The following is a 72,089-nucleotide window of genomic DNA, read 5'->3' as shown; positions in this document are numbered from 1 at the left end:
CCAAAAAAACAGGGGTGGTTGCGAGAACAAAGCAAAGTTTGTATTTGGCGAAATTGGGTCTGAATATTGGAGTTAGTAGTTCCAATAAAGGGAACAGTTTCTATGACTTGAAGAGCATGAATTACATATTGACTGTCTGAGTATAAGTTAAAGGGCTCGTCTTGTAACAGGACGAGTGCTTGTAAAACAGCCTCTAATTCCACCTCTTGGGCGGAGGAAAAACCTGTAACCCAAGATTGAGTTTTCCCATTAATGGTCAGAGCAGCCGTTCCATTTGAGGATCCATCTGTAAATACCAAAGCGGCAGAAGATAAAGGCGAGGCCATAGAAACGTATGACACGCAGCAAATTGGAGAAGTTTGTTAGACGGGTAGTGATGCAAAATTTTTCCCGTATAATTGGCCCAAGCAATGGCCCAAGAATCGCAATGGGCGAATAGCCAATCTTGTTGTTGTAAATTATATGGGACACAGATAAAATGAGGTTCCTGACCTAAATATTTACGGGAATCCACTCGGCACATGTGTATCAGATTAGCTACCAATTCGTAGTAGGGGGTCAGCACTTTGCTGGGTGTTGATGGTAGATAAAGCCATAAAAGTGGGCCATCCTGCCACAATACAGCAGTTGGGGAGTGAGAAGTAGCTAAAATATAAACTCCCCATGGTTTAGAATAGTCACAATAGGTCACTTGTTGCTGGGAAATTGCCTTTTCTACAATTTGGATGGCCCTCCTGGCGTCAGGATTTAATTCACGCAAGGATGTAGGGTTGGTATCTCCTTTTAAGAGATCAAAAAGGGGTTTTAACTCTCCTGTGGAGAGCTTTAGATAAGGCCGAAGCCAATTTATATCTCCTAAGAATTGCTGAAAATCATGAAGAGTTCTTAAGTGGGAAGTTTTTAATTGTATTTTTTGGCTTTTAAAATAGTGTGGGCCTAATATATGGCCTAGATATGTAAAAGGGGGGTGTTCCTGAACCTTTTCAGCTGCTATTATAAGGCCAAAGAGGCTCAGATCTTGCTTTAGTTGTCCAAAGGCTTGTCGTACGACGATAGGGTCAGAACAAGCCAACGAGATGTCATCCATATAATGAACAATATAAACAGAAGAAAATTTTTCACGAGTGGAAGAAATGGCTCTAGCTACAAAACTTTGACATAAAGTTGGGCTATTTGCCATGCCCTGTGGGAGCACAAGCCAGTGATATCGCTTCATGGGTTCTTTAAAATTAACAGAGGGGACACTGAAGGCAAAGCGCTTACAGTCTTGAGGCGCCAGGGGTATAGTATAGAAACAATCCTTCAAATCTATAATAATCTTATAAGTATCCTTTGGGATTGCCATGGGTGAAGGCAAGCCAGGCTGTAGGGCCCCCATCAGTTCCATTGTGGCATTTATTTTTCTCAAATCCTGTAACAGCCTCCATTTACCTGACTTTTTCTTTATAACAAAAATTGGAGAATTCCATGGAGAGTTAGAAGGGGCCACATGCCCCAAGTCCAGCTGTTCCTGTACCAGCTGCTGTACTGCAATGATCTTTTCTAGTGAAAGAGGCCACTGTTCAACCCATACCGGTTGTTCAGAGAGCCAATTTATGGGATCAGCATGAGGGGGAGGGCAAACGACAGCTCCCGTCAAGGGATACCCCAATCCTTGTCTCGTAGGGTGAGACTGGGGTTGGAGTGGCTCTAGCTCCCCCTGTGCTGCTCGGCCTAGTCCCCTAAAGGGGAGGAGGCCTTGATCAAGTAACTGCTTAGTGACCGCAGCACTAGGACTAAACATATACACTCCCATTTTTTCCATGATATCACGACCCCATAAATTAATTGGCAGATGATCCAAGACAAATGGCTGAAAATGACCAGAGTGCCCTTCCTCATCTCTCCAAACAAGGATCGCACTGCTCTGCTGTGGGTCAGTTGCTTGCCCAACCCCCTGTAGGGAAGTCATAGAGGTTGTCAGGGGCCATTGGGCTGGCCAATGTTTTTTAGATATCACAGACACATCTGCTCCAGTGTCTAATATTCCTTTAAAGGGCTTTTCTTGTATAAATATAGTCATCTCAGGCCTCTCTTGTTTTATGCTTTGTACCCAATAGATATCAGAAGATCTAAATCCTCTCTGTCCACATGGGGAATTAGCAGTCTCCCCGGGAGGTAAAGGCACAAGTATTAATTGTGCTAATTTTTGACCGGCTGGGATCGATACCACGTGTTTCGGGGCAGAGGCCATAACTTTGATTTCTCCAGTAAAATCCTGGTCAATTTTGCCAGGTGTAATCTGTATCCCTTTAAGGGCTGAGCTACTTCGCCCTAACAGCAATCCAGCCACTCCCAGGGGAAGGGGGCCGAAGACCCCCGTGGGGAGAGCTTGTGTCCCCATCTCTGGGGTCAATACTGAGCAGGTGGAGGAACAGAGGTCCAATCCTGCACTTCCTGGGGTGGCACGGAGGAGGCCGGAGACTGATCTTGGGGGGTTGTTAGAAGATGCACTTGTGGCCGAGAAGAGGGAGGGACTGCCCCATGGTTTTGCGGGGCCAGGGGTGGCCCCTCCTCCAGTTTCCCGAAAGCGGGCGGCCATTGCGATCTGTTCTTGACCTGCAATCTTTAGCCCAGTGCTTCCCTTTACCACAGCGTGGACATGTGCCAGGTGATTTTTCTCTCTTTTGCCTGGCCTGGCGTGGGCATTGCGTCATCCAATGTCCTATTTGTCCACAAGAGAAGCAACGCCCTGGGGGTCTAACATCCCAAGAATGCCGCTGACCTCTATATTTTAGAGACCCACTAACAGTCTTTCCTTGAGGAGCGGCGGCTAAAGTAAGGCCTTGTACATGGGAGGGTCCAATATCAGCACACAGTGAAATAAAGTCCGTGATTCCTCCCTTATTCCTATGGGGTCTGATAGCTACCTGACAGGCGGCGTTGGCATTTTCATAGGCTATGTGTCTAACTATAATCTCCCTTGCATTCTCATCTTGTACTAGGCGGTCTGCAGTCTCCATTAATCGAGACAAAAATTCTAGATAAGGCTCATTTGGTCCCTGTTTAACTTCTACTAGATTTTTTGTACGATTGGAATTGCGTAACTTTTTCCAAGCCTCTCTCGCCGCAGCATTTATTTGTAAATAGGCCTCCTTTGCATAACCCAATTGATCTTTGGTGTTTTTATAGGTTCCCTCTCCTAACAACTGATCAACAGTGTAAGGCAGGTTCTTAGACCTATTTGTTTCAATTTTAGCCCGACACTGTGCAGTGAACTCTGTCTCCCATAATAAGTACTCTCCCGCACTAAGGCATGCTCTGGCAAGCCGCTTCCAGTCATTTGGGCATGCAATACCAGCACACGCGGCCTCCAATATTACTTGAGTAAAAGGGGCAGTTGGCCCATATTGGGAGCAGGCATTTTTTAAATCCTGTAATAGTTTAACAGGAACAGGTTGATGGTATACTTGTTCATCATGATCAACTAAACTAGGGAAGCATCGAGGCCCTGAAATACCTTCCCTCTCTCTAGCAGCCTGAGTCAGGTTTAATTGCGATTCACTGTGCCTGGTTGTAGTGCCTGTTAAAAGGGACTTGTTGCTAGGGCCTTTAGGCTTGCCTAAAGGTTGAGAAAGGGATTGAGGCCGTAAGGCTGCAGCCGGAGGCGGTGGGTGTGAGGGGTAAGGTTTAGAATCAGACACCATAGTGGCCTGAGGGTCATATTTCTTTCCTACTTCTGGGGGGGCTCTCTGCTCTGTCCCCATTTTCGATAGAAAATGTAGGATTTCTTCTAACTTCTTCTCCATCGTAGCCATTCGGCCCTCCATTGACTCATCATAACTTTCCTCCTTGATATTCAAACCTGAATTCTGATACTCAATATCTACTGGTTGTTGTTCCCTTTTCAAAATCTCACTTAGACTCTCTTGGGCTGCGGCATATGGCTCAGCCTCAGGTTCTTCAGAAGGGTCCTTTAACTCATAAAGTTCCCTTAATTCAAGATTAAGTTCAGCATCTTCATGTAGAGGATCTATGTATTTACTTACTAAATTCCATACAGTAGTAGCCTCTACTGGGGTCTTTTCGGGGCCATATACATCATAATAATCTTGAATTCTTTTTCCTATCCGCTGCCAGGCTTTTTGGAATTCCTCCTCTATAGACCTCGGGCATGCCTCCTTGAGAAACTGTAGGAAGCTCTGAAGCACCCCCTCTTCCACCCACGTTCCGTGGGCTTCAAATAGGCCTGTTAAGATCGGTAGAAATAACCCATGGCTATTAGCTTGACCCATAATTTTTACTCCTGACTATACTCTCTTAATAGTCCTACGATGTGTTACTCACCACAGGGAGGGGTCCTTCACCTTCGTCCCAGATTTTCAGAGTCCCTGTTCAGGCGCCAGATGCCGGGGCCAACCGGCAGCAAACCAGGGTTCGCAGATTGGGGTTCCTGAAATAGGGGACAAGGACTAGGAAGAAAAAGAAGAGAGACAGACACACTAGGTCCGGGATGTCCTCAGTCCAGGCAAAGACTGACTAGACTGCCGCGTTTATTTTCCCCTCCCCCTTCTTCCCTCCTCCTCTCCCAGGGAACCTCCAGGTGTTACATTCATATGGTAATTCTCAGGTCATTTACATAGAATAGGGCCAGAAAGCAATAAGACAATATAGCCATCGTCTGATGCAAGTCAAGGTACAGTTTGATTCCACTCTGGCTCCCAACAACAGGGTGTCTTGTGAAGGAGGAGAATTGATATGGGCCAGCGTGAGGGGGACAGCCTTAACATATGTTCCTCTTGGTGAGGGATACAGGGTGTGCCATTCAAATTCCATTCAGCAACATCAGCATTACAAAAGGGAAGCCTAGAGGTGCCACAGTGGACCAATCTTCAATGTGTTTACTGATGACATCTTTGCAGGCTCAAACACGATCACTTGAAGTTCATCCCATGAACCAAATACAAGCCGTCGGTGACTTCCTTGGTTGGTTCACTGGCTTGCTGGGGTGTTGGGCCTGAATCTCGAGCTGACCTCCCAGTGGCCTTGTCAGATAATCAGAAGAGACCTGTGGCTCAGTCCTTTGTACTATCACAAGAAGGTGAAGCCACCTGAACAGGGAGCCGAGAGGACTGAAGAACATGTGTGTAGCTGGAACATGTAGTGCATCTTGTCAGGTTCCTGCAGTCTGTCTTCACACTGGTTTATCAAAGGGGCTGTGGCTAAAAGGGAATGCCCAAACCCAGTCCATCCTGGGCCACTGGAGGAAACAGGAACTTGGAAGAAAAGCAGTGCAACAGCAGGTTAAGGATGAGCTGATTCCACTGAGGCATGGTTCATGTCCAGAGACATTCAGGCAGAAGCCAGGCTGAATCTTTAATACTCTCTCCCTGTACAAGATTCCAGGAGAGCTAACTGCATTGCCCATCTTCCTTCTATCTTGCTGAGTCGCCTCTCCCAAAACTCTTCCAGTCATCTATGAATTACTTGGACCTTAGTACTTGATGTCTTGTGTTTTTTCTTATGTAGTACTCAGCAAGGTAGTAGAGATGGGTTGGTAGGAAACAGTTCTCACTGGGGTGGTAGGAAACAGTTCTCACTGGAACAGGAAACTTAAAGAGATCCTAAGTTCATAAGGGAGGTAGCATGTCTTAGCCAGGGTCCAGAAGAAGTAAACCAGCTTTGAATTATGCAAGGGTAATGAATATGCATTTTTTAGTGTATTTTAAAGTACTTCTGGATTTTGACTAGAAAATGATGGATCATCAAAGTTCCTAAATTCATAAATACATATGTTCCTCAGAAGCATTACTCTACATTCACCAGGTGAAGTTCAATAACCCTTGTTCAGTAAAGAAACTTTCTGGAAAGTCCATGAGATGGTAAAAAATGATATAGATGGGGGCCGGGAGTTTGGCCTAGTGATTAAAGTGCTTGCTTAGCATGCATGAAGACCCGGGTTCGATTCCTCGGTACCACATACATAGAAAAAAGCTGGAAGTGGTGCTGAGGCTCAAGTGGTAGAGCTCTAGCCTTGAGAAAGTCCAAGGACAGTGCTCAGGCCCTGAGCTCAAGCCCAGGACTGGCAAAAAAAGTGATATAGATGGGCAGACAGGTAGAAAAATGAGAATTGATAATTCAGTAAAAGTCAGCACCGACATTTGTGTCTGACTATGTGTGTACATAGTATATATGGATTATATACATATACATAAACGTGCACATCATATATGGCATTTGTTTGAGAAGATAACCTGTCTAGTGCTGTGTATGAGTGAGTTTGTAATGACTCTATCTAAAATTCATTCCTAGGCTCTGCCTGTGCCATTCATAGGAGGAGTAAGACATTGATGTGTGCTGACAGTCAGCAGGGGAACACATTTTTCCCCCTCTCAGCAGATAAGATTGGGGCAGATGAAGGTAGAAAAGAAACCAGTTCAATTCTATTTCATGGTTTAAGTACCTAAAATAGAAATTTCTTATATGATTAAGCCCTCTGTGTCCTAAGCCTGTCCACTTCTGTGCTAGGAGGTAGACTGGCATTTCCAAACTCTGACAACAACTTAGAGTGGTTCTCCCATATCTGGAGAGTGTGGACCGGACCCCTGAAACATTTCAGGGGTAACTAGAGGACCTTGCCCCTGCTATCTGCATGGCTAACAGCAGCCAGAGGAGTGACAGAAACCTTTGGATTATCACTTTGGGAATAAGGAAGAACTGCTTACAATGCAAGCACCTGTGTGGGGTGAGAAAAGCCTAGATGACACCAGCAAGAGAGGTAAGGGAACTGGCAGAATGGGTAAAAGCCATGGAATGGCAATAAAGTTGAAGTCCATGAAGGCTTGCTTTTTTTCCTCTCCCAATACCAGACTCCTTCCTCAGCGTGGCCAATGATTCCTCATGCTTGCCATGTCACTTCGTGTTACCATGCTTGGTGTTCAAGGCTCTTCTTTCTCTCAGCTGTCCTGATACCTCTGCTTCTCTGAGCAGCCAGCTGCTCATCACCCCACCTTTGGCTTTTTCCACAGCTCTGTCCCCTTTCCATGCTTTCTTCCCTAGTTTATTATGGCAGGGGATTGAACACAGGCCTTTAGTGATGATCTCAGGTGGAGATCCAGGACAGGTCAGGGCAAGCTTTAGACCCCATCCCCCACTGGTAAGGAATGAACAGCAAGTTCTTTAGTGGTGATTCTCAGAAAGATCCAGCCTCAGAAATCCTGTCCCCACGAGTTGTGCCAAGAACAATCTTGGAAGATTGGATTGATGGTGCAATGTGCTCATCTGATGGCTTCACTCTCAAGCTCCCAGGAGAAACAGCATCAACACTTCACCATCTTGAAGGATGTACATACACTTGGTTGGCACAACCTTCAGGCCACTCATTGGCATGGTCTGCTGTCTCCCACTGCATGTCCCCTTCATGGGCTCCAGCAGCTCCATTACATTTCATTTCAGCTATGTATCTCTGTGGCCAACAGTTCCCTCTTCTTGTCTGCCTACACCTTGGAGTGGCAGCTGAATCTGATCCTGCAAGATCAGGACCACCCAGAACCCAATATTACCAGCCTATGGTGTTTGTTTCTTCATTAAAGAAAGTTCCCCTGGTCTGGGACTTTGACCTAGTTACTGGTAAAGGGCTTGCCTAGCATTCATGAAGACTAGGTTGATTCCTCTGTACCACATATGCAAGAAAAGCCGAAGTGGTGCTGTGGCTCAAGTGATCTTAAGACATTGCCTAGGCCCTGAGTTCAAGTGCCAGAACTGGCCAAAAAGAAAAAGAAAATATTCTTTGGCCTAAGGGGAACTCTGCCCTCCTGTGCTGCTGTTTTTGGTTCTTTGGTCATCAGATTTACATGTGATTGAATAGCAGTCATGATGTAGAATTTTATTACTCAGGGATATTTTTACTGTATACAATCTATCCTTACTCTCTTCATGAGTTCCACACATTTTCAGAAGCAAAGTATTTAAATATGTTTCAAAATACAACTTTCCAAAACTGAACATTTCTGTGGTGGTAATGAGGTAATGGAGCTGCTATATTCAGCACCTTAACATCTTTTTTAATGCAGAGGGTTCAGCACCCTGAGTTGTGGTGCTTATCCTCCACCACAATTATCTGCAGTGCTTGTACTTGATAAACATATACCCTCTTCTGTAGACCTATATAGACAGCCCCACGGGAGTTGTGAGGAACTGCATCTTCCTTCTGGTTTACAGTCTTGGAGAAAACACCTACTGCTTGGAAGACTGAAATAATAAACAGTTATTTCCCAATAAAGAATCTCCAGATGCAGAGAACCAGGTGTTAGAAGTAAGATAACTGAGATGGTCAGCACTGAAACATGAGTATGGCTTTGAAGCCCATTCCATTGTGACAACAACTGGGGGGTAAATTTTCCCACTTCCTTTGGAAGTGAGCAGAGAAATGCACTTAAAAGGTTTTCTACTACTCTCAAGTTACTAGGGAAAAGATACAACGTAGAAGAGTTACACATGTTTCTTCTGCAATGTCTGAATTGGTTTTGTGTTACTGTATCTTAAACAGAGTCTTCTAGTTTTTTCAGAGATGCTCAGCAGGTTGCTCTGATGCAGCTAGCATCATTGAAACTGTTTTGCATGTGTTTGTGATAGATAATGGATAATGTTCTGTGATTTTCCTTTCTGTTTAAGATCAGAATCTACCTGATTAGCTCTTTGGAGAGAAATAGTAAGAACATCCAGCATCCATTAATATAGAAAGCTAGAAATAAGAGCAGCATAACACCAAATAATGAAGGCTGTATGTGATAGACCAGCAGTCAACATCTTAGGGAATATTGAAAAACTGAAACTATTTCCACTAAATCAGGAGGAAGGCAAGATTTCTCCAGTAAAATTCTGCAATTCCTAGAGACATTAGGTAATAAGAAAACAAACAAACAAACAAAATGAGAACCCCAAAAGAAGCAATCATCCCATCCCTACTTTCAGATCACATGATGCCAATATCTAAAGGAATGAAAAACATCCATCTCCAAGTCCCTAGAGCTCACTCACAGATAACTTTGGTAGTGCAGCAGGAAACTGAATTAACCCACCCAAAAATATTAGTAACCTTTCTGTTTACCAAAAATGTAATCAGAGAGGCAAATCAGGAAAACTATTCCATTATAACACTCCAAATAAATAAATAGGAATAAATAAAGAAAAATTTATCCAAGAATACACCTATGGAAGCAAAAGACTTTTTATAACAAAAGCTGTAAAGCCTGAAAGTGGCACTGTGGCTCAAGTGGTAGAGAATTCAAGTGGCAGAGTTCCTTGAGGTAAAAGCTCAGGAACAGAACCCAGGCCTGAGTTCAAGTCCCACAACTGAAATAAAAAGAAAAAAATAACCCTATAATAAATGGAAGAAAGGAATCAGACAGAAGCAGTAATTAGAAAGAACTCCAATCTTGTTGTATAGGAAGTCTTAATATTCTGAAAATGGCCATAAACGATCTAAAACATGAGTAGATCTAAAACAGTTCTAGTTGCTGTCATAAATGATCTACAAATATAATGCAATCTCCATGGGGATAACAATGAGATTTTTTTCCAACACAGAGAAAATGAACTGAAAAACTGTGCTGGGACAAAAAAACCTGAATAGCTAAAGCAAGTCCAGGCAAAAATGGCAATGGTAGTGGTCTCACATCCCAGACCCGAAGATGTAGTGCAGATCTATAATGTTTGCTCAAAGACCCAAAGATCAAGGGAGCAGACAAATGACACATGTACTTACTACTTTAATTGATAGTTAATTGGCGAGCCAGACGTAGACAGTGGAAATTGAGCAGCTTGTTCAATACTTGCTATTGGGAAAACAAGGCATCCATATGCAGAAAAACTATCAGTGGATCTCTGTTTGTCACCATGCATTGAAATCAACTCAAAGTGGATCACAGATGTCAGCATCAGACCTGAATCCTGGAAATTACTACAAGATGAAGTAGGAGGAACACAAGAAAGGGAGAGATGAAACACGTGGTATTTCAACAAAATAGAAAATTTCTGCATAGCAAAGGACATAAATACTAAAATAGAAAGAGAGTCACCAGACTGGGAGAAGATCTTCATCAAAAATACATCTGACAAAGGTCTCCTGTCTAAAATATACAAGGAACTCAGGAAAGCAGCTCCTTTCTAAGCTAATGAGCCAGCCACTCGATGGGCAAAGGAGCTAAGGAGAGACTTCTCAGAAGAGGCAAGAAAGAAAAAGGAAACCCTGAGGAAAAGCTCTTCATTCCTGGTTATAAAGGAAATGCAAATCAAAACTACTCTGAGATTAGATCTCACCCCAGTTTGACTGGCCATCATTTTGAGTTCAAACAACAACAACAACAACAACAGCAACAGGGAAATTGTGAAAAGGAACTCTATTGAAAGGTTGGTAGATACGTAAACTAGTACAAGGTCCATGGAGAGCTGAAGAAACTAAACACAGAGCTTTCATACAACTCTTGGCATCTAACCTGAACACCACTAACCAGCATACTGTAGAGACCTCTGAACATCCATGTCCACTGCTCACTAATCACAATAGGCAAGTTATGGAAATAGTCCAGGAGCCCAACAGTGGATACAAAGAAATGCACCAAGAAATTACACCACCATTAGAAAGAAAAAATAGTTACTTGCAGGGAAGAAAAATGGATGGGCCTAGACAAATCACTGTATGTGATGACAGCCAACTTGAGAAAGACAACATTTTTGCCCACAAGTAGGAGCTAGTATTAAAATGCCCTGGGACATGAAAAATGATACAGAACTCCGGGCCTTCACACAGAGAGGAGCAAAGGATACTCCTAGGACAGGAACACAATGGCGCAATGCCTACCTGCACCTGATCGTATGAAAACTAGTCATCAAAATGAACTATGGGAGATGGAAAGAAGAGGCTCTTTTCATTGTCCTTGTTTGCTTTTTTTTTTTTTGACTTGTGTGTTTAATTATGTGGTTTGGGGAGGGCTTAAGGAGAGGCACAGAGATAGAGGGGGAAATGCTGGGCAAAAGTAGCAGTTGTGCTCAGGAGACAGAACTTTGAAAGTGAACTACACAACTTGTGGGTGGGAATGGAAGGGAAAAACTAGGAGAAAGGGAAAAGGAGACACTGTCTAGAAAGAAATGTACTCCTTCCCTGACTTATATGACTGTAAGTACCCCTCTTTATCACTCTCATAAAAATTAAAATATTTAAAAAATAAGACCCATGTGAATTTTAGCATCTTTCTTGTGTCAGGATGTGAAGGACATCCATCTGCCCCAGAAATCATTATTAGAGGAGGACTTAAAGATAATGGTTGCCCTCCTCATAAAAGATGACTGTGATATCCTGATTGAAACTATAAGAACATTCTATTCTCTGTCTTTTGTTTTGTCCAAGAAAAAGAGCACCAAATAACAAGGCCATATCTGGGCTCCACCTATATTCCCTGTGACCATGCTCTATTTTTGGTGGTGAGATTGTACTGTCCATACCAAACCAGAGGCATTGTCATGGTGATAATGTACAAGCTCCTGCGCCACAATCTGAGTACAGCAAAGACTGGCTGACTTGGAGAAACAAGAGGGCAGAGAGGAAGATGTGAAATACTGTGGTTCACAAGTCTGTTCCTTCAAGTAAGGGTCTGTCCAGTCTCCCTACACTGTTGGGTGACATTATTGGAAGTGGAGTACTCTATATGAGTCTAATATAGTAGCAAGGACATTCTTCCAGTGTCAGAACTTTGGCATAAATGTAACAAGCAAGACCACAGATGGAAACTTCTTGAATAGACTATTTACATATGGTGGCTAGGTGGCTTTGAAACTCTGAAAAAACTGTTTCTTAAGTATCCAGGGAGCGCCACTCTCCACATCATCTCTGCTTTTTGGTTCTGCTATTTTATTTGCATCTCTTCCCCGCTCACTTCCCTGCTCACAGCTGGCATCATTGGTTGCCAGAGCATTCAATGGTGATGTATCAGTTCTGGTTCATGGTTCCTGCAAGCTCATCTTTGCCATATGTGGTAGCAGAGAGCAGAACATAAAACAGGAGCAGACCTCCTCCCCCACACCGTGCTACCACATCCCCAGTAAAAATAGAGTAAGGCGCCTTCCAGGATCCATCCTCACAAACGTGTTTTGTCAGTGTCTCAGGCCCATGTTCTATAAAGAAGGCATTTGCTTGGAAATGCCTTTCAACCACTGCAAAGACATGCTGGTAGCTATTTAATGGTTTCGTTCTAGCAAATAAGATGCTAGGTCTCTCATATTCAAGAAGATGTATTCTGTAGTGTCTGTTTATTTTCACAGGGCTTTAAAGGTATGACAAGGACATTCTGCAATTGCCTGACCTTGTGGAGGTATGAGAAATACCACAGCAATGTTTTACTTGTCACTGAAAATTTTGAGAAGCCTAGCAGAGTTCATTATGGAATTAAACTTTCCTATACATTGCATCAGAATTGTTTATGTGTTCATATTAATGCTGACCTGTATAAAGTGAAGAAAAACAATAAAAAGAATCCTGGTTGTAATTTGTTACCCCATCTGGAGACATTGCAAATTTGATTGTCAAGCAATTCTCTGGGACCAACTACTAATGATAGAGGGATACCGCCACTGCAATTCAGATGGACATAAAAGCTTGACATTTCAAATGCTAATTGCTTTCTATCAGAGGCCCTAGGATTTGAACAAAGTGCCATTATCAGTAGTAAAAAAGATGTATCATTATATTTATTGTAGTGAATAAAACAAGAAGCAGTACCAGCTTGTTAAACATAATGTCTCTCGATAAGTGTTTCCTCTATGTGTTGCCAAATCAAAGAACTGTGAAGCACTTATAACATTACTTGCCAAAGAAGAGTCACAATGGCACCTGATAATTCTGCTATCAGCAAGACTGATACCCTCAAGTAAGTAACACTTTATTCTGCTCTCAAGGCACAGAGTTTTTGTTTTTGCCAAAACAAAAGATACATGGTCAGCAATTGGCTTTTGAGACACCCTTACTGAGGAAGAGAAACTAAGCAGAGGCCATACTGGAGGTAACCGGTCAGCAGACAGCAGAATGTTTGTATTTTCACTGTAGTCTGCTCAGGCAACTTGAAACTTAGTTGTTAAAAATGATTCTCAAAATATATGGGAAGATAAATGCTCTCAGGATCATAGTCTATAAGAAAGAACCTGAGTGGGAATTCTTCCCTGATGGGAAGTTATCCTTTTAAGTTATGGGCCTCTCAATGCTTTTTACTGTCACATGGCACAGCCACTCTAGCTAGGAAATATAACTGAAGGACTACAACATAGAACAACTTGACCAAGTAGGTGGTGGAACTTTGTGGAATACAGCAAATGAACTAATGAATCTGGGATCTACCTGTCTGCTCCTTAACTGGGTAGGATGAAGAATTTTCAGTAGCTTTTGTCTTGCTTCAGATCCAAGTGTGTGGGGAGTTTAAGTTAGGATTGCCTTTTCAGCCTATGGGGCTGTGGACCTGACTGGCCTGTTGCAATGCCTCATGCAGGACTTCCTCCTATTTGTTATCTATCCTGCAGACGTCTTACCTGAGCTGCATCTAGGTGATCTTTTTGGTGAGAAAATGGATCATTGCAAGGTAAGAATCCAAGGTATTTCCAGGGCTCAGTTGAAGGCACTATTTTTTCCCAGGTACAGGGAATCATATTCCAATCCAGGAGAGATAACAGTTAATATAGACATCTATGGAAAGCACTGACTTGGGGAGGGGAAACTCTTAAGATGTCATCCATATAATTATATAGGAGACTTAGTTTATAACTTGGACCACTCTAAAGCTAGCAATACATTTTACTGACACATGGTGGAGCTACTTGTCGGTCTGTGTATGGGTAGGGCAAAGTTTTTATTCAAGACAAAAACTGTCAGCATGCTGTTAAAAATGGGTGAGGTTCAGTTTAAACTACAAAAGGTCAGGTTTGGGTTTATTCATAAATCAAAGGATTCTTGGATTGTTTTAAAGAAAAACTAGTTAAAAGGAGGTTTTCTAAGGATTCTATAATTTACATTTGAAAAAATCTGGTGTTTTTATGTTGAAGGCTGTTTATACTGTACGTAATCAAGTAACCTGGGTTAGCAAAAAAAAAAAAAAAGGCATTGGGAACTTGACAGGTATTACCCTCCAGTGTTAACATTTGGAGTATACATTAGAAATCAGGTTATAAAAATTTAGCAAGGTTAAAAGACACTGCCTGTTTGGAACTACTCTGGATTTCTCTCAGTCAGAAATCAAATGGAATAATAGGGAAACTTAGGACAGGCCTGTGTGCACCCATCTTCATGGGGAAGGGGTGATCTGACAAAAGGTACAACTTAGTCTGGTCCAAGTAAAGATGGAAAGTCTCTAGAAGGAGCTCACACAAGGTGGTATGGGCATCAGGGGAAGTTCACACATGGTGAAAAAGACTCTAGAGAGAGTTCACTCATGGTAGATGGGTGTAAGCTGGCATAAAAGCTGTTCATCTGAGACCAGCTGGATGGGTAGATCCCATCTGTACAATGCTACTCAGAAGATCTGAGGATTGCAACACTTAAAGCCATTCAGTTACCGGAAAAGACTGTGAGATAATCTCCAATTACACAGCTAAAAGGACAAAACGCAAGTGCCATTCAAGTTGTAGTGTCAGTCTTGAGGGGAAAAACCTAAGCAAGAGTATGAGACCATGAGTTCAAGGCACATTATAGGGACAACAAATGGAAAAGGAAAAGGGGAAACCATTATTGTTTGGTGTAAGATAGAGGTACAATAGTTCTGAAATCTCTGTAGAGCTAGTGGAGTGGCACCATAGTGATGTACTACTGAGAAAATGGGCAGTGGAGGTAAAGGGGGGGGGTAGGTGGGGAACCTGTCTGGAGCCTTCTGTGTTAGCCACACACAGGTGCCTAACACATTTTCACGTGAGTATATTTATTGTTGGGGAGAGGGGTTGCTGGAGACTAAAAAGAATTATGTGGACAATGAACAAATCCCTCCTCCAGTCCTTTGATAGCACCACCTCTGATTTTGGAAGAGAAGGGACCATTTCTTTTTTTTCATATATATTTTATTGTAATTAATGGAAGGGTTACATTATATTCACCAGATAGAAGGTGCATTACGTCACATACATTGATACCCTTTCTCATGTCTTGGTCCTCGTTTCCTTCCCCCCACTCCACCCCTCGTCTTGTTTTCCCCCCTTCCCTATCCACTTTCAAATAATCAAATACGCATTTTTATTACATTTTCTAAATGATGCTATTTTTTCATATATGTTTTATTGTAATTAATAGAAGAGTTACATTATATTCACCAGATAGAAGGTGCATTACTTCACATACATTGATACCCTTTTTCATGTCTTGGTCCCCATTTCGCTCCCCCCACCCCCACCCCTATCTTGTTTTCCCCCCTTCCCTATCAAATAACCAAATATGCAATTATCCAATATATCAGACAACAAAGTGAAATACTGTAACAATATGAGATAACCAAGGGACAGCAAAAGAGATGAGAGATAACATAGTACATTAAGGACAACAATCACTCATTATATAGCTTTTGTTTTTATATCCTGGAGGTCCTTTCATTTAGCGTCATACTGTATGGCCTTATGTATCAAGGTTTTGCTCTATTGCAAATCTCTGCTAGGAGAGCCCAAGGTTTCTACTAATTATGGCAAATGAGGGAAACCATTGAGCCTATGTTCCCTTGAGTCTGGCTTACTTCACTTAATACGATTTTTTTCGAAGTCTTTCCATTTCCTTACAAAGGGGCGATGTCATTCTTTCTGACAGCAGCATAGAATTCCATTGGGCATAAATATCACATTTTGTTGATCTACTCATCAACTGAGGGACACCTGGGTTGCTTCCATATCTTTGCTATGGTAAATAGTGCTGCAATGAACAGCTCTGCTAGTGGATTTAGTGTGCCCTAGTTTCTGGATGGTTGGGTAAATGCCAAGTAGTGGAATTGCTGGGTCATAGGGGAGCTCTATGTTTAGCGTTTTGAGGCACTGCCATACTGCTTTCCATAGTGGTTGAATGAGTTTGCACTCCCACCCACAGTTTAGTAGTGATCCCTCCTGGCCACATCCCCTCCAGCATCTGTTGTTATTAGATTTTTTGATCCTGGCCATTCTAACTGGAGTGAGGTGGAATGTTAGAATTGTTTTGATTTGCATTTCTTTTATGACCAGAGATGTTGAGCATTTCTTCATGTGACTATCGGCCATTTTTGTTTCTTCTTCAGAGAAGACTCTCTTTTTTAATCTTTGGTCCATCTTTTAATGGGATGGTTGTTACTTTGGAGATTAGTTTTGGAGTGATTCAATTTTTTGAGCTGATGATATATTTTAGATATGAAGTTTAGTGCAGTCCCACTTATCCAGCCTTTCTTCGATTTGTTGTGTTTCTTGGTCCTTATTGAGAAAGTTTTGACCTGTGCCAAGGAGGCCTAGTGTGTCTCCTATTCCTTCTTGTAAAGTTTTCAGTGTGTCAGCTTTTACCTCAAGGTCTTTGATCCATTTGGAGTTAATTCTAGTGTAGGGTGACAGAGAAGGATCCAACTTTATTTTTCTGAAGGTGCTTAACCTGTTCTGCCAGCACCACTTGTTGAAGAGGCTGTCTTTCTTCTAGTCTATTTTTTTTGGCTCCCTTGTCAAAGATTAGGTGGTCATAGGTCTGTGGTTTAATATCTGGGTCCTCAGTTCTATTCCATTGGTATTCAGGCCTGTTCTTGTGCCTGTACCAAGCTGTTTTGATTATTATAGCTCTAAAGTTTGGAAATGAAATTCCTCCAGGACTGTTCTTTCTGCTAAGAAGTGTTTTTGCTATACAGGGTCTTTTATTATTCCATATGAAATTTTGGATTGCCTCTTCTATTTCTTTAAAGAATGCCATTGGGATGTTGATGGGTATTGCGTTGAATTTGTAGATAGCCCTTAGCAAGATTGTCATTTTCACAATTTTTATTAGAAGGGACCATTTCTAATTAATATCCTGACCTAGTGATGAGCAAATTGTTCTCAAAGAGGGATTCAGTGAGAAACAGAGGTGAGATCTTTCAGAGTGCGAGAATGATGAAGAGGAGGGACCTATGCAGTGAGTAAAGGAGAAAAAAGAAAGTAGACAAGAAAAATCAAGCAAAAAAGGGTTGGAGGTTTTTTGTTGTTGTTGTTTTAAAGCCGGATGCCCATCTTTGTCCTGTCTCTTTTTGTTCACACTGACACTGGAAACCTGATGGTAAACTGTGGGTGATGTGATGGGTATTTCTGAAACTGTTCCTTAAAATGTATTAGATTGGAATAAGGCTTTACAAAGACTGTTTAAATGTTTATGTGTCCAGGATCTGGGACTTTGGCCTAGTGGCAGAGTGCTTGTCTAGCATGCACGAAGACTTGGTTCAATTCCTCCATATCACATACATAGAAAAAGCCAGAAGTGTGGTACTGACTGAGGCTCAAGTGGTAGAGCTCTCACCTTGCCCAGGCCCTGAGTTTGAGTTCAAGCCCAGGATTGGAAACAAAGAAAAAGAAAAATGGTTTACCTGATGATTTGGTTTCAATGTTATCTTGCAACTGGATGTATTTTAGAAAAAGCATAATGATATTTAGTCTGGACTTTTGATACATTGATGACATTTGTAATTCTTCCATTATGGAAAAACTCTTAGTAAGGGTTGGTATTTTAGGCAGTAACTCATACTGCAGAAAAAAATTAGCATTTTAAAATGATACCTGGAAGCAGAGGACAATGCTTCCAGACTTAAGGCTCTGGAGTTTTTCAAATGCAAATGAAGACTAAAGTGTGAAATGTTAAAGCAGAGGTTAGTAAAGACAAAAACAAATCAAAGCTAGGTTCTTGGATATAAAATTTGGAAGTAAAATTGTCCTGTTTGTTTCAAAGTGAAAAAAGTTAGGTCTACCAAAATGATTGTTAAATTGCTATTTCAATTTGCTCTTAGAAGTTTTGTGGCTTTTTTGGTAACAGTTTCCAGCAGGTCCACAAAGGAGTTTTGGGAAAAGTATGCTCATTTCTTTTCTGGGAAAAATAAGTCCATGAGAAATCAATTGTAAAGGCATGGTTACATTTTTAGTCTCTCCATGGTACATCTCCTATAGTGGGATCCAGAGGTGGACAAACTATGAGACCTCTCCGAACACAATTGAGATGTTAAAATTTATTGAGCGGGGAAGGAGCTGACATGATAGGTCGGGATCTCAGAGTGCAGCCCTGATCTTCAAAAGCAGGCAGGTTTTAAAGGAGGCCAGCAAACATGGTGGGGGAGAGGGCAGTTCACACCATAAATCTCCTTCTTCTTTATCTATAGTCAAGATTCATCGAGTTGTGGGTGCCAAGATGTCTCAAGATACAGGCGTATTCTGGGTAACTTGAAGGGCAGGGGAAAGGGTGACTGAGGGAAGGATGGGGAAGAGTGTTAAGTCTGGGTAAACAATGGCAGAGGGCAGGGGGAGAAAGAAAGGGCTCTAAACCTCAGTCCCTAATTTCTACAATTCCATAGTGATACATTTTCCCCATTACACTCCTCAGTAGTTTGGTATGCCTTAGGTGACACCACATACTGTCTGCCAGGTGAGGATACCCCTATGCTTAAAAAGGCTTTTACATCACCACATGAGTCATGTGATTCTGATTTATCCATGAATACTGGTAGTAGTTACATTACTGGCATGAATTTTTACTTGAGACATTTCATTTTGGCTGAGAGGCGAGTTTTCAATACAACTATCCTGTTCAATACTTTTCTGTGTATTTGGGGTCAGATCTAGTATAGAGCTTCATTCTAGCCTGTAGCTCTAGATGATCCTGCCACAGTGTCTATGATGATCAGCTTAGAGATGTCAACTACCACCATGCTTGGCTTTTTAAAAATCCATGGAGTGTTGTGCCAATGTGACCTTACCTGGTAGTCAGATACGATATAGTTATTCCACAAGCTGGAGAGTTCTTGATGCTGATTTCCAGAACTTCTTAGACATTTTAGTTGTCTTCCTAAAATCACTTTTCCACAGTTTGGAACTTGGGTACAGACCTTCAGGGAGTCAATTGTTGGTATCTTTTCCCTGTCTCAACAGAAGCAGGCCACCTGAGCAGACATCCACAGGAAAAGCCCATGACATTTCTCAGAGAGAATGAAGTATTGTGTAGGTGCATTCTGTGCTCCAGGGTAGTGTCAGTAGTCCCTAACAGAGCCTCTGTCCTGCAGTAGTCCATAAGCCAGTGGTGTGAATCTTTAGCACATGGACAGTTCTGGGCACTAAATCATCATTGCAGGCATTGTGGCCATAACTGTGGCATGAACTGACTGCCTGACCTGCCAGACTATACACCACTTTGTTGAAGCATCTGACATGTGCTGTCCAGGGGCTGCCTGTCAGCTTCTGCTACTGATTATATCTTCCTGGTCTGAGTCTGCTGTGATGAGGCAGAGTCAATGCTGGTGGGGAATGCTGAAAGGGGAATGGAGATGGACTAGAACCACATGTGTTTTTCTGGAAAGGTGTTAGGGCTAGACTCACATGGCTTCCTCTGACCCTCTGGTGATAATTTAGGGTGCATCCCCAGGCAGGACAGGATAGAGATGACTCAGAAATTTTCAATGTGACCTTTGGTCAAGTAGGCTGCAAGGAAAGCCCCTGCTCAGTCTTCTCCCCTCGGTTGGGGCAACGAGATCAAAGGCAGTTCACTAGCCCTGAAGTCTGATGGTGAACCTGCTCACACCTAAGTATCAAAGCACCATGGAGCTTTGAAGTCACAGAGAGAAAAGGCCCACACAATCATTGTGTGGAAAAACCATTGCATTGAGGAATGCGATGCAAGGTAAAACCATTTCCCTGAGGCATGTGTTTCTGCCTTGTTCCCAGGAGGTTTAAGATGAACCGCTGGAAACCCTGGTTTGTCACTACTACCTGAGATTGGGTCCAGGTGAGTGATACTAACTAGTGTACTATTGCTAATGGTCTCCCAAGCCTGAGGAGAATCTGTGTTGAAGGGAACATGGTCCCCATTCTGCAGCTGGCACTGATGCAGGCCCTAACCCGAGTCTCATTCATGGGTTGAGTTTCAAGAAGTAATAGGAAAAGGGCAGTGTGAGGGTGTTTCTTCTCTTGGAATCCTCTGTGAAAATTCCTGCCTAACTCTTACTGTCTTACATGCATTTCAAGCTTATTTTTAAAATCAATGGGAAATCCTCTATTATTTAACTTTTACAGCTGTGGATAGTCAAGCTGTCATCATGATATATGGTTCCAAAGTGTTGGTGTGTACAACAGGTATGAGTATCATCCCACTTTGAATTTGGATGTATTTCTGGTTACTCTACTCCACTTGTCTATGTCTACATTTATCTTAGAATTAAGTGCTAAAATTTTTATCATTTACATTATCCATTTAACTAAACAGAGGCTGCTTTCTTTATTTTTTCTCTTTTGCATTTCTCACTTTTCTAAAGGGAAACCTTGGCCAGTCTATCCTGGACTTTAGGATTTTATCAAAATTTATTTATAAAATGAAGTCCAGGTTTATGGGAAATAAAAGGAGATGATTTTTTTCCTGCATTGCTATCCCTATTTTCTTCTGTTGTTGTTGTTGTTATTGTTTGTTTGTCTCTCCTTTTATCTGTCTTTGGGAGGGCACTGGGGCACAGGAATGGTGGGATGAAGGGTGAACAGATGCAGTTACTGGTGCTCACCAGACACTATGTTGAAAATACAACTAGGAGGGAAATTCTGGGGGAGAGGAGGGAAGAAACTGTCATAAATACATATAGGTAACTCTAACCCCTCTGTCCATCACCTGTATAATAAAAATGAAAGAATTAAAGGGAATTGTATTAGCAGAAGATCCTATAAAATTACATCGTGATGATAAAACCAGGCATATAATACAACGTCTTTGATCCAGTTTACCCCCTGGATATGACTATGAAACCATTTCTCATCCTACTGCCCTCAGCCTCCCTTTGGCTGGCTCCACTCACTCTTGTTTTAGTGCACAGATATCACACACATATACCTGTTTACATCTGCAGAGACAGATACACATGACTATAGAGGTTACATGTACCCACAGGCAACTATGCTCGTGAATACCCATTTCTGAAACACTTCCCCAGTTCCCATGGTGTTACATATTTTCTCCTTAACTGAAGCTAGATCTCATACAACAGTAGGATCCTCTCTCTATCACCCTCTTTTGTGGTATATTCCATCCATGTTATCCTATTGAGATGAGGATGCCAAGAGAGGGAAGGCTGAGCCTCAGAGTGGAGCCAAACCACCAATCCCCGTCCTCTCAACTCAAGGCATCAGACTCATGCTAGAGGCATGCTATCAGAAGCAGCCTGCAGTGCCTGACACACGGCACCTCACCCTTCTGGGAAAGTTGGTGCTGCCCATGGCTATGTTTACTTGGCACCCACTTCATTGCTCTAAGTCCAGATGACAGATCTGGCAGCAAAATGTCTCTGTAGAGTCTCCTTGGTGAGACATCAGTATCTGCACACCATAGCTCATAATCAAGACCCCTCAGGCATAGTCTGCTTAGTGTGCAACCCTCATGATATAACCACTCTCCAGTTGCACTCCCCCCTTCCACAGCATGTGTTGGCATCTTCCCTGAGGAACAATTCAAACTTCATTCACATGTGGGCCATCCTCTGACTGTCCCCCACAAATCAGTTAAAAACTTGATGAAGAATCAGTCTGGAAAGACAATCAATGGTTTTGTAAAATGTCAAGTGTAGCAGTGTTTTCATGACAAACCCCACTAAAAGGAGGAAGTGATCGCTGACCAGAATCTGGTCTGGTCCACATTATCTGCTGACAGGAAGCAAGTGTCATCAGTACAGAGAATTTCCTCCGAAAAACAAAGTGCCACATTCCAATCTGTTTACTGCTTCTGGGAGTGAGAGTTTAGGACAAAGGCATAACACCAGCAATCTGAGGGTTTCAGAGTTGTCTGACAACAAGCCCGGTTCACCTTGAGGGTGATGTAGTATTAAATTTTGACAGATATTGTGGTCTTTTCTGTCTACTTCCTGCTGACAGGGGGGTGTTAGGGAGTCACTGGTGTCTTCAGGGTTCAGGTCTGCACTGGGTGTGCTGGGCCAAGTTAAGTGCCTGCAATAATAGGATGGCCTCGGTGTGTTCCCAGGTAGTATCCTGAGTGAGGGCTGTCAACCTGTTAGGAAAAGTTAAAAATGTTGAGATCATGCAAACAAGGTGGCAGGACTAATTGATATAAATGACATGGAGAAACACGCCCTGGGGCCATGCCAGCAAAGTTATATTGGGAGCAGTTTTGCCTATTACAGGGAAGGAGGTATTTTTATGTTGCCTGACCATAGACATCTGGAATCTATATATGGATGGAAAATAGAAACAGCAGGTAACAAAGTGAAGTAGGCAAATATTAGGTAGGTATGCTTATGTACTATCTTCTTTTGATATCATGGCTATGATTAATTTTGATAGGCAAAGTCCAAAGTAACTCTATTTAGGCTCTGACACCATTGCCTCTTAGCTGAGCACTCTTCCCAACTGCCTCTGCATGTTTCCTGGTCACCAGGACGGTTCAGGTTGGTCTGGGATGCTTCTTCTTGTTGGGATAAAATTCACCGTTGCTCTTTGCTGGGATGGCATGACCCAGTTGGCTAAATCCCACATCAGAGGGGGTGATAGAGTCTATCCTCCCTTTATTCCCAATTCAAGCAACAAGGAACTAAAATAGAAATAGCTTTTAAGCAGGGCATACCTGAAAATTATTAATCAAAATTAAATCTGATAAACTTGTCCCTAGCCCTTTTTTCACTTTTCCCTGGGCAAGTCTGAGGATAAATTCCATGATGACAAACTCAGGAAACAATCAAGTTTTAAAACAGTAATTTATTTCTGAAAAGCTGGTTAGGTATTTTGTTGGTGGTGGGTCTCTCTCTCTCTCTCTCTCTTTTGTTCATGGGGCTCTGATCTTTGGACCTGGGCCCTGTCCCTGGGCTCGTCAGTTCAAGGCTACTTACCCCTGGAGCCACAGGCCCACTCCCAGTTTTCTAGTGGTTAATTGGAGATGAATCTCATGGACTTTAGTTTCCAGGTTGGCTTTGAACCAACATCCTCAGATCTCAGCCTCCTCGGTAGCAAGGATTACAGGTGTGAGCCACTGTGCCCAGCTTCTAGTTAGTTTTTAACTGAACATACAAAACTAGGGCACTAATTACTTAGGAAACAGACATTAAACAGGGAAAAACCACATTTGAGTTGAAAATGTTCATTTGAAGGACCCTGATTGATATAAATAAACACTTAAGTGAATGCTGGTTTGGTTGCCACTTAGTTTTGTGTGACAGTCTTAAGAATGCACAATTACTTTTACTCAGACCTTCTGGAGTTGGTCTTAACATCTATCTTTTTCCATTTTGGAACTAATTTTTAAGACAATTCTCACTTTTCAAATTCTTTCTTATCCGAGGGAATCTATTTAATGTCCTCACTTTCTCTTTCCCAGTCTTTATTTTTTAACTAACTTTCCTCTTACTGGCGTTCATCACAACTGGTTAAGAGCACAGCAGGGTCTCATTTTTTTTCTTCATAAAGACGTTTCCTTTCAGCAGACATTACACTTGGTAATTAATGCTTTTGACACAAGATTAGATTTACAATTATCAGTACAGCATGATAAAAGATTTTGCTTAGGTAAAATTGGCATAAAATTCCAATGGCAAAAGACATTTTGCCCACTGCATAATAGAACCACATAATCAATGCTACAAAAATGGGCAACACCTAAGAAAATGCAAGGCAAAACTTAAGATTTAGACAAAAATATAATCTGAATACTTAAGTGAACATTGACAGCAAGAAAAGAAAACTTTGGCAAAGCTTGGAGGAAGGATGGAGTCACATGTGATCCCACCACTACACTTTCTGTCTTCTTAGGTAGGTGTCAATCTTCAGGACACACGGAGAATTGGTGGAGGGAATGGCAGCACAGGCTTCTAAGGGGAAGAGACAACACTTTTAACCACTAGACATTTTTTCTATTAAAGAATTTAATAACATTGGTTTACACATCATATTTCAAATGATGTGTTTAACAAACAAGTATTCAAGAAGGGAATCTATATATACAATCACTGACACTTGGATTTTAGAACATAGTTAAAATTAGGCGGAGGGTTTGCATGTATGTCATAGATACATATTAATCTATGTAATAAAAGATTATGTCTATAGCGTCCTAGATTTTTATGTCTATGTTGTTGTGTTTATATTTCCAATACCACATCCATAGCATTAGGTATGCGAATATTGAGTCCTTGCTCTTGTACTGTTTGGATCTAATAGCCACATATGAAGTATACCATGGCCTTTTATTCCTTTTGTCTTGACTTGTCTCACTCAACATGATTCTCTCTAGATTCATCCACTTCCCATTATTTTATCTTGTCTGTTGGCTATGTAGAATTCCATTTTTTGTATCCATCACTTGTTTTGTTTCCATCACTTGGCTATTATGAACAGTGCAGAGATGAACATAGCTGAGCAGGTGTCCTTATCATATCCTGGGTTGTGATGCTCATGATAGATGCCCAGGAATAGTGTGGCAGGATCGTGGGGAAGGTCTATTTATGTTCTTTAAGGAACCTCCACACTGCTTTCCAGAGTGGCTGAACTTGCTTACAATACCACCAGCAGTGCGGTAGGGTTCCTTTTTCACCACAATCCCGCCATTGTCTGAGTTCAAAATCTTGGCCATTCTTATTCGGGTAAGGTGGTATCTTAGGGTTGTTTTTATTTTCATTTCCTTTATGACCATGAATGATGACCATTTTCTCCTATGCTTTTCTGCCATTTTAATCTCTTCTTCTGATAAGTCTCCCTTTAGTTCCCTTGCCCATTTAGTGAATGGTTTGTTGGGCTTGGGGAGGGGGGATTTGTTTCTTCAGTTCCCTTTAGATACTGGATATTAAGCATTTTTCTGATGTATTATTGGTAAATATCTTTTCCCAGTTGGTTGGCTGTCTTTCTACTTTAGTAGCTATGCTTTTATCTGTGCAGAAACTTTTTATTTTTAGGTAACCACTAGACATTTTTAAGGGGACGATGCAGCACAACAAAGGTACTGAAAGTGAATGTTTGAGCAATTGGATAGAGCTGTTCCACAGGGAGGAGGTTAGAGAGAGGGATTTCTCCTTCTTGAGGAGTTTGCCATAAGGGGAGACTTAAGAATCCTGATTTTGAAGTGAGTAGGCTCAGGAAAGAGAAAAGGTTGGCAAAGAAGGTTAGCTTTGTTTGGAGTGCTATCTATCTAACTTCTCCCAGGTGTGGAGTAGACCGTTTTTACTTATAGAATCCAGACTGGCTGAAACATCAAGTATGAAGAAAAGACTTGAACTTATGGAACCAGGACAGCTAGCATTTAAGAGGGAACCTAGTGGGGGTCCCTGGGACCCTGCCAGCATCTTATGCTGATTACCCTGTCCTGAAAGCTTGTTGACTGGTGGCTGGGGTCAAATAGTGAAGAGCCTCTTGCCTGGAGATCTAGAGTTCAGGGAAAGGAGAAGGAGCGAGAATAAGGAGAAACATATGGCCTTTTTGGTACTTACACAAATAACCAATAATATCTCAAGCCACACGGGATGCCTGTCCAGGAGGCATGCTTGGCTTATGTAGTCAAAGACCACAAAGTTGTGTCAGGTGACTGTTTAGCCCAAAATAAGCTCTGTGGGCTCTGCTCCCAGTGGAGAAAGGCCAGGGAACAAGAAGGTAAAAGGCTGGATGAGAGGCAGTCAAAAGGCAGGAGGAGGGGACCCAGTTACCTCAGGCAGTTTTCCTCTCCTGGGTTTTGGAATCATGTTAGGAAAAACAGAGGAGAATGGAGAAGGATCATCATCAACAGGTGAGGCCATTTATTGAGAAACCATGAGGGGTACAGAAATTACCACAGGATTGGAGGTTGTGCATCTGAGCTGGGGCAGGAGCTGGTGTTTTATGGGATCTAAGCAAGGGGGGCAGAAGTTAATGCCAAAGTCACTGCGTCAAGGGAGGGGGGATTCCAAGCTTGGCCCACAGTGGGATGTTTAGTTTAGCTAGGCTTAGGTAAACTGCCCTGCTGAAGTCAGGCCATCTGTCTTTAATGGTTTGCCTGGTATCTGTATGCCTAGATGGAAAACAGGATGGAAGTCCAGCAGTCCTGCATATTCCATCTTTGGAGACAGAAAGAATGGTCCTAGAGGGAAGAGCCATGTCCTTCAGGCACAAGTGTGGCCTTGAGCATTATAAAACAGGATCAAGGGGAATGGTAGCTTCTCAGTACTAGAACAGAAAACTACTAGAGGACACTGGACCCACTCATAAAAAGTCATGTTGATTAAGCAAATGGCTATGGAATACACGCTAACTAAGCAAGAAGACCCGTATGCTACCACATGTCCTCCATCAGAAGAATCCCTCAACAAGCTCAGTGCTGGTGGCTCACTCTGTAATCCTAGCTACTCAGAAGGCTGAGAGATTTAAGGATTGTGGGTTAAAAGCTAGCCCATTCTTAACAAAGAATGTGAGTGGGGAAATTGTAACAGAAACAGTCCCTTGAATATGTTCAAAAACTGTAATTTTAACTCAACATGGATGTTTTCATTTACAATTTTTTTTGTCAATCATGGGGCATGAACTCTGGACCTGGATGCCTTCTCTGAGCTCATATCACTCAAAGCTAGTGCACCACCACTTGAGCCACCAGTGCCCAGCCCACTATACAAGTTTTAAACAGAAACTTTTGTTTCCTCCCTCTTCTCAATATTGCCACCTCATTCTCCATGTGAGGGAACCTAAGAACATTTTATAGCACCAGGCAGGATTACCACATGCCTCTCTTTATGAATATGGAATGAGGAATAGTCAAACCTGCATGGTATTTAGATCTAGGGTCTAACAGCCAGCCACAGTGGCTCAGGCTTATTGCCCTATCTACTGAGGAACCTGAGATATGAGCAAACAAGCATTTCAAAAAGTCAGAAAATATCTAGACTCCTGAGTTCAAGTACCCTTTCGTACTCCCTGAGCTCAGTACCTAAGAAGGAGGGAAAGAGGGAAGGAAGAAGGAAGGGAGGGAGGAGAGGAAGGAAGGGAAGAAGGGAAGAAGGAAAGAAGGAAGGACGGAAGAGAGAAACATGCATGCCGAAGGTGACTTATTCAACTGGAAGCCTGACAATATGTATTCAAGTAGTTCATGATACTGTATTTCATTTAAATATGACCTCTCCACAGAAAGTTGGTACTGTGCTTCCTTCTGAGATAATAGCTCATGTAGTCCACATTTTGCCTCACAAAATGAATAGTCTTATTTAGTTTCCTCTTAAATTGTGATCTCATTTTTTGAACTGGCATTAATTTTAGGGGACCTCAATGAATTCAGGTACCAATTCCTAGGCCTCACACCTGAATAGGCGTGCTCAACAATTTAGTGGTATCCTTGAATCTGAACCATAAGCTCTCTACTGATAAAGTCATGCAGGTAGCTAAACTGTGATCCAATGATTCAAGTCATATAAATGTAACTTATTACTATAGTTGATTTTTAGCATTTTTACCTTATACGTTAGAAACTACCTTTAGTAATGTAGTTCTTTAGTGGGAAAATTTCCCAAAGTTTTTTAATCTCTATATTCCAAAAACAGGCATATTCTGCTTGCCATTTTAAGTCCTTAGCTTCATTTTTCTGTTAGATTAATCCTGGAAGGAAGTAAATTAAATCCTTGATGTTGCACTTTAATGGATATTGTGTTGAGAAAGTATGCTCAAGCCAATAAATAAATAAATAAATAAAATATGGTACAGTTTTGGACTATTTGAATGTTATTTATGCAAGTATCATTTTTTTCTTTTTTTGTTGGTGGAGTAGCTTGAACTCTTCAACTCAAGGTTAGCACTCTACCTACCATTTGAGCCACAGTGTCACTTCCAGTTTTCTGATGGTTAACTGGAAATAAAAGTCTCACAAGCTTTTGTGCCCAAGATGGCCTTGAACTGTGATCCTTAATTATCAGCCTCCTGAGTAGCTACGCAGGCAAAACCACCAGAGCCCAGCTTCATGTATCAAAATTGAATTAACATCTTTTTATCTTATTTCATATATATGTATGTATAAACATACATACATCTTAAATGCAATTACATACATGCATAGATTTATGTATATATGTATACATGTGTATGTATTTGATTAGATATTTATGTTTCCAGTATATACATATATTAATAATATAAAGTATATCTTGAATCCAAGTAACATAGGTGTGTGTATAAATGAATATAATTATTTCATGAGATAAAGTCCTGAGGTAATAACACACTACAGATTTTTACAATGTTTGAGGGTTGGATATTTCAGAAAGATGTTAATACTAACTAAAGAAAGTTGGTATTAGTTTTAACCATTAGAAATGCCTTCATAATGAGTAATTTCTAATATGTAAAACTCTATTTTATTAGTCAATAAAAATAATACAATTGATCCAGGAGTGTGGGCTATTGGTAGAGTGCCTATGTAGCATGCACCGTGCCCTGGGCTTGATACAGAAAAAGTCAGAGTGGAGCTGTGGCAAAAGAAAAGGTTTGGCAAAAAAAAAAAGAAAAGACAGTTGCCTCACAAATAGATATTATGATGTCAGACATTCCATAGCCTGAAATTTCAATCCCAAACCTTGGCAACTAGTCTAGACTTTGAATACACACATCTTTGAGCCACAATGAGCCCTTTACTCTGCTGTTTGTTTTTTCACTGGTGTGGTGGTAAGTTATACATACTAGGGAATCTTCTCTGGATATTTTTACTTTGACTTCTTTGTCTTAGTATTTACCTTTTATTTTGTTTAACCTTTATAATATGTACCTTTCTACTTTATCTCTTATCATTATTAATCTGATATACTATTTTTCCTCATATCTCTTTTTACCTAGTTACATTTATTTGTAATGATTGATATTTTCCCTTTTCTCATTCACCTTTTTGTTCCTCCTGCTTCTGCTTTCTGAACAAAAATAGAACAATATCTCTCATGAATGCTTTTCCCATTCACCTAATCTTTATAGTAGTGATTCTTATAAGCATTGATTAAACTCATTGGCCCTCAAATGATTGTCCCAATGTCAGAATCAAGCTATCTTCTATTCTCCCTGGCTTCTGCCCATATGTAAAACCTGCAAGGATTATATTCTGAGTGAGTGGTGGATGCTGCCCACAAGTAGCAGTTTGCCTAAACTGTGAGTAATACCCTTAAGTTAAAAAAATCATTTTAAGTATTTTTAAGCTTTGCTTTGTTTTATTTGTTTGCTTTATTAACTATATTCACATTTGATCTTCTTGTATTAAAGAAACTTTCATGGTATTTAAAAATACAATAGTAAGAATACTTGAAGGCATAAAATTCACTCCTTGATATATAAAGGGCCAAAACACAGTGATGAAAATAACAAGTTAATTGTGTTTCATTGCTAAGTAAATTAATACATTGGTACTCAATTTTGTTTTAGTAAAGTTTTATTGGTGTTTTCCACCTTAATATAAAGCATTTTTTACATTTTTGAAATCCAAACCTGTATTTTTCTTGGGCATTGAACCTGCTTGCGTCCCCCCTCAGTATTCTGTTGGGAAGGAAGATATTCCACTTTTTCATACTTGTATTTCCTAGGAAAGTTGTTAAGACTTTCTGTACAAACATTGAAGAATATTCTATATCACAGTAAGCCACAATGTCATTTTCTGCTGTATCATGTAGTTCAGAAGATTGGTATTCTATCTATCTATCTATCTATCTATCTATCTATCTATCTATCTATCTATCTATCTATCTATCCATTTACTCATGTATTTATTTGCCAGTCCTGGGGCTTGAACTGGGGCTTGGGTATTGTCACTTTCTGGCTTTTTCAATATATGTGTTACTGAGGAATTAAACCTGGGTCTTTGTGCATGTGAGGCAAGCACTCTACCACTAGGTCAAACTCCTGGCACTCAGATTTGTGTTCTAAAAACCAGTTCAATGAAAGCACAAAGAAGAAATTTCATTGCTACTTGTAATAGGAATAAATTCTGACCGTTTTAGTGCTTAACACTGATGTTTATTCTAGTTATGGGGGGTATTTGGGATAAATATAAATGTGTATGAGAATTCTTAAAAATGTATAAATTACGATGGAGGAACGTAAGCCAAAAGTACTTCATTAATTCTCAGTCCTGATTTAAAGGTATACTACAAAATGTTTGGGATGCTCTAAAATGCTTAAGGGACAGAATATCATATCTTCCATCTTCGATCCTTAGAATACAGTAACCTTGGGACCCGTATCTAGAAGTTATCAGTAGGGTTTCTAAACCTTTCATTCTGTCACTACAAACATAGCCACAGTGCTGAAACACATATATCTGTAATCATCCACAGAAGATTGCTGGGCACAAATTCCAAAAGTGTCTTATAAAAATAGTTGTAAAATTTTTATAAAGAAACATATAGTCTTAGGACCACAAATAAAACAGGAATGTTTTGATGAGAAACAGTAGGGAAATTGAGTAAGTAAAGAAGTCCTTGGAAACAATGAAAACACAAGATTTACTGTGGTTATGACATGGTATTGGCTTCTTAGAATATGAAAACATTTTATTGCATAAACAGACACTGAGTATATAAAAATAAACAATAGCTCAGCAATGTGGTCTGGTGGTAGAGTGCTTGCCTAGCATGCATGAAGCCTTGCTTTCAATTCCTTGGTAACACAAAAACAGAAAAAGCCAGAAGTGGTGGTGTGACTCAAATAGTAGAGTGCTAGCCTTGAAGAAGCTCAGGGACAGGGCCCAGGGCCTGAGTTCAAGCCGAAGACTGGCAGTAAATAAACAAACAGAAGTCTCAAGCTATGAGGTATAATTAAGGAAGAAACACCTAAAATAGTCCTGAAAATACCGTATGTTTACTATAAATATATACATATACCATTTTCTTTCCCAAGAAGGACAAACAGAAAATTCCTAAACTATTATAAGTAGAAGGTCATTATTTATAGGTAATTTTTCATTTATAGTACAATCTCAATTTATAAATATAAAAATGTAAACTTTCAACACAAAATATGTCAGAACAGGGAGGCACCAGTAGGTTACACCTGTAATCATAGCATCTCAGGAGCTTGAAGTCTCAGGATCATAATTCAAAGCAAAATTGATGTCAGATTCTTAACTTCAGTTAACAAGGAAAAACCTGGAAGTGGAGTTCGCCTAAAGTGGTAAACCACTAGTCTTGATCACAAAGCCAAGAAGAATACTGGCCTAGACAGGTTTCAAACCCCAGCCCCAGGTCTGAAATACTCTGTTCCTTTCTCTTTCTCTTTCTCTTTCTCTTTCTCTTATTCTCTCTCTCTCTCACGCGCACGATCTCTCTCGCTCTCTCTCCCTCTTTCTCTCTCGCACACACACACACACATACGTGTGTACGTACACAATATATACATTGAACACAGAATAGGGATGAATTTTCAATTTAAAGTTATATAGATATGATTGATATTAGAATTTATAATGTGGGAAATCATTTCAATATAATTTCCCATATATGTTCACACATGTATACATATATATTTACACACACACACACACACACACACACACACACACACACACACGGGTAAAGCAAACAGAAAGAAAGAGGGAGAGAGAATATTTAAATAAAATTCTCAGGTAAGGGGATACCAGAACGTGGTAGCTGATATTTCTAGTATTGAAATTTCTTTTAGTGTCAAAAAGATTTGCAATCATTTGTGTATATGTTGTCATGTGGAGCTTTTGCCTTATTTATGGTTGTCTTCCATGTCAGATGGAGTTTATATGTGATAGAAAAGCAGATGGATCTTATATTTTAATGCTTGTAAAAAATATAAAATCTATGGCTAATTTATACATATAATTGTTTAGAAACATATGTAAATGTATCCATATCAATGTGTACATACCAACATATACAAAATACTTTAAAAGATTACATTTGTTTTGCATGAGTGTTATATACATAGTATCTATTTGATACATATATATATATATATATATGATTTTTTTCAGTCTGGTACAATAAGGAAGGTTCTTTTTATCTCTCAAGTCATTCACTGGAAACTGGTAGGCCTGGTCAGTTAACCTTCAGTTGCATTTTTCAGATCCTATTCTGTTCATCAACATAGCCCCATACCTATCACAGATAAGATATCTTTCAAGTTGCACAAGAAGAAGAAACATGGCCCAAAGATAGGCTTAGCCCTTTCACGGGATATATTTTAATGTCCCATGTATACTCTGGATAGTTCTGGGATTGGGCATTTTTCCACAGACACAAACAGACTTCCGATGCATTTTGTTTTAATGAATTTCTTTGGCAACAAACCATTTCACTTTTCAAAATGATCCACCCTCTTCAGGTAGGCAATTTTAATGGCTCAATGCTGCAGATACCATACTGCCACACTTGGAATAATTCTGATGTAGATCATCTCAGGAACAGTGGATACTTTTTCAATCTTTCACTAATTCTAGACTAAAATAATTGGAATGTCTATATTCTGAGACTGACCTTATGAACAACAAATGAAACATTAACATGGAATCTACTACTGACTTAGTAAAATCCTGGATTAAAGCCATTTAGTAGTGTTTTGCAACTTCAGAGTTTATTACTAATCAGTGCTTGTGGATCTGGAGCACAAGTGAATCGTAAGTCCCCTCTGAAGTTAACAACTCTTAAAGCATTTAAAAGCTTCCTTCCCAAGGCTAATTTCTAGCTAGATCCTGACTAGAATTTATCCCTGCTATTATACCTTAGACACAAATACAATTATTGCCTAGTAAAATAGGAATCATGGTATGGATTCAATCAAGTACAGAGAAAATTAGAACCAACTACACCATGTAGATAAAACTTTAAACACTACTGCTAATAAAATGGAACCTATAATCTATAATACATCTATTACTAACTACCAAAATGGAGGTATGGGTTCATTCCATACTAAAGGGGGGCAGATCCACAATAATACACACTTTGCATGCTTTCTTGAATGCACATGGAACCAACAACCTACAGAAAAAGGAGACTGCAATTGGATTTTTCCCTGAATCTGGTAAATTTCTTATACAATGAACATGCCTTTCTCTTGGACTCTATTAAAAGTGATGCTAAAAATATCTTTTTAAATGTAAGGGCTGGGAATTTGGCCTTGTATGTACAAAGACCCTGGTTCAATTCCTCTCTACCACATACATAGGAAAAGCTGGAAGCAGTGCTGTACTTCCAGCACTTCAAGTGGTAGAGTGCTAGCCTTGAGCAAAAGAAGCTCAGGTACAGTGCCCAGGCTCTGAGTTCAAGCTCTAGGACATGACCAAAAAAAAAAACAACTACTATAATAATTTTATACTGAAAGAATCAAGTCAGGAAGATCTAACTACCAAGTCAAAGGGGTAGAGTCAACCCAATAATTAAGTCCTATGGCTATTATAGTCAACCCTCAAATGCAGCCTAAGCATATATTATCGTGCTTGGTTCATTGAATTGAGTATTTCATTCATTCTAAAGCTGATGTGACCAGAACCTGGACTCCAACTCAAACAGACATAGAAAACGTAACACAGTCAGAAACCTACTCAGAAAAATGATTGATTTATCTCAATGCAATACCAATCAGGGTTTTAGACTAAACCTGAAAATACAAACAATAACATAAAAACCCACAATGCATTCAGCCTTAATATCAAATAGTTTCAGCACCCAGAGAGAGAATTACAGAGAGACAGAGACAGAGAAACAGAGACAGAGAGAGACACAGACACAGACACATAGACACAGACTCAGACAGACACACACACACACACACACACACGCACACGCACACACACACACGCACACAGATAAACATTAAATATAGCCAAACAGCTATACTTAGAACCTAGGCCCAAATTGTCTTATCCTTGGTAAAAGTTTGGGTCTGTTCTCGATCTGATCACAGGAGACTGGGGACCCAAATAGACAGAAAATTTTCAATCTTTTGAGCATCCTGAAATCGGTACACTCATCCCATTATGAAGTTTAGAAATATACAACCAAAGTAAAAGATTAAAGGTTTTTGTATGCAACCCATGATCTAGTCTAACCACTCCTTGTTTAAAGCCTTATTCTCAAACTATTATTAGAGTTTGGGATTCAGACACTGACTAAAATGCAGTGAGATTTGGAATTTGCTTGGCTTTTGGGGGTTTAGTTTACTGAAGGTAAGAGTTTCATAAACTTCAAGGGGCTTTGACCCATGATTATCAGACTTCAGACTCCTAAGCAGCTAGGATTGTAGCTTTTGTCTCAGGAAATTTGTTGACCACGCTTGTGTCTGCCATAGCGGAATACTGGATATCCATTATATACTTGAGGACACAAAGTATATCTGATGCACATTAAAATTGCTTCAGAATGATTGATTACCCACCATTCACTTTATTGAGAAAGCCTACATTTGATACAATCGTGCCATGTGTTGAGTCTCTCTAGTATTTTCCACTATTTGATTCAGTCCCATCACAATGACTCTAGAATGAACCTCTAGTAGGAAATTCATAGATGTAACCTTTATCTGTTATAGCCACAACTTGTGACCCTAAATTGAATATCCTCCACTAAATCTGTGGTCATTCCTATTATCTGATACAATTACATAACATATGTATGATCAAGATTGAATCCAAAACGGTGAATAGATGGATATTTCCTATGTCTAATGCAATCATACCATTCTTGTTAATTTACCCATAAATCTATGAATATCACCTGTATCTGATACAGTGATTGCAGCCTGGACCTAAATTATACTACTATGTCTATGGATATCCCCTATTTGCTGATTGAAAAGCACCCTCCAGGGCCTCCAATGGAATCTCCAGCAGGACATAAATTGTCAGAATATTTGACACAGGCAAACAACAATTGCCCCTACTCAAATCTACAGTAATTTATATATTATTTTGGATGGCTGATACAACTATATCACTATAGTGAGTCCCAGCAAGAAGTTCATAGCCAGTTTTCTGATAAATTTGTGACTCTTCATCTTCACATCAGGTAAATCTAAAAGACTGAATTCAGAGACACTTCCATTATCAGATATACTTACCATTACTGTATTCCAAGATGAATATCCAGGATGAGTTCCCTTGATAGTATTTATTGATGAGATATTCAGAACACAGACACAGTCTTAATTACTGTTAAGACCTGTGTTTAGCTTGCTTTTGATCTTCAACAGTAAGAGATTAGACACTACTGACATCTGATCCAGTTTTACTTTGGAAACAGCTACTTCATTTACAGCACATACCTGAATATACTAGGCAATTGAATCAGTTATAGAGTAGACTAACACTCTTTCACAAAGGTAAAAGCTATAAGAGCCTATATCTAATACATTGAATCAAGCTTTGGACAAAGTTTGAAACACATTATCTCACAGAGTTTTAGCCTAATTCTGAAATCACCAGTCTTTGGAACGATACTATAAAATAATTAAGCAATACCATTGACCCAAGATGTTTCTCTAGAAGACAATTATTGGACATGTTTTGACATAATTCAATCACAGTGTAGACCTAAACTGGTTTGCCAGACACAGACTTTAGCCTGAACCTGACCCAGCAACTTCACAGTTAAAAAGCAAAACAAAATAAAACCAAAAAACCCTCTAAAATAGATTTCAGCCCTAAATTCCTGGCTAGAACAGGCAGGACTTAGCCAATATTATGTAAATAATATATCCCATGAGGTCCTTCCTGTGGCTCAAACCTGTGATCTTAGTGACTCAGGAGACTGAGATCTAACAATCATGCTTCAAAGCCATCCTGGGCAGGAAAGTATTGCAATACCCTTACCACCAATAAACTAGAACAACCCAAAACAAAGGCACATGCTTTGAGCAAGAGGCCTAGGGATAGTATACAGGCTCTAATCCCAATATTGGTATACTTACACAAATATCTGATTCAGTCTATAAAAGGAAGAGAAACACAGTTTACTCAAGACTACTGAAGCAAATATATTAGCTCAAAGAATATGTGAGAAACAATTACACAATGGGTGCAAGCTAAAGCTGAAAGAAAAGTGCCTGGGGAAAATCTGACTCTGAAACAGTCACATCAAAGAACCAGAACAAATTTTCAGAAATAAATGTGTTGGACACAACCAGAGGCTGATATAGTCTCACTTATATGGCAACATGTGATATTAAAAGCAGTAATTCCTAAAACAGTCAAACTGTGGACACATGCTAAATCTCTAATAAAGACAAAATCAATAACTAATACAATTATGACAAGGGCACAAAAGCTGCAACACTAATTTATTTTATTATTGGTGCTAGTCCTGGGGCTTGAACTCAGTGCATGGCCACTGTACCTAAATATTTTTCCTCAGGCCAGCACTCTATTACTTGAACCATAGCTCTACTTTTGGCTTTTGAGGAATTCATTGGAGGCAAGAGTCTTACTAGGTTTTCTGTCTGAGCTGTCTTTGAAGCATAATCCCTCAGATCTCAGCTTCCTGAGTGGTTAGGATTATAGGTGAGAGCCACTGGCAAACAACTGACACTAATTTTTTATGAACAATCTTAATTTGGTAAAATCACCTTGGGAACACAGATGAAATATCCACTCGCAAATGTTTTGAACAAGAATAAAATAGTAATGAGACACAGTATAGTATCTGTATCTGGATCACCAAAAGTAAATATACCAACAGAATGTAAAATTCTTTAAATGTAGGCTGAAACTAATGAAGCCTTACTATGGATCCTTGTGGAAAACAAAATCACAAAACAGAGCCTAGAATTCAATAAACTGCATACATGTAGTGCAGCTACAATATGTGATTTTTTTTCTACTGAAAATTCAGATAGTTACAGGATGCATTTCTGGTTGAGTCAGTGGGTATATTATCCCTGGACAAGGACCAAAGCATTAAAAGCTATTCCATGGACACATCTAGATAAGAACAGAGGCTGAAATACATGAAATCATATCTTGGGCTCATGTTGAGTAACAGTGTATCCCTAGATAAGTACTACAAATTGAAAAATGGTTTTCTGATTAGAAGTGAATTGTATATTGTATATATGACAGAGGCAACATCTTCAATGTCATATCTGGATGCAGATTGAATTTTCACTAGCAGTTTCCTAGGTAAGAAAAATCACTTCAAAAGTCATTTTCCAGCAGCCGGGAGTTTGGCCTAGTGGTAGAATGCTTGCCTAGCATGCACCAAGACCCAGGTTCGATTCCTCAGTGGTAGAGCTCTAGCCTTGAGAAAGTCCAAGGACAGTGCTCAGGTCCTGAGATTAAGCCTAGGACTGGCCAAAAAGAAAGTCATTTTCTTTTGAACCCAGGAGAAATACTGCCCAGATAATTCTGAATAGATAGTTCACCTTCAAAATTATTTCCAGCATCCAAGGGAAATCATCACTAGAAATCTAAATCCTTTGACAGAGGATAAATCTTAAACAGTATACCCTGGAATAGATCACATGATATAGTCTATTCAAGGTTATAAAACCTTCATCCAATCTTATCATATTGTGGTCTTATTCTGATTATCCAGCACTACTTGCCTGTATCTGAAATACTCATGAAACTAACCTCTGAGAGTTCAATGTAATCAGTATCTGATAAAATCATACCATGTACACAGGCAACATCTGCACCAGAGAAAGTGAAGGCAGAAGCTGTTTTGTGTCTCAGAGACTCTACTACTATGAAACTTAGGTCAACAGATGCATCTTCCACATTCACAACAGTGGACCCATTCTGAGTTTCTAGCAGTCAAAAGCCGAAAGCTTTCACAACTACTCTTTAGCATATATTTATAAAAATCAATGCTCAAGAAACAATGCATCCACTACCTGATGAATGTAACTAACTCCCTCTGTATCTACCCTGACAACAAAAGAAAAGAAAAAGAGAGTAGAGACTTAGACCCAACATAATTTTGTTCTGATATATTATGGATTCAGTTCAAAAATGGAATAGGCACTATAAATTATGCTTGGGCCTGAGCTAAGACTCAAGAAATCAGAACCTGGAACAAGCCAGATTATGTCAGGTTACAGTCAGATTATGGTTCTGCCTCAAATGAATTTATGAATTTATTCAGTCCGTTAATTCAACATGGGGTATGTCACTTGGTCTGTTCTAAGGCCCAAAAAATCAGACTTTGGACACATTCTGAAGGTATCATTATTAATGTTATCACTATAATTCTGAAGGTGATGAATGGAGGGAGTTACAGTTATATGAATAAGGTAATGAGTACATTTCAAACACTGTTATCCTTCCTTCATGGTACCCACTCCCAGTTTCCCTTCAATAAATCCTTCCTCCCATGTTGTAAAGTTCATTTTCAATGAAGTCTCTAGTGACTATCATTGTTACATTTGTTCATCCTTCCTGTGATTTCCCTTCCTTGGATTGGATAAATTTATATACAAGACAAAGGATACAGAAAAATACATGCATACATATGTGTGTGTGTGTGTGTGTGTGTGTGTGTGTGAGAGAGAGAGAGAGAGAGAGAGAGAGAGAGACAGAGAGAGAGAGAGACAGAGACAGAGAGAGAGAGACAGAAAGAGAGAGAGATACAAAAGACAAAGAAAGAGAGACAGAAAGACTACAAATAGTAAAAAAAAAACCACAGTTTTCTACTTATTTTCAATTCTTGGAATTCATTTTGATATAATTCATAATATATAGTGATGTGCACCTACTAATCACTCCCACCAACTGTGTAGTACTGATCCCTTCTGGCCACATCCCCACCAGCATCTGTTGTTATTAGATTTCTTGATCATGGCCATTCTAACTGGAGTGAGGTAGAATCTTAGAGTTGTTTTGATTTGTACTTTCTGGCCTGAGAAGTCAACCATTTTTCTTCATGTGTCTACTTGTCATTCTTATTTCCTCTTCAGAGAAGTCTCTCTTTAAATATTTAGCCAACTGTTTAATGGTGTGTTTGTGTTTTGAGAATTTGTTTTGGGCAGATTTAATTTTTGAGTGGTAAGTATATTTTAGAGATGAGGCCCTTGTTTGTTGTATGGCTAGTGAATATCTCCCAATCTGAGGGCTTTCTATTTATCTTTCTAGCTATTTCATTTGCCATGCAGAAACTCTGTGGTTTAATGTAATCTCACTTATCCAAACTGCTTTTGGTTATGTTTCTGGATCTTTATTAAGAAAGTTTCAACCAGTCACAAGGAACCCTAGTGTTTTCTCTGTTCTTCCAGTATTATTTTCTGGGTATCTAATCTCTTACAATGAAGTCTTTGATCCAGTTGGAGTTGATTCTGCTGCAGGGTGATTTGAATATATATATACATATACATATACACATACACACATACACACACATATATAATCCAACTTGAACTTTCTACATTTATATAGCCAATAATACCAGCACCATTTTTTATTGGCTCCCTTATCAAAGATTAGGTGACCATTTCTCTGTCTTCAGTTCTATTCTATTGGTCCTCAGCCTGTTCTTGGGCCACTACCAAACTAATATTTTAATTAGTATGGCTTTGTAATAGAGTTTGAAGGGTTTTTTTTCAAGTTTATATATATTTTTAAATTGTACTTAATAGAAGGGTCACAGTTATATTTGCCAGATAGAAGATTCATTACTTCACATACATTGATACCCCTTCTCATGTTTTTGTCTCCATTTCTCTCTTTCCACCCTCCCATCTTGTGTCCTCCCTTCCCTTTATTATTTCAAATTAAAAAATAAACATACATACAACATTCCAGATAACAAAGTAAGATACTGTAACAATATCAGATTAATCCAGGGACAACAAAAGACATGAGAAATATCATAGTACATTACAACAATCATATTATTTAGCTCGCGGTTCCATATCCTGGAGGTCCTTTCATTGAGCTTCATCCTATATGGCCTTACATATCTAGGTTTTGAGCTATTGCAGTCTTCTGCTAGGACAGTCCGAGGTTTGTACTAATTATTACAAATGAGGGAGATCATTGAGCCTGTAGAATTCCATTGTGTATAAATACCACATCTTGTTGATCCACTCATCAACTGAGGGGCATCTGGGTTGGTTCCATATCTTTGCTATGGTAAATAGTGCTGCAATGAACATTATTGTGCTAGTGGATTTAGTATGTCCTTGTTTCTGGATAGTTGGGTAAATGCCAAGGAGTGGAATTGCTGGGTCATCAGGGAGCTCTATGTTTAGTCTTTTGAGGAATCACCATATTGCTTTCCACAGTGGTTGAATGAGTTTATATTCCCACTGACAGTGTAGTAGTGATCCCTCCTGTACACATCCCTGCCAGCGTCTATTGTTATTGGATTTCTTGATCCTGGCCATTCTAACTGGAGTGAGGATCTCAAAGTTGTTTTGATTTGCATTTCTTTTTTTTAAATTGGTTAACTTTGTCTTTTACTTAGGAGCTTAGAAGTTTCTGTATGGATAGTATTTAAGAACACATGATAAAATCTGCCATTAAAATGGAAATATAGAAATATCAATAACAAAATATTATTATAACACAGAATAGATTGAATCTATAGTTGAAGGATGATTGGAAATCACAGCATTTTTCCCCTGGTGGAGTGTCACAATCAGTAGACCCTCTTTCATATTTCTCAGCTATTTCAGATTGAATCATGAGATGACACAGTGCCAGTTGCCCAAATAGCCCAGGGTTGCCATTTTGGTGGGTAATTTTGGTTATTTCTGCAGGTAATCTCTGAGAGTCTTAAATGCTGTAGCTTTAGTTGGTCAGCTGTGAAAGAGCTTCATTTTGAGGGAGAGGAGTAGACTAGAAATAACACCTAAAAACACTGCTAAGCAGACCTAATGTTTTCTTGCACAGTGTCTAAGGTGAGATACAGCAGATTAAAGACATACTGAGAGCTTTAAAAAGCCTGAGTTGCTTCAAAGTGTTGTAGTACAAGCATAGCACACGTGATTTTTTCTAAAATCCCGAGGGGCCGGGAGTTTGGCCTAGTGGTTAAAGTGCTTGCCTAGCATGCACGAAGACCAGGTTTGATTCCTTGGTACCACATACATAGAAAAAAGCCAGAAATGGTGCTGAGGCTCAAGTGGTAGAGCTCTAGCCTTGAGAAAGTCCAAGGACAGTGCTCAAGCCCTGAGCTCAAGCCCAGGACTGGCAAAACAAAACAAAAACAAAACAAATAAAATATGTCCTGAAAGGGGTGGAGACCCTAAATGCCACTCCAAATTACACCATGCTTATTTCAAGAAATAATATTTTCCAATGTAGTGCCTTTTAATGTTTGCAGTTATTTGTAGAACTAACCTAAACTGAAGGCAAGGAGAGAGGATGGAATAATTCAGATGGATTCCTAACAATTGTCCTTTATGTACTTGAATCCTCCAGCCTGCCCCTTCTCTTGCTCAATTTCTTCTTTCACCTTATCTGCAAAACCCATTCATCCGCCATGATCAGGTGATCATGGGTAGACTTAAAAACTGTAGGGCAGGCTACTTGACTGTACAGATTTCATGGTTAATTTTTTAAATTAAAACATTTATTAACATTGATTTCTACATCATATTTCAAAGGTCATGTAGTTATGTTTATATCTTCAGGACCCAAATATTGAGTCATTGCTCTTGTAATGTTTGGATCTAATATCCACAAATTAAGGACACAATGTGACTTTTGTTTCTTTGGTCTTGACTTACCTCACTCAACATGATTTGCTCTAGCTTCATCCACTTCCCAGCACATGCATTATGTTACCTTGTCTGTTGGCTATGTAGAATTCCATTGTATACGTATATACCATTTTTTTTATCCATTCTTCTGCAGTAGGGCATCTGGGCTGTTTCCCTCACTTGGCTATTGTGAATAGTGATTTGCAATTCTTTTATTGCCAGAGATTATGAACATTTCTTGACGTGTCTACAGGCCATTCTCATTTTTTCTTCAGAGAAGGCTCACTTTAAATGTGTGGCCCATCTTTTAATGGGATGATTGTTTCTTTGAAAATTAGTTTTGGAGTGATTCAATTTTTTGAGCTGTTAATGTATTTTAGATATGAGGCCTCTGTCTGTTGTATGGTTAGTGAAGATCTTCTCCCACTCTGTGGGCTTTCTAGGTAATTTGCTAGCTATGTCCTTTGCCACAGTCTCATCTGTCCAAACTTTCTTTGATTTGATGTGTTTTTGGGGTCCTTACTAAGAAAGTTCCAAAATGTGTCAAGGAGACCAAGTGTATCTCCTATTCTTTCTTGTAAAGTTTTCAGGGTAGATGTTTTTACCTCGAAATCTTTGATCCATTTGGAGTTAATCATGGTACAGAGTAACATAGAAGGGTCCAACTTTAGTTTTCTGCAGGTATTAACCAGTTCTGCCAGCACCATTTGTTCACGAGGCTGCCTTTCTTCCATTCTATTAAAATTTCTCCAGTTCTGTTCTTTGTGCTTAAAATTGTTTTTTTCTGTACTGGGTCTTTTATTATTTCATATGAAATTTTGGATTGCCTCTTCTATTTCCCTAAAAAATGACATTGGGATATTGATAGATATTGCACTGAATTTGTAGATAGTCCTTGGCAAGATTGCAGTGTTCACGGTGTTAATTCTTCCAATCTAGGAACCTGGGAGGTTTTTCCATTTCCTCAGCTCTGCTTTAATTTACTCTTTCAGGGTTTTAATGTTTCCATCAAAAAGGTCCTTTACATTCTTAGTTAAGTTAATTCCTAGGTACTTTATTTTCTTTGAGGCTATTGCCAAAGGACTTGCTTCCTCATTCCTCTCACCATGGGCCTAAAAGAAGGCAGTTGATTTTTGAGGGTTTAATTTTATACCCTGCTACATTGCTAAAAATTTGAATCAGCTCAAGCAACTGGGGAGTGGAGTCTATGGGGTTCTTTAAATACAGAATCAGGTCATCTGCATAGTGGGAAAGTTTCACTTCCTCTTTCCCTATTTGGATCCCTTTACGCTTGCTTCTTGCCTTATTGCTTGGGCTGGGGATTCTAATACTATGTTAAAGAGGAGTGGGGAGAGTGGGCATCCTTGTCTCATTCTTGATTTTAGAGGAAATGGCTTTAGCTTTTTGCCATTAAGTATAATGCTAGCTGTGGATTCGTCATACACAGCCTTTATTATACTAAGAAATGTTCCATGAATTCCTAGTTTCTCCAGAGCTTTTAGCATAAAGGGTGTTGGATCTTGTCAAATGCCTTTTCTGCATCTATCGAAACAATCATGTGATTCTTGTTCTTGCTCCTGTTGATGTGTTGAATTATATTAATTGATTTGTGTACGTTGAACCAGCTTTGCCTCCCTGTGATGAATCCTGTTTGATCATAGTGCATCATTTTTTTGATGAGTTGCTGAAGATGTTGGCCAGTATTTTGTTGAGACGTTTTGCATCAATATTCATCAAAGAAATGGCTCTATAGTTCTCTTTCTTTGATGAGTCTCATTTGATTTTGGGATGACGGTTATGGTGGCTTCATAGAATGAGTTTGGCTTCAATTTTCAATTTTGCCTTCAATTTTATTGAAGACCTTGAGGAGTATTGGTGTGAGCTCTGCTTTGAAGGCCTTATAGAATTAAGCTGGGTGGCCATGTGGCCCTGGGCTTTTCTTGGATGGCAGGTCTCTTATTGCCATTTTTATTGCAGTGCTTCAGTCTGTTTAGTTGGATTGGATCTTCTTGTTTCACTGTGGGTATGTTAATATTGGCTAGAAATTCATCCAGATCTTCTAGATTCTCAAATTTGTTAGCATACAGGTTTGAAAGGTATTCCCTTATGATGCTCTGGATCTGGGTAATTTCTGTTGTGATATTTTCATTGTCATCTGTGACTTTGTTTATTTGGGGGTGCTCCCTTCTTTTTTTGGTAAGATTTGCTAAAGGTCTGTCAATTTTGTTAATTTTTTCAAAGAACCAACTCCTAGTTTTGCTGATCCTTTCTACAGTGTTTTTGGACTCCAATTCATTTGATTCTGCTTTGATTTTAATAATTTACTTTCTTCTACTAGGACTGGGGTTGGATTGTTGCTCTTTTTCCAGGAGCTTAACATGTGCCATAAAATTGTTGGTTTCAGATTTTTCCAATTTGCTAATGTAGGCACTCAGTAGTATAAATTTTCTTCTGAGTACTGTAGTTTCTGTGTCCCAAAGGAGCTGGTATTTTGTTTCCTCCTTTCTTTAAATTTCATATAGTGTTGAATTTCTGTTCTGGTCTCCTCAATGACCTACTGGCGATTTAACAATGTGTTGTTTGTTCTCCAGGAATTACCGAGCTCTCATTGGTGGAGATTAAGGTTCAGTTCTAATTTGATGCCCTTGTGGTCTGAGAGAATGCAGTGAATAATTTGTGTTTCTGAATATGTAAAAGTTAGTTTTATGCCCTAAAATATGGTCTATTTTAGAAAATGTTCCATGTGCACCAGAAAAAAGAAACAAATATATATTCTGGTGTTGCTGGGTAGAATAACCTGCAGGTGTCTGTTAGGTCTAGTTGGTCTATGCAGTTGTTCAATTCTGAAGTTTCTCTGTTGAGTGTTTGCCCGGGTGATCTGTCCATAGGTGAGAGTGGTGTGGTGAAGTCACTAACAATCATTGTGTTTCAATCCATGTGTGGTTTTAGTGAAAGTAAAGTTGGCTTGATGAAGTTCAGTGCTCTGGGATTAGGTGTGTAGATATTTAGGATGGATATATCCTCCTGGAGGAGAGATCCCTTTGTTAGTATGCAATAACCTCCTTTGTCTCTTCTCACTACTTTTAGTTTGGAGTTATTTTATCTGTTAGGAGGAAGGTAATTCCAGCCTGCTTATGGGGGGCATTATCTTGACAGATTTTATTCCAACCTCCCACTTTCAAAATATGTTTGATTCTTTTTTTGGGGGGGGGGTCAAGGTGTGTCTCTTGAAGACAGCTGAATACCGAATCTTGCTAGACAGTCTGTGCCATTTAATTAGGGAGTGAAGTCCATTGATATGGAGGGTTAGGACTGAAAATATTTACTGCTTCCTGCCATTTTTTTGTATTGATAGTCGTCCAGTGCAGTTCTGGTTCTTCTGATATTCCCTATGAATTTCTACATTACTTTATTTCATTGAGGAATGATGTTGGGGTATTGATAGGTATCACACTAAATTGTAATGGTATTTGACAATATTGCCATTTTTCCCATGTCAGTCCTCCAAATCCAGACTCATAGGAAGCTTTTCAACTTCCTCAGATATGCTTTAATTTCCTGTTTTAGGTTTTTAAAGATTCCATTTTAGAGGTCCTTCACTTTTTTGTTAATATCTAGGTATTTTGGGAGGCTATTACAAAGGGAGTTGCTTTCCTGATTTCAGCCCCACTCTTCATTGTTGACCTACAGAAAAGACACTGATTTTTGTGGATAAATTTCCTCCCTCATACTTTGCTAAAGTTTTGTACCAGGTCCAGTAACTTGGGAATGGAGTCTAGGGTGTGCTTTAAATATAGGTTCATCTCGTCTGCCTCCTGTCTATTGCTCTTGCTAGGAAATCTAAGACGATATTGGAGAGTAGAAAGAGTAGACATCTTGGTCTTTGTCCTGATTTTAAAGGAAATGGCTAACTTTTTGCTATTGAGTATAATGCTGGCTGTAAGTTTGTCATGCATAGACATTATTATACTGAGGAATGTTTCATCGATTCCTTGTTTCTCCACAGTTTTGATCACAAAAGGGTGTTGGATCTTACCAAATGCCTTTTCTGCATCTATGGTAATGATCATTAGTTCTTGTCCTTCCTCTCATTGATGTGTTGAATATATATAACTGAGTTAAATCATGTGTGATCGTTGCTTCTAATGTGCTATGTTATTTCTCATCTCTTTTGTTGTCCCTTGATAATTCTCTTACCTTATTATCTGGTATAATGTTTATTTGTTCATTTGAAATAGGAAAGGGAAAAAAGATGAAGGGAGAGGGTGGAGAGAGGGAAATGGGGACAAAAACATGAGAAGGTATATCAATGTATGTGAAGTATCGCACCTTCTATCTGGTGAACATAACTGTAACCTTCTATTAATTACAGTAAAAAAAAGAAAGAAGTGAAAATGTCCCTCTTTGAAGATGACATGATTCTGTATTTAAAGAACCCCATAGACTCCACTCCCAAGTTGCTTGAGCCGATTCAAATTTTTGGCAATGTAGCAGGGTGTAAAATTAAACCCTCAAAAATCAACTGCCTTCTTTTAGGCCCATGGTGAGAGGAATGAGGAAGCAATTGGGAAAGCAAGTCCTTTGGCAATAGCCTCAAAGAAAATAAAGTACCTAGGAATTAACTTAAGAATGTAAAGGACCTTTTTGATGAAAACATTAAAACCCTGAAAGAGTAAATTAAAGCAGAACTGAGGAATTGGAAAAGCCTCCCAGGTTCCTGGATTGGAAGAATTAACACCGTGAACATGACAATCTTGCCAAGGGCTATCTACAAATTCAATGCAATACCCATCAATATCCCAATGTCATTCTTTAGAGAAATAGAAGAGACAATCCAGAAAGAACAGTGCAGGAGGAATTTCCATACCAAACTTTAGACTCTTATTACAGAGCTATAGTAACTAAAACAGCTTGGTACTGGCATAAGAATAGGCTTGAGGACCAATGGAACAGAACTGAGGACCCAGATATTAACCCACAGACCTATGGCCACTAATCTTTGAAATGGAGGCAAAAGAATAGAATGGAAGAAAGGCAGCCGCATGAACATATGGTGCCAGCAGAGCTGGTTAAGCACCTGCAAAAAACAAAAGTTGGATCCTTCTTTGTAACCCTACACTAGGATTAACTCCAAATAGATCAAAGACCTTCTAGAGGTAAAAGAAGATATCCTGAAAACTTTACAAGAAGGAATAGGAGATACACTTGGTCTCCTTGACACTGTTTGGAAATTTTTTTAATAAGGACCCAGAAACAGAACAAATTAAAAGAAAGTCTGGATAAGTGAGACTGCATTAGACTCCAGAGCTTCTGTATGGCAAAGGACATAGCCAGCAAACTAAGTAGTAAGCCTACAGAGTTGGAGAAGATTTTCACTAGCCATACAACAGACCAAAACTTCCATATCTAAAATATATCAACAGCTAAAAAATTGAATCACTCCAAAACTAATTTTCAAAGAAACAACCATCTCACTAAAAGATGGGCCATAGACTTAAAGTGAGACTTCTCTGAAGAAGAAAATAAGAATGGCCTGTAGACACATGAAGATATGCTCAACACCTCTGGCCATGAAGAAATGTGAATCAAAACAACTCTAAGATTCCACCTCACTCCAGTTAGAATGCCCAGGATCAAGAAATCCAATAACAATAGATGCTTGCAGGGGATATGTCCAGGAGGGATCACTACTACATTGTGGATGGGAGTGCAAACTCGTTCAACTATTATGGAAAGCAATATGGTGGTTCCTCAAAAGACTAAACATAGAGCTCCCCTATGATCCAGCAATTCCACTCCTTGGCATTTACCAAATCATCCAGAAAAAATGACATACTAAATCCACTAACACAACGATGTTCATTGCAGCACTATTTGCCATAGCAAAGATATGGAACCAACCCAGATTCCTCTCAGTTGATGAGTGAATCAACAAGTTGTGGTATTTATACACAATGGAATTCTTTGCTGCTGTCAGAAAGAACATCATCTCCCCATTTGTAAGGAAATGGAAAGGCATAGAGAAAGTCATATTAAGTGAAGTAAGCAAGACTCAAAGGAACATAGGCTCAATGGTTTCCCTCATTTGTCATAATCAGTAGAAACCTTGGGCTCTCCTAGCAGAGATTTACAATAGAGCAAAATTAGATACATAAGGTCATACAGTATGATGCTAAATGAAAGGGCCTCCAGGATATAGAAACAAAAGCCATATAATGAGTGATTGTTGTTCTTAATAATTTACTATGTATATATCATCTCTTTTGCTATCCCCTGGTTATCTTAGATGGTTACACTATTTTACATTGTTATCTGATACATTGTATATATGTTTATTTGGTTATTTGAAATAGGAGAGAGAAGGGAGAATACAAGATGAGGGGTGGGGATTAGGGGAAGGGAATGGGGACCAAGACATGAGAAAGGGTATCAATGTTTTGCGAAGGAATGCACCTTCTATCTGGTGAATATAATGTAGCCCTTCTCTTAATTACAATAAAAATATATGGAAAAAATAAAAGTATATTGTCTTAAAAAATAAAGAAAACAAACAAGAAAAATACAGTTAACCAGCTTTGCATTCCTGCAATGAGTCCTGTTTAAGCATGCTGTATTTTATATCTACATATATACAAACACATACATATATATATATTTTTTTTGTTTTTGCTTTTTTCATGGGTCCGTAGGCCTGAAAGCTGGGCCTGGACACTGTACCTCAGCTCTTCAGATCAATGCTAGCCCCCTACCCCTGAGCCAAAAGCCCATTTCCCATTTTCTAATGATTAATTGGAGATAACAGTCTCTCGGTCTGTAGTGCCCAGGTTGCCTTTGATCTTTGATCTTCAGTTATCAATTTCCTGAGTAGCTAGGATTAGGGGAGTGAGCCACTCTGCCTGGCCTGTATAATATTTTTGATGAGTTGTTGACATCAGTTGTCCAGAAGAAGAAATTTTATGAAGAAATTTTGCGTCCATGTTCATCAAAGAAGTGGGTCTATAGTCCTTTCTTTGGTGGGTATCAATCCGTTTTGCGGATGAGAGACTGGCTTCATACAATCAGTTTGGTAGTGATCTATCACGTTTAATATTATTGAAAAGTTAGAGGAGTATTGGATGGTGCTTTCATTTGAAGGTCTTATAGAATTTGGCTTTGAATCCATCTGGTCCTGGGTTTTGCTTGCATGGGAGTTCTCATTACCATTTCTATTCCCTTACTCAATATGGGTCTATATAGTCGGTTTAAATCTTGTTTGGGTGTGTCAATATTTGCTTGAAATACTTCTATTTCTTCCAGAATCTCAAATTTGTTAGCAAGGTTTACAAACCATTCTTTTACAATGATCTGAATCTTGCTTATTTCTCTACAACAGAAACATTCTCATCTATGATTTTATTTATTTGGATAGATTCTCTTTTGGTAAGGTTTGCTAAGCATCTGTCTATTTTTTTATTTTTTGAATAATTACCTCTGTTTTATTGAGTCTATGTTTTGTTTTGGTTGGTTGTGAAGCTTGAACTCTGGGCCTGGGCATTGTCCCTTAGCTCTTCAGCTCAAGCCTACCACCCTACTCCTTGAGCCACGGCACCACTTCCGTTTCTTTTGTGGTTAATTGGAAATGAGAGTCTCATGGACTTTTGTGGCAGGCTGGCTTTTAATTGGGATCCTGAGATCTCACAATCCTGAGTAGCTAGGAATACAGGTGTGAGCCATCGGCAATTGGCTTATAGTCTTTGTTTTCACTTTTGCAAGTCCTGGGCCTTGCAATCAGGGCATGAGCACTATCCTTGGATTCTCAAGGCTAGAGCTCTACCACTTGAGCCACAACACCACTTCCAGCTTTTTTTCTATGTATATGATACCTAGGAATTTATCCCCAGGTCTTTGTGCATGCTAGGGAAGCACTCTATTACTAGGCCAAATTCCCAGACCTTATGTTTTTTTGTTATTGTTGTTTTTACTCTAATTATTTTAGCCAGTCCTGGGGCTGGAACTTAGAACCTCAGTACCGTCCTTGGATTTTTTTCTCTAGGCTTACATAGTACCACTTGAGCCTCAGCAGCACTTCTGGCTTTTGCTGTATATGTGGTACTGAACCCAAGGCTTCATGCATACTAGGCAAGCACTCTATCATTAGGACTGTTGCTTTAAATTTTCCTCTGAGTACCATTTCAGTTCTCAGTTCCCAGAGGAGGTGATTTTTTTTGTGTTCATTTTTGTTAAATACATAAATGTTTGCTGAATTTCTCTTCTGATCTGTTCTATTCTGATCTCTCCAAGGACCCACAAAGTGTTGTTCAGTATCTCTCAGTTACAGGATTTTCTGCTGGTGTTGAGCTAAAATTTTATTCCATTGCTACCTGAGAGAATGTATGGGATAATTTCAGTATTTCTGAATTCTCACATTTTTGCTTTGTGGCCTAAAATATGATTGATTTTGGAGAATGGTCCATGTACTGCCAAGAAAAAGGTATATGCTAATATTTCTGGGTGAAATATTGTGTTAGTCTATACCGTTGGTTAGTTCTGAACTTTTACAAGTGTTTGCTATGTTTATCCATCCTGGGGATGACAGTGTTATGTTAAAATCCTCAAAGATCAATGTGTTTGGATTTATGTCTTTTGAGTTAAGTAATATTTGAGAAATTTAGGTTCTCCAGGACATGGAATAGATATTTAGGATTGTTGTATCTCTCTGTAGGAGAGATTCCTTTATTGGCCTTCTTTGCCTCTTATAAACTTTAATTCTGAAAGTTTCACCATCAGATTGTGGTTGTGAGTTTTTCTTGTTGTTTTTTTTTTCTGGTTCTGGATCTCCCCTTCCTCCCTCCCTCCCTCCTCCCTCCCTTCCTTCCTTTCTTCCTTTCCTCTTTCCTTCCTTTTTTTCTTCTGTCAAACCTGGGGCTTGCATTTGGGCCTGCATACTACCACTTGAGTCACAGCACCACTTCTGGCCTTTTCTGTGTATATGGTACAGAGGAATTGAACCTAGGACTTCCTGCATGTGAGGCAAGATTTTACCACTAGATCACACTCCTGGCCCCTCCCCACCTTTCTGTTTTGCCAGTCATGTGGGTACTTGGACTCTGGGCTTTGTCCCTGAGCTATTCAGCTCAATGCTAGTGCTCTACCATGTTGAGCCACAATGTAATTCTGGTTTCTAGTGATTGATTGGAGATAACAGTCTCATGGACTTTTGTGCCTGTGCTGGCTTTGAACCACGATCCTGAGATCTTGGCCTCCTGAGTAGCTGGGATTACAGACATGAGCCATAGGTGTACAGTTGTGAGTTTGTTTTTTGTTTTTGTTTTTGTTTTGCCAGTCTTGGGCCTTAAACTCAGGGCCTGAGCACTGTGCTTGGTCTTTCTCAAGGCTCTGCCACTTGAGCCACACTTTCTATGTATATGTGGTACTGCATGCTAGGCAAGCACACTACCACTACACCAAACTCCCGGCCCCCAGTTGTGAGATTTTTATCTTAAGTGGTTAAATCAAAAATATTTCTTCGTGAAAGAACAGATTCGTTCTGTAACACAAGTAGAGATATCATGTACCTAAACTTAGATTAATATATTATCCTTTCCCTCTCCTGTATCTGATAAATTTAGAACCTGAATGAAAACTGAGACAGAAACTTCAAGTCTGATTTCTGATTTTAAGATATGCTTATACAATTGTTGTTTGTGAAACTAAGGCAATTATGAAAACTAATACGTACTAATTCTGTACATCGCTTACTCATGTACATAAATGATTCCTAACCATTATCAGCTTTGTCAAATGGAACAGCTGCCGATCATCTCCAAATCAAAAACATTCTATTAATTGCCTTTCAATCCCAGGGCTTCCTACAACTGGCCAGAAGTTACAACAAAGAAGCCTTGAAATCTGATTTCCCTATTTTATCTTTCTACATTCTTACTTTTTCTTATTTTCATCTTGTTCTTTCCAAACTTATTACAAATTTTTTTCTTATGTGGCCTCTCTCTTCTAATCTCAACCATTTCTTCTAATCATGTTCAGGAACTCTTTTCCTCAAAATGTACTCAAGGTAAAATTTTTATCATACTTTTTTCATTCCTGCATATTTCTTCAGCTACGCTATTAACAAAACCACCTTCCCTGCTGCCTGGCTCTCTAACTGGACTCAACTCGGATCAACCTGTACAACAGCATCTGAAGCATTCAGAACTTAACATTTCCTTGGCTGAGTGTCGCCTAGGTATGGTTTGGAAAGACAAACTCCAGGCTCTCTGGCTTTTTAAAACAGCTATTGTTTCTCATGAGACAACAGGTAAGTTTAATGTATTCATTTGTTTGAGGTATTAACTTGAGTCAAAAGTTCTTCCTGAAGCCAAACATACTAAGAATTTCTACATTAAATGAACAGGATTTTAATCTCACAAGATTAAAATATTAAAAGTTAAAATACTAGCTAGGCACCAGTGGTCCCATGCTAGTTTATCACTAATCTTAGTTTATCACTAATCTGGCATCTGAAGGACATCCCAAGGGGAAAATATGTACTTGAAAAACTCTGTCTCAAAATATAATAACCAAATAGGAAGGCTGGAGGCAGTGTTTGAATGGTGGAGTACCACCCCAGTTACAGAGGAACGTTTAGTTCAGAATCCAACTTTGGTTCAATAGACTGGCTACCATGCGACAGATAGTTTAAATTCTAAGAATGTGATTATTTATCTTATAAGAAAGACCTTTATGTAATGAATGAATAAATCTATCACATTACATACACATTCTTTAAAAATTCCAACTGCTTAGAAATTGTACATTATTCTACTATAGGAAATAACACAGAAGTTTGAAATTACCTTTACAGAGGGAAATAGATATCTTCTGTTATTATTACTGAACTTTGTAGAGAACTAGTAACTTTAAGCATTTCGTCAATGTTGGAAGTGTCACATTTTACTTTTTCTGACTTTTAGCAAAGTCAGAAAAGATGGTAATAATTTTATCCTAATGTGGATTTATTCTACAGAATGTGGATTACGCCCTGGCCTTGTTCCTCACTGTCCCAATTGCTGGGAGGCAGAAATCGGTGAATTCCCCTGGATGGTTTCTGTGCAACTATCTTTCTCCCATTTCTGTGCTGGCTCTATTTTAAATGAACAGTGGATCCTTACCTCAGCAAGATGTGCCAATTTCATGTAAGCCTGAGCAATCATTTCATTTTTTAGATTTCACAATAGCAAGATGATAATGCAAATTATTTAACAACTTCTTTCTCTGAAAAAGGGAGATATTTCCCTTTGTGGATAGATATGAAAACAATGATTCTTATTGTTTTCGAATGTGATCATTTTTATATTTTCTTGCTTAATAAGATATCTCAATATCTGGCAAAAAATATTCCAGACTGGAATGAAGCTCCTCATTTCTTTTCTTCATTTATGCTTAAAATTGTTGACTTATTTTCAGTCATGGGACTTGAACTTTGGGCCTAAGCTCTTCAGTTCAAGGCTACCACCCTTACCCCTTGAGCCATAGTGCCATCTCCAGTTCTCTAGAAGTAAATTTCTGACAAGAATCTCATAGTCCTTAGTGCTGGCTATTTAATTCTTTTTTGTGGGTCACAGTGCTGTCCCTGAAGCACATAGTTGAGTGCTTCAGCTCAAGGCTACTGCTCCTTAAGCCACAGGGCTGGTTTTGAACCATTAATCCTCAGATCTCAGCCTCCTAAGTAGCTAGGATTACAGATGTGAGTCACTGTGCCTGGTTAAAATTGTTGATTCTTTATGGTAGTTTTTGTTTTTTATTTTAAAATTTTTAATGCTCCACAAAAATCACTTTACTGTACATTAACAAAGGAAATGTTCAACCTGAATCAGGAAGCCAATTGTATTCGCAATAGTCTTAAAAAAAAACTAAAAATAAAATATCTCACAATCAACATAACCAAGAATGTGAAGGATCACAGGAAAAACTATAAAATTAAGTCTAGGATAGTCTAGCAGAGCCACAGTAACTCAAAACCTCTGTACATATGACCACATAAGATGATGTTAAGTGAAATGAACTCCAAAATCTTTAAACAAAAAGTTTTTCTTTGTGACTGTTTTTGTTCTTTCTTTTTGCCAGTCCTGGGCTTGAGCTCAGGGTTGAGCACCGTCCTTGGGCTTTCTCAAGGCTAGAACTCTACCACTTGAACCACAGCACCACTTCTGGCTTTTTTTTCTATGTATGTGATACTGAGGAATCGACCTTGGCCTTCGTGCATGCTAGACAAGCACTCTACCAATAGGCCAAACTCTCGGCCCCTGTGACTACAAGTTGTTTTTATCATAGTGTGGGAGGTTATGTATTTTTTCTTTGTTTCCCTGTTGTCACTGTATCTGATTTTGGTACCTGGTTAATATATATATATATATATATATATATATATATATATATTTGAACTGGGGAAGGGAAAGGGAAAAACAAAATGGTGAGACAAAGGAGAAAGTGGGAACCGATGTAACAGCAATATTCACAAGATAATATGTTGGGGGCAGGGAGTTTGGCCTAGTGGTAGAGTGCTTGCCTAGCATGCACGAAGACCCGGGTTCGATTCTTCGGTACCACATACATAGCAAAAAGCCAGAAGTGGGATATATTTGTATCTGGCTATCTGAAATTGGATAGGGAATGGGGGAAAACAAGATGAGGGGTGGGGGAGGGAGGGAAGGGAAATGGGGACCATGACATGTGAAAAGCACCATTTATCTGGCAAATATCATGTAACCTTTCTATTAATTACAATAAAAAATGTATTTAAAAAAAAAGCCAGAAGTGGCGCTGAGGCTCAAGAAGTAGAGTTCTAGCCTTGAGAAAGTCCAAGGACAGTGCTCAGGCCCTGAGCTCAAGCCCAGGACTGGCAAAAAAAAGAAGATAATATGTTGGAAATGAACTTTACAACTTAGAAAGTCTTGGAGGGAGGAAAAGTGCGAAAAACCAAGGGAGTGGGTAACAACATACAGCAAGAAATGTACTCACTACTTTCCATATGTAACTGTAACCCCTCTGACTATAAAATTAAATGTTGAAAAGAAAAACAGAAAAAAATTAAATGAGAAAAAAAAACAGAAAAAAAGTTTGAAGAAAGAAACCAAAGAAGAAATAAGGAAGTGGTACTTTTAGTCTGACTGAATTGATATTGTGAAGATGGCAAAGCACTCTACAAATTCAATGTTATAATCATCAAAATCCCTATATCATTTTTCACAAAGAGGGAGAAAACAATGCAAAAATTCATATGGAACCATGAAAGACACTAAAATTAAGGTGCTAACATTGAAACAACAGGCCTGATCCAATAATGAGTCCACAGATCAGCAGTCAAAAGATCTGATAAGGGAGCTATAGACTGGAAGAAAGGCAGCCTCTTCAGTAAATGATGCTGGCTAACTGGGACATCTATAAGCAGAAAACAGAAACAGAATCCATATGTATAAGCCTGAATCAATATCAATACAAAATGGATAAGACTTCAATGTAAGATCAAAAACTGTGAAACTATTTCAAGTAGGACTAGGAGAAACATTAGGAATCCTTGATGTAGGCAGGAATCATCTGAGAAAAGATTCAGAAACACAGTATATCTGGAATATGTGCTAAATGGAACTGCATCAAATTAAAGAAGATTTTGCATAACAAAACAGTCAACAAGCTGAAAGATAGTCTACAGAATGACACCAGACAATACCATAATTTTGAAAGCATACAGAGAGGTTAAGAAACTGAACCATCGAAGAGTCAATGCCATTAATAAATGGGCAACTGAACTAAATAGAAGCTTCCGCAATGAAGTTAAAATGCCCAACAGACAACAATCATTCGTTATATGGCTTTTGTTTCAATATCCTGGAGGTCCTTTCAATTAGCTTCATACTATATGGTCTTAGGTATCAAAGTTTTGCTCTATTGTAGATCTCTGCTATGACTATGACAAAGGAGGGCATTTATTTTTCCTCTTTTATTTATTTATTTATTTATTTATTGTATTTAATAAAAGGGTTACATGATATTTGCCAGATAGAAGGTGCATTAATTCACATATGTTGATACCCTTTCACATGTCTTGGTACCGATTACCCTCCCCACCACCCGTCTTGGTTTTCCCTCTTCGCTATCAAATTTCAAATAACCAAATACAAATAAATTCAATATATCAGATAACAAAGTGAGATACTATAACAATATGAGATACGCAAGGACAGCAAAGGAGACGAGAGATAACATAGTACATTAAGGACAACAATAATTCATTATATGGCTTTTGTTTCAATATCCTGGAGGTCCTTTTAATTAGCTTCATACTATATGGCCTTATGTATCAAGGTTTTGCTCTCTTGCAGATCTCTGCTATTAGAGCCCAAGGTTTCTACTGATTATGACGAATGAGGGAAACCATTGAGCCTAAGTTTCTTTGAGTCTGGCTTGCTTCACTTAATATGATTTTTTTCTAAGTCTTTCCATTTCTTAACAAATGGAGCGATGTCATTTTTTTCTGACAGCAGCATAGAATTCCATTGTGTACAAATACCACAACTTGTTCATCCACTCTATGTTATCTCTCATCTCCTTTGCTGTCCCTTGGGTATCTCATATTTTTACAGTATCTCACTTTGTTATCTGATATATTGAATTTATTTGTATTTGGTTATTTGAAATTGGATAGGGAAGGAGGGGGAAAACCAAGACTGGTGGGAGTCGTGGGGGGGAGGGTAATGGGTACCAAGACATGTGAAAGGGTATCAATGTATGTGAACTAATGCACCTTCTATCTGGCAAATATCATGTAACCCTTTTATAATTACAATAAAAAAATATAAAAAAGAATAATATCCTATGTACCTCATGTATGTATTGACAACAAATACTCAACATAGAGTTCATTTTATTCATGTGAGTGTTTTATTTCATTTTCACACTGAATTGTTAAAATCATAAAACTCTTAATGATAGTTGTTCTTTTTCCCCTTCCAGAAAAAGCTCTGAAGCCTTGGCTTTGGTTCAAGTGGGCCTTATTGATCTACAAGACACAGCTCAAGCTCAGACTGTTGGCATTCACCGTGCCATGCCTTATCTGGGTCCAACAGGACCTTTAGGACCTGGATTGATCTTCTTGAAGCAGCCAATAAATTTCCAACCCCTGGTGCTTCCTATATGCCTAGAAGAAAGTCCAGAACAAGTGAGAAATATACAACTATATGACTGCTGGTTACCTAGTTGGTCGCTAATGAGGGGTAAGTAAAGAAGAAGGCACTAGGGCAGAACAGGAGGATATGCTTATCTTCTGAGTACCTGAGCATATGTGCTACCTTTCTCCAAAGCAAAAACAAAAGAAGAATAAAAACAAAATCAAAGCCAGCAAATAACTTCTCTTTTCTGTTTTCCTCCAGGAAGTCCTGGAATTTTGCAAAAAAGACACCTAAGCATCCTGCGAGTCATCTCTTGTGCCCAGTTCTGGCCCACAATGAATGAATTTACTTTCTGTGTGGAGGCTAAGAAGGCTATGGGGGAGGCTGGCTGTAAGGTGAAAACATGGATACAAAGGAACAGTCACCAACAATAAGTTATATTCTAACACTGATTAGATTATCAATCAATATTCTATTCCTTTTTTCTTACAGGGTGACTTGGGAGCACCACTGGTATGCCACATACAGCAAAAGGACACCTGGGTGCAGGTGGGAATTTTGAGCCACTTTGATGAGCACTGCAGAAAGCCCTATGTATTCAGCCAAGTGAATCCTTTCATTTTCTGGCTCCAAGGAGTTACACGGCCTAGCCATTCACCCTGGTCCCAGCAAGAACCCCTAATTACCTCTGTCTCCATTGCTCTTCCAGTCACTACTTCTAGAAATGCTTCAACTTTTACCTCTACTACAGCTTTCATTCAGCCACACTTCATCTCCCTGCCACAGCCGCAGAGTAAGGTCCAAGAATATAATGCTAATAGGAGGTATGATAAGGAAATTAAGGGGAATGGAAATAGAAAAGAAGGGGAAAGAAAGGTACCTTTTGAGAGAAAAAATGTGTGTTTATATTCACCAAGTCACTAGAATTATTTGCCTTTATTTCCAAAGGCATATCATAAAGCAGGTTCTTATTGCTCCTCTAGTATAGATGATAATGGTTAATATTAGGATCTTTAGTGATTACTCTGAGAAACAGCAAATGAGACTTTACCCAATTGTTAGAAGAACTAAAATTCTTGAGTTTAGTTTAGGGGATTGTGTATTATATTTCTTGACTATTACAAAACCTGTCACAGTATCATTAATGACAGTTTGATGTTACCTACTCTTCCTTGTCTACATAGAAAATATCTAGTGCACTTATTACATATTCACTTAATGTATTATATACTTATATTTTATCACCATGCTTATTGAGAATAAATTGGGGTCATGAAATTTGTTCTGAAAGACTTCAGAGATACTTTTAATAAGGAAATCTTACTGTAGATATTGGTTATTTTTCCAATTTCAGCTATATTTCTTCATTCCTTTTTTTGCCAGTCCTGGGCTTGAGCTCAGGGCGTGGGCACTGTCTTTGGACTTTCTTAAGGCAAGAGCCCTACCATTTGAGCCTCAGCATCACTTTTGGCTTTTTTCTATGTGTGTGATACCGAGGAATTGAACCTAGATCTTCGTGCATGCTAGGCAAGCTCTCTATCACTAGGGCAAACTCCCAGCCCTTTTTATTCCTTTTATAGACATTTCTTTTTTAATACAAAATGTACTAAGCATCATTGCTTTCACTCATATTCAAAGAACTCTGAGATAGTTTGTCCAACTTTTATATCTAAATATTCTACTTAATATTTGATATAACAATAGAAATTTAAATTTAGTAAACAGTCTCTTTCAGTTCAAAGGAAAGGGCATTATTTCAACATTTTATTTGTTTCTTTAATATTTTCCAATCAACGTATTCTTCATTGTCATGAAATTGAGGTCATGAAGTTTGTCTAAGTGAACTAATGAGGCTAAACCACCTAAAATTTAAGTAGGTGTTATTATGGAAGAAACTGCCATAGTTCTTAATATTTTCACTAACAAATACGTTACTTGGGCAATAATTAAATAATAAAAAGATAAAATTTCAAATGTCAAAAATTTACATGTCCAACTGGTTATCATTAAAAATGTGCAAGATGGCTCACATATAAACATTTCAACCAAATTTTCTCTTACAGTTTTGCATTTTTAATTATTTTACTTTTGTCAGCTTTGGCAGATCATATTTCGATTCGATATACTATGCCTTGGCAGGCTATGATTATCAGCTGTGGTAGTCAGATCTGCAGTGGATCCATACTTAGCAGCTCTTGGATTCTCACTGCTGCCCACTGCGTCCGAAATATGTACGTTTATGTCCTATCTCTTTCTGTACAATGTTTTATATTAATGTATTAACTTCAAAGTCATTTGAGGAAAATTTTATTGGGAAGTCACTTGATTTCTACATCATGTGTTCCCATTGCATCTTTGCTTTGGGCTAAACATGAGTGGCACAGGATGATTTGCTCAGCTAGAGTTCTTGTAATTAATTGCCATGCACTTCTATTGCCTATGTAGTCCTTGTAGGACTACAACAAAGCATATGTACCATAATTTTATAAAATGAATGAATGAGCAAAATGTGTTTTGGAAGAGTCTACTGTCTATCGTGATTTAATAATGCCTACCTATCCCTACAGGAATCCAGAAGACACTATTGTAATATTGGGTCTTCGGCACCCTGGTGCACCTCTGAGAGTTGTCAAAGTGACTACTATTCTACTTCATGAGAGGTTCCGGTTAGTGAGTGGCACAGCAAGAAATGATCTCGCTTTAGTGCTGCTGCAAGAGAGTCAAAATTCCATTCAAATATCAGCACCTTTGGGCCATCTGAAGAACCTGAATAATTCAGAATGCTGGCTGTCTGGGCCACAAATTCTCAAACCAGGTTAGTGTTTGTTTTCTGTATTCTGAGTTGTTTTAAAATAAGGACTGCACATTCTGCATTAGTAATTTTAAGATTTTCCTCTAAATTAGGCACCTACCCTGAAATGTATTTTGTTTTATAGTATGATGGTTTTAATGATCACTAGATAGTACTTTTTGAGATCAAAAGAAATCATTGGAAGAATATTTATATCTTTGTGCAGACAAAGGTTAGAATCAAGGTAGAGATGCTTAATCTTCTGACTCTGCTTTAAGTTGGGTTTAAAAAAACACCTATAAGGTTTTAGTCCTTATTTATTACTTCTACACGACTGGAAGATAAAAGTGACTTGGAATTTATACTTTGGAAAAGCAAAATTGTCATTGTTTTTGGAGATGTGAACTGTAAAATAATTAGATTCGTTAACAAAGTAATCTGAAAAGAATTCAAGAAAATTAGGAGTAAGAAGCTAAAAAAATCAGATGCTGTAGCATTACATAGGTAGAAGTATCCATGGTAATAGAAGTTATTACTTAAAGATTTTCTGATTCAATAAACCTACATATCTGAAAATGTGTATATTATTATTTTTAGGAGAGACAGATGAGAATCCAGAAATATTACAAATGCAGGTAATGGGAGCTTCAAACTGTGCTCACCTCTACCCTGACATAGGAAGTTCTATTATTTGCTTCACCACCCATGCCAAAGGTCATGACCCCAATTTGGTGAGTAAATGTTTCATTTGACTTCCTTTTTGCACTCAAAGAATGAAAAAATTTATAAAATGGTTTCTCAGTATAAAGATAAGTCACTATCCTTAAATAATATATATTATAAGTACTGTTATTCAGCTTTTAATAATAACCATACTCCGGTAATATGTTCAAATGGTAGGACAAACTGCTTCAAAACTTTGTCTCTAATCTCTAGTATATCTGTCACATGATAATATATATTCATGTTGGCCAAGTACTTTCCAAATAGTTTAGGCTTTTTAAAAAAATCTTCCCTGTAATAATGCAGCCTGTTTTCTTCTTTTTCTTTTATTTTATGATTTTTGTGTTAATTTTGGGCTATAAGCCCTGGACCTCATGTTGTTTTTTTCCACTCACAACTGTGGCTGAGCCATGCCTCCATTTCCTACTCTGCTTTGCTCTCATCCTCCATGATCTGGAGATAAGATACTCTTAGATTTGTCTCAGCCTTGAATGGGCTAGGCTTACAGGCAAGCACCACTAATGCTCAGCATCCTTTTGGGTTTTCTTCTTTTAAGGTTTAGTAAGCCTAATCTGTTTTATTTCTCCATTTGTAAAAACATTAAATGTTCACCACCATCCTTTTCATCATATTGGTTGGAACAGTTTTGGTGATAAGAATGAAATTATTTTTCTACTGTATCTTACATCTATATATTTAATGAACACTTATATAATCTAAAAAATAATAATAATGGACTGTGACTTTAACCTTACTCTATACTTGACTCCACAGGAGCCAGTGAATCCAGGCAGTGCTGTTATGTGCAGACCAATCTATGGCAATGGCAAATGGAGACAGATAGGCTTCACCAGTCTCAAGTCTCTAGCTACCATAGTAAGCCCACACTTCTCCTGGATTATATCCACTACAGAAAAAGCAGGCCACCCTCTAAATCTGGCTGTCATGCCATGGATGGAAAAGGCCAGCTCTTCTTGTCTCCTTAAACATGCAACCAAATTGTTACTTTCTTTAGTAATTATTATTGTTGCCCAAAATTTTTTGTGGTTCAAGTAAGAGAGCAAGCAGCACATATCATGGTATCATTTTAGAAAAGACACTAGAACATCAGAGAAAATACTGGAATATGCTATATAGAATCTCCTAAAATATTATTTGAATAAACAGTCATTCCCTCAGAAATTACTGCCTTATGTATATTTACTATCTTAACTGGTTAGTGGTATATTCATTTCAAAAATGTCTGTGCTTAATAAAAAAAATAGGTGTGGTTTGCCAGTAAAATAAAATGTTTACAAACATAGAAAATAAAATAATTTGACATTTTTCAATATCTCTACATTTGAATGGTTAATTTTTAGATTAATAACCCATAAAATCTTTTACAAGAAACATATTTCCCCTATGAACGTAGAATGTTTTACTCCTTAAATATTTATAAATACTTTAGTTCAAGTAATATAAAATCATCAGTACAGGGGCCAGGACTGTGGTAATGGGATAGAGTGCTTGCTTACCATGCTCAAAGCCCTGGATACCACAAACACGGAAAGAGATGCACATGGTCCTGTGGCTCAAATGGCAGAATGTTAGGGTCCAAGGAAAGTGTGCAGGTCTTGAGTTCAATCCTCAGGACTGGCAAAAACAACAACAACAATAACAAAAAAAAACATCAGTATGACTTGGAGAAGACAACTGAATATTCCAAAGACAAAAATCAATATATCCCAGTAACTGCAAAATAATTATGATCCTATTAGTTCATATTAACAACAATGAAAATTTCCATCACATTAACTAGCACATTGGTACCTTCTTCAGTTTCTGCAGTGGCTAAAATCCATTTTTAAGAGTTCCTAAGCTTTATTGTCAAGTCTGAGGCTTGTACTCTGGGTCTCAAACTCTTATTGAGACATGAGTACCACTTGAGACATGATTCTAGTCTAGTGTTTGCTAGTTAATCAGAATGACTTAAATTCTTCTGCCTATTTAAATGGTGAACTGATCTCAGCCCCCAGAGTAGCTAGGATTAGAAGCATTGAAGTGAATCTCTGGAGAATGCTGAGGCTGACACATTTTTTTTTTTTACTGATGTCTTTCATGTATCACTGATTTTGAAAGTGGATGAAGAACTTCCTTCGATTCTTAAGAAACTAATTGAGGCTGGCTGATAGAAGATGATGATCCTAAAATGTCATTGGTTCAGTTGAAGTATGATCATGTTCTACAAAGTAGGAGATGTCTCTTTCAGTTCTTTTTCAAGCATGCCTTGATGTAAAGACTAGTTTCATGGGTCTTCCTTGAGGATTTCAATTCATATACAAATTTCTCATATATTTTGTGATAAACCATTTGGAATCTGAATACTTAGGAAACAGAGATTGGGAAGATTCCAGTCTGAGGGCATCCTATTGTTGTGCATCCTCCCAAACACTATGTCAGTAGTCAGTGGTGCCAAGTTTCTCTCCTTCAAGCTGCATAGGGATGATAGGTAAGATTGTGGGTCAGGCATAGATGGGCAGACATTTATCTTAATAGGAGGAGCATGTGGCATATACTTATTACCCCAGCTATGACAGTACAGATAAAGTATAGGCCTGAGCAAAAAGGAGAAATCCTATCTCAAAAATAACCCATGTTAAAAAAGTACAGAACTTAAAAACATAAATCAGCATTAAAATAGTTGCCTAACAAGGCCAGATTCAAACACTAGAAACCACATGTATTTCCATGAAGTACTTTAACAGCTATTTTGAATATTAGAATTATATGTAGCTATATTAGAAATATTTTTTTCTGGGGTGGTAAGATTAAAGGTGTTTTATCTTCTATGTAATACTGCATTGTCCAAAGAGATTCTTTTATCAGAGGGTAGCCTATGATATTCCCATTACAAAACATTTTTCACTAAAACAATACAATAGGTAGAAAACAATATACAATATCAAGTTTGCTTTAAGTCTGAGTTATTTCCCTGAGTTTTGTCTAGGACATATCTAAATAATGAGAAAATATGATGTAATCTCTAGGTGGTACACACACACAGTGAGACATCCACACTTGCATAGCAAGTACAACATCAAGTAAATGTTGACTTTTTTTTTGCGGGGGAAGGAAGGTCCTGGGGCTTGAACTCTGGACCTGGGCACTGTTATTAAGCTCTTCAGCTCAATGCTACCTAACCCTTGAGTCACAGCCCCACTATAAACATTCTATACAGTGAAACCAAAGAGGAATATTCCTAGGTGAGGATCACAAGGGCTCAATAGCTATGTGCATAAAATGAAGCTTATCAAAATGAACTCCAAGAAATGGAAATAAGGGACTTTTTAAATTTAACTTTTTTGTGTTTGTTTTTGTCTATCCCCTTTTGTGAGTTTTTATTTTTTTAATTTCTGTGCCTTTTCCCATATATTGTAAGTTTATCTCATTTGGGGAGAGGTGGGGAGGTCCATAAATGGTGGATAAAATAGAGAACTGACAGCAGCTAAAGATACCCCTTAGACACTATGTTAAAAATGAACTAACTTGGAAGGAGTAACTGTGTTCGAAAAGAATTATGCTCATTAGCTTACTTCTATAATTCTAACCCCTCTGTATATCACCTTCACAATAAAATTAAATTAAATTAAAAAACAAAATCTTTTGACATTCTGGTATCAATGGTACCCATATATACTTTAGCTAAATTCTACTTTTGATTATCTTTGTATATCTACATACTTCACGAATCACAATTCATTAATATCTTCCTTACATATGGAAATTTTACACTATTTCCAAATTTGCTATTTTGGTAGGAGGTATTTTTTATATTTAACTGAATGGTTTCTTTCAGATGAAATGCTTCCAGAAAAATGATTCTACTTTAAGTATCTTTTATTCTATGATTGCTTTGTATTGAAAGACTCTTTTCTCTATTTTCATTCCTTTTTCTATAAACAATTTTAGTTACAAAACTTTCACCAGCAACTATGCAGTTAAAGATTTATAAGACTACATTATTTGCTTTTCTTCTTTAAATATATAATATGGTTGTTATTTAGTGTTTCAGTTCTTAAATAAAGCTATTTAAATATAATTTACTTTCAGGACTTGAATGCTTTGAATAAGTCACAAAAATATATTCTTGCATATAAAAAGAAGAGGCTTTGTCTTTATTTTTAAAGTGTAATTCAAAAAAATTCAATGTGTGGCTGAATGTGCAGAAATAAATATTTGATGTTTAAAAAAAATGAGCTATATAATTAGGGGCCCAGGGATAGGGATTGTGAGTGAAAAAAATAGGAGAAAAGGAGGGAAGAGGTGACACTGTTCAAAAAGAAATGTACTAAATGACTGAATTCCATATCTGTAACCTCTTTGTTTATCACCTTTGCAACAGGATTTTCCATGACTTTCTAAAAAAAAAATCAAGGTCCTCCTCCTTTGCTTGTATGTCACCATAGCTCAGAGAGGGACACAAAGAGTATTGTGAAAATTAGGGATGGATGGTCAGTAATTGTTGGCCCAAAGTCCTAGTGAAAGGATCACTCTCTAGATTTCCCCCTAAAATAAAAACCCCTTTGAAACCCTTCTTCCATCTTCTATAGTAATTTCCCATCCTCATGACAAAGCAGTACTTCACTCAAGCTGGGGGTTGTAAATTCCCTAAACACAGAGCTCAGATTATAGGAGCAGCATGACCACATGGAGCTACCAGAGCTCCTCCCCCACCTTACCCCCTTTGCCTGAGAGGGTAAGGAAATCCCCTTCTCCTTTCCTTTTTTTGTCAGAGCAGTGCACCAGGAGCCCTCCCACCCACCCCCCCAGATGATAGGTCAGCTAAAACAGCACAAGTGTTAGTGGTCGCCTCAATAGTCACTCAAACATGTTGAGATTCCACTGGCCATCTGTGTATGGCCAAACCCAGCCACATGGTTGGTGGCCTATAAAAGTAGCCTGTGAGAGTAGACAAGGTTGTGCTCTCACATCTTAGAGACGGCCCTGAACAGTCAGTATGATTCTAAATGTTAGGTATGAAATAAAATTCTGTCTAACCTCTGCTTTTGTGTCAGATCTTTGATCACAGATCCTAATATTGGGGAACTGTATCCTAATACTGAAATGTTTGCTGAAAATTTTCCAGGGTTCTCAGACAACTATGGGGTAAAAATGTCCCTAAGAAGATTTTATGAGGTTCAGTGACTCATTCCCAGTGTAAATTTTTAGCCTTTTCTTATCTTTTTCTCTATGTTTCTTCCCTTTCATCCCCTTTAAAAAAAATCTCTGAGCCCTTTGTGTTGTATGTAAATTTATCTAATTTGGGAAGGGAAAGGAGAAGTACAGAAATGGAGGGAAAAAGAGTGACCTAATTCAGAAGTGATACTCATTAGAGTCTATGTTAGAAAGGAACAATAAACTTGTGACAGCAGGGGTCCAGAGTAAAGAAAGAAAAACAAAAGCGCTAGGACAAATGTAGGAAGTGGTGACACTGGTCAAAAAGAAAAGGACTCAATACCTGTCTCCTAAGTATATCACTTTTGCAATACAATAAAGTAAAATAAGGATTATCTTTGACTTTGCATGGAAACATCAAGGTCCTACTCCTATTTTACCTAGCAATCTTCCTTTCTTATTCCCTTTTCTTTAGAGTGCTAGTTCCACATCTGTGGCCATAACTCTTTGAGACAGCTGGGTCTAGTATCATTCATGGTGCCGGACTGGTGTGGACCTCTGTATGCCCCTTACTTTATCTGTACTACTACTAACAATTAAAAGCGTTCTTTCTCCTTTTTCTGTTCTAACTCTTCTTATTCTTTATTTCAGACATATAAAACAGCAATTGCTTCAAACTACCAATGCCTCTGTGTGTAAGGATGTCTGGATTTGCACATATGTGCCCTCTCCATTATCTGAGAATCCTACAGTAGAGGCCAATCCTTTCTGTGTGTTCCCCCAAACTTGGCCATCAATCCTGATGCCTAAGGCCTTCCCAGTTGGTGTCACAAACACCTTTCGATTCACTCCTTCAAGATTCCATGTATATCTAGAGATCCATTTTTCAGGAAATCTAGACAGGCCCCAGCAATGTCAAAACTAAGGGTACCCCAGTATGCAGCATATTTTATATCATCCTTCTTTCCTGGTACAACTTTATAACCAAGGTATTTTGGTGGTAAAGGCAATAAAATGGGTGCTTGGGCTCACAGGTGAAAGCCTAGTTACTGAGATCAGAGAATCATCATTTGAAATCAACACAAGTGGATAAGTTTGAGCGACTACTGTCTCCCATTAGCCAGCTAAAGGTTGGAAATAGAGACGTGGTTCAAGTGGTAGAACCCTGTCTTTTAGTGAAAAAGCTACATAAGATCAAGAACCTCTGGATCCAAACCCAAATATTGACATACACACAAAGAGACAGTAGCAGAATTCTACCTAAACCCTTCTTTCAAATGGAATAAAAGGAAAAATCATACTTTGAGCTCTCCAGTGACAGAAGATTCCCACATGTCAACAGATTCCTATCTCACATACATAGATAGATTCCTTCTTCTCCTTCACCCTGTTCTCTTCTCTTCAATCTCTGTTTTGTGCTAATGAGGACTGAAATCACAATTTTGTGGTTCCATGCCTAGCAATCATGATTGCTTGGTGCCCTCGGTGCCCCAATCCTTCAGCCACATCTCCAGCCCTTTCACTTCTTAATCTGCCTTCTCCATCCACTCCATCATATTCAATGGGGGAAAGAATAATACACATCAGCAATTTTTGACTTGAGAAAAACTCTTCATCATACATTCCGTTGCTCAAACCACATAGTATCCCTTAAAGTTCTTGAAGGCATCTCTTCATCTTAACATTGATACCCATACAAATGACTCCTCTCTTCTTCCACCACATTACCATGCATTTTTGTATTCCTCCCTTCCTGTGGAGAATACAAGGACAGGATCTTTGTGGATCATCAGCTTTTCTTTCCATGACACCTGACTGGACTGACTGGAAAGCAACCTGTGCTTTACTATACCTGTCATGTCACACTTCAATTCTCTTCTCCCTGAAGATGATCTGTCTACGTGAACAAACCAGAGCTTCTCAGTGCTGCAGCTTGACTCTCTTCTTATCCTTATCAACTTCTTATTGGAGTTGATATCAAGCAGGTTTGTTGACCACTAAATATATGAAGTTACAAATGGTAAGAAATAGTGAGGAAACTAGGAGGTTGCATTCAGACTCCTAGCAAGAGTTCCTACTGCAACAGGGGAGCTCTTGGTCTCTCCTGCACATGGAGGCATATATACAAGGCTGAAATTAAGCTTCTGGTTTTACTAATCTATCAGAACTGATTACCTTAGACTCACATAAAGTAAGATAAATGAGCTATTGAAATAGACCAGGATTCAAAGAAAATTGGATTCATAAATTGCAGTCTCAATTTGCTTGGAAAACTTGCTTTCTAGAACCTTTGACTTCCCATTTTAAGACCCTTTGTCACTGTCTTCAAAACTGTATGACCTAATTACTGAAATGCCTACATACTCCTGAAACCAACCTTCCCTTACAAACTGTACAACTCCATCCCTCCCCCGGCAGTTCACACCAGCCCTCAAGGTCAAATCTGTGGCCCTATTTAGCAGAAGAAAGCCGACTTTCCCGCTTCAGCTTCCCTAGAGCAGTGGTCTCACCAAGTTAGCCCCCAAGGAACTGTTCTTTAGAGGACTCCTACATGAAATTCGTCCAGTGTACTCCATTTTTGTGGTGGTGGTGTTGTTGGCCGTGGGGCTTGAACTCTAGGGAAGAGTGTTGTCCTATCTGCATAGCTAGGATTATAAGTGTGAGTCCCTGGTGCCCAGTGCCATTTTTTAATAGACTCTATCTCTTGGAAGAAGCTCAACTTATCTTATTTAATAGAAATGATCCTTCTAAACTCAAGCACAAGCTACCTGACTCCTGTTTTGGTTGCACATTCCTGCAAAGTATTATTTAAGCTAAAATAAATAACAACCTTGGCCAAAATGTTTTCACTGAACACATGACCACTCTAACAGCTTCCTGGAGAACTAGCTGAAACCAAAGTAAAAAGCCAATATTAGGGCATTCTTTGAACCTCTCGACTTCTTGCAATTGAGGAATATAAACTCAGCCCTAGGGAGGCCCATGTCAACACTCTCTAACATGTCTAGCTCCTTCAGTCTCTTGGAAAGTGGACAACAAATCCATGTCTCATTACTTGCTACCCCAACTCATATTTGGCAACCCACACACACATTGGCTAAAGCCCTCACACAGGCATCTTTATGGACTGCATGTGTTGATCATGTAAAAAAATAAGTGGGGAAATCTCTGAAAACTAGGAAGGCATTTCAAGAACCTTCTCATCCTAAGAACCATCTGTTAAGCACTTTTCTTTCACAACCATATGGCCTAAATAAAGAGCTCATATGTTCCTGAAAACAGTCTGTCTGACTCTGTGGTGCTCTGCCTAACCTTTCAGAAAAGGGAGTGCTTCTTTCTGTAGTGTCTCAGAGCTGAGATGGTGATCGGAGGGGAGATGTGTGCATCAAAGTACACTGGTAGTCACATGTGAGGTCTTAGACTAATCTCTAGGGTTGGGGATGTTTCTTTGGAATCCTCTCTGACTATGTGAGCCTCCACACCAAGAAATAGCCTTAGCCAGGAAGTGTGGCTCACACATAATCCTACTTACTGAGGCACCTGAGAATAGCAGGCCTCCATCTTGCCTGGTCACAGTGTCTGGGTCTCTTGTGTTACTGTTTATTCTTCCTACTTACCCCAGACCACTATATGGTGCTGGTTGTAAAGCACAAAGAGAAAAGAAAAGTCCAGAAGAAGTAGGCAAAAGGAAAGTGCAAGGATCTATCCTACCAGTGTCAGCTGCTGTTTGCCAAAGAGTTCTTTGTTAGTAGGTGAGTTTTCTTCCTTCTGAATTTACCTCAGTCCCAGGTGTGCCCACAGAAGCTGCACAGGATATATAGGCTCAGTCTTCTATTGTCAGTACTGATATACTCTGCCCATTTGCTTTGTGTGTCATCATGAAGCCACTTGTTTCCCTTTTTCTCAGCGGCACATCAGCCCTTCCTCAAGTCCCCTCTCCACATACATATGTCTCTGAAGATATAGATTTGAGGATCTTCCCTGCCAGATGCAGTTGCATCCTGTGTATGCTCTGGGTTCTTCTTGAATTGGGTCCACAGAATTGAAAGACGACTTCACAGCATACACATTATGTGGCTGCGAGAAACATAGTGTCCTGTCACTCTCAGTTTCCCCTAAGTCACTTATTCCTTCTGTTTTGAAGTTATTGGGAAAAATTCAGAAGGGAGTAAATGCTTAATATGAGGCACCAGGGAAGGTACCGCAGAAGATCTGTTCATCAGACATAGTCCATCTGTGCACAGCCCTGCTGAAATTAAAGAAGAATCTCCCCATCAATGGAGGCATCAAGTCAGTCAGGCAAGGGAACACACCTGCATGGCAGTCAGGTGTGGAAGCTTTATGTCTAGGCTCCAAAGGACTGGGGAGGAAAAGTTATAGCTTTGCAGCTGGAGAGACCAGGTTTCCTATGAAAGAACACCCTCACCAATAAAAACACACACCCTTTGAACATGTGCCCCTTTGATGCTGCATCAGAGTCTCCACCAACATTATCCTTGGAACTGTTACAACAGCCCACAAAGGAGATCCCAACTGCACAGGTGGACAGGAGGCTCTTGGTTTGGATAAGTTCTTCAAAGTTACCTAAAAGCAAATGGCAGAGATAGGATTATAATCTTGGTCTCCTGCTCAGGATATGCAGACACAATTATTATCTAAGAGACATTAAACAAGTGCAAACCACCTTCAATCTCAGTTATCTCCCCTCTGTATCCTTATGAAGGTTGTGTGTAAAATCAGAAAACATGAAGCCTTTGACAGCTTTTACTTTAGCGATAGATGACCCAAGAAGGTTTGATTCCATTTGAAATCTCAAGTGTCCCATCTAATGTTCCTCAAGAAAATCATTAGCACCACAGGTGGATGTGCTCAAAGATTACTGGAATGTTAAAAATAGCAGAGGATGCTGAGAACAAAAACGCCAAATAGTAGGAAACCCTGAGGCAGCATGACTCTTGTTTCTTTTTTTACATCTTTTTCCTTTTTTTCCACAGAAAGCAGAGAGTTCTGTTTTCCTTAATTAGGAAAGTGGGTAAATTTCTGATAACTTGTCCCTGTTCTGTTGGCAGATATGGGAGAAGGCTCGGCCTTGCTTTCAATATGCAATTAAACAGTGATCACCTGCCCTTTCTAGAAGCCTGCAAAACATTGCACTTTTCTCAAACATTCACCTGGAGTGGGTTGGGATCTTCAGGAGCTAGCAGACTTTGGAGGAAGGACTGTAGGGCATTGCGTCAGTTTTCAGAATAAATGATGGTACTGCTCATGAATGAAGTAGAGCCATGCACAATAACAGGCATCTCACATTCTGTTCAGCAAAAAGCAGCCACAACAAAAGACACACAAGCCCACAAAGCCTGAGAGCCTGGAAGCTTCTGGTTGACCCCTAGCTCATGTCCACCACAGCTTTGGTCACCAGGTTAGGCACCGTGTGACACCAGAAATGGTTGTTCCAACCTCTAGGAGCCAGAATGCTCCAGGTCTGGGTCTCTAACCCAAGGGTCTATACTGTTCTGCATTCTAAGAATTTCTGAAAGTTCAGTAATGGGATGGACGGAAATTGAAGTGGACAATCAAAGAAGCCTTCTGGTGCCAAGTGTCACTTGGACCAGGGGAAGAGAGTAAGAGTATCAGAGTGAAGAACACTGGTCTTCTCTGCTGAGAGAGAGAGCCCTCACACCTGAGGGCTGGTTCTCGCCTGCACAGCCTGCATTATTGGGTACTTGAGTCTAAGATAGGGAGTTGTGGATCTCTCAAGCACAGCATTCTGGTTTCATAGTCTTCTCTCTGGACTCAGCTCCCAGAGTCCTAGAGACGGCCTTACATGGGATCCTCTGTATCCCAGCAGGAAAATCACATGATAGTCTGGTCTGAAACATATGCTAGGATATCTTGGTCTGTGAATCCACCCTTGCTTGGACTCATGCTCAAATAAAACAGATTCTTGTAGTTCACACTATTTCTATTAATTCCCAGAAAACTAGTAATTACCTATAAGACTGGCTATCAAATAAATACTTTTGCCCACAAACCTCCATGAGGACATATGTTGCCACTGCTCCAAAAAAAGTGCATAAGGGCTGGGAGTTTAGCCTAGTGGTTAAAGTGCTTGCCTAGCATGCATGAAGACCCGGGTTCAATTCCTTGGTACCACATAAATAGAAAAAAGCCGGAAGTGGTGCTGAGGCTCAAGTGGTAGAGCTCTAGCCTTGAGAAAGTCCAAGGACAGTGCTCAGGCCCTGAGCTCTAGCCCAGGACTGGCAAAAAAACAAAACAAAACAAAACAAAAAGTGCATAAGCTATCTGTGCTATTTCATCCTGTTCACTCTCATAGCCCAACCAGGGTGGTTGTACAGATGATTTGCAAACCACAACGTCCAGCAAAAACAGGGGTGCCCATGTTCCAATCTTCAGGAACCTGTTCTTGTTGATGGAATCCCTTTTGCTCACTCTGTTTAGGAGTTTGGACTCTCCCTATCCAAAACCTT

General features: G+C 39.1%; 1 protein-coding gene across 1 annotated transcript; it reads left to right on the top strand.

Annotated features, from left to right (window-relative positions):
* Positions 1–28,726: 28,726 nt before the first annotated feature.
* LOC150040304 (transmembrane protease serine 9-like) lies at positions 28,727–61,604 on the top strand. The gene is made up of 10 exons (XM_090327290.1): positions 28,727–28,815; positions 51,884–52,081; positions 52,790–52,958; positions 56,776–57,035; positions 57,192–57,325; positions 57,423–57,723; positions 59,026–59,161; positions 59,498–59,745; positions 60,319–60,452; positions 61,219–61,604. The coding sequence occupies exons 1-10, from the start codon at positions 28,773–28,775 to the stop codon at positions 61,498–61,500; spliced, it is 1,905 nt and encodes a 634-aa protein (XP_090183416.1). The 5' UTR covers positions 28,727–28,772; the 3' UTR covers positions 61,501–61,604.
* The last annotated feature ends 10,485 nt before the right edge of the window (positions 61,605–72,089 follow it).

Source organism: Megascapheus bottae, chromosome Y (assembly GCF_031878675.1).
Source record: "Megascapheus bottae isolate mThoBot1 chromosome Y, mThoBot2.hap1, whole genome shotgun sequence".
In the NCBI taxonomy this organism is placed as follows: Eukaryota; Metazoa; Chordata; class Mammalia; order Rodentia; family Geomyidae; genus Megascapheus; species Megascapheus bottae.
The sequence above is the reverse complement of the archived record's forward strand: the minus strand, read 5'-3'. Positions and strand labels throughout refer to the sequence as shown.

What these genes read in the sequence shown, in the direction of transcription:
- LOC150040304 (XM_090327290.1), top strand. Translation starts at nt 28,773, where the DNA reads ATGAGCCCTTTACTCTGCTGTTTGTTTTTTCACTGGTGTGGTG. An exon ending in GCAAGATGTGCCAATTTCAT is followed by an intron (nt 52,959 to 56,775) that starts GTAAGCCTGAGC and finishes TTCCCCTTCCAG; the next exon opens with AAAAAGCTCTGAAGCCTTGG. An exon ending in CTCCCTGCCACAGCCGCAGA is followed by an intron (nt 57,724 to 59,025) that starts GTAAGGTCCAAG and finishes TACTTTTGTCAG; the next exon opens with CTTTGGCAGATCATATTTCG.